The following is a 56,187-nucleotide window of genomic DNA, read 5'->3' as shown; positions in this document are numbered from 1 at the left end:
TCCATGTAGACCATTATGCGCTGGATCTGTGGTAAGATTCAGCATGCTCATTCCACGGCAGGATTGCCGTTACTGAATTAGGTGAAGACCCATTCTACTAGAAAGGTGGGTTCATCCTGGGCAGCTGGTCGGGGAGTCTCGGCATTGCAACTTTGCCGAGCAGCTATTTAGTAAACACTTTTGCTAAGTTTTACAAGTTTGATACCTTGGCTGATGATAACCTCAAGTTGGGTCATTCGGTGCTGCAGAGTCGTACGCACTCTCCCACCCGTTCAAGAGCTTTGGTATAACCCCATGGTTCTTAATGTGACCCCAGCATCCTCTAGGTCGTATGAGAAAATAGGATTTTAATACCTACCGGTAAATCCTTTTCTCTTAGTCCGTAGAGGATGCTGGGCACCCGTCCCAGTCCATACTGTGTCTGCAGTTATTACTTGTGGTTATACACATGTTGTGTTATGGTTCTGGTCAGCTTTTTGCTGCAATTGTTCATGCCGTTGGCTTGTGTTCTGTTGAATGCCACGTTCTGCGGCATGCTTAAGGTGTGAGCTGGTAAGATGCTCACCTTAGTTTAACAATAAATCCTTTCCTCGAAATGTCCGTCTCCCTGGGCACAGTTCCTATAACTGGAGTCTGGAGGAGGGGCATAGAGGGAGGAGCCAGTTCACACCCTTTGAAAGTCTTAAAGTGCCCATGTCTCTTGCGGATCCCGTCTATACCCCATGGTTCTTAATGTGACCCCAGCATCCTCTACGGACTAAGAGAAAAGGATGCCCTTGCGCACTATCCTGACTTCTCCTCCCGTCTGCTTACTTTGTGCCTTCCAACGCACAATGCGAACTACAGGTGGTGCTGCAGGGCCCACACCCTTTTACTTGCCTTACAGAACAGCTCTGGAGCTGTTACAGTGCCCAGCTGCTGCAAGAAATCAGCTTGAATGCTTCAGGGGATGGGGCATGGCCAACATGAGCCCCACACCAAAGGAGGGTGGGGGTGTTTAATGCGAACTAGGGGTCATCCAAGCACCGCAAAAGGCCGCCATGCCCTGCATGCCCCTTTTCTCTTTTCATATGCAGATGAGAGTTCCAGCCAACTTTGGTCCACTGCTAGGATGACATCACCGTATGCAAATCCGTCTTCTGCAGACCTTCCCCCTGGAATGCTTGTACTAGTTGTTGCATATGGTTTGATATTTGATGGTGCTTCAATATTAGGCAGCCTTCCACCCTCCCATGTTCATCTGAACAGATGTGGTCTCCCTGCAGTTGTTGTCCCCAGACGAGAGTTCCCTTGTGCGTCCTCAGTTGAATCTCCTTAACTTGACGGGGGAGGGGCTGCCCGAGCAGCCACCCTCCCCAGCCCTATCCCAACTCATACTTATTTTGCATATGAGATCTCTTGATCATGAAGATTGTTCTCACAGGGTGAGGTTCATCCATTATATTTTAAAATAGGAAGGTACAAATTACATATTTGAATTGCATCTATGTGCTGGATTCAAATGTCCCCCCCCCCTTCCTTTCTCAATTGTGCCCGTCAGCAGCTATTCTAAGGTTGCTGCCAATGGGTGTGACACATTAATTTCTTCTGTGGGGTACACTGGACTCCACAAGGATTCACATTGGGGTGTAGAGTAGGATCTTGATCTGAGGCACCAACCGGCTCAAAGCTTTTGACTGTTCCCAAGATGCTCAGTGCATTCTCCTCTATAACCCCGCTTCCATGAACAGGGAGCTCAGTTTGTAGTTGGTGCCTTCAGTAGCAGGCCTCTTAACAGGGGCCTGCCTCAGGCAGCCTATTCTTAGCTATTAATTTTGACAAGAAAAGAAGAACTTGTTTTATGAGAATCTACAAGGGCTGCAGCAGGCTAGGTCTAATAGACATCTTTACTGCAGCTTCATCACTCCCAGCGGCGCTGTATACTCCCGTGCCCTGGTTGCTGGGTCACTGCAGCGGAGGCTCCAGTTTCTTCCTAAGGTCAGTCACACACACACCGCCCTTCCGGATCACGAGGCCGCTGATGAAGGGGAGCGTGGCCGTAGGGGGTGGACCGTGTGCGCACTGGCGTGGACACTGATTACTGGGCAGCCGCTCCACTAGCCACCAGGTACAGTTAAGGAGCACAGGTCTGGGAGTTTTACTCCTATATTAACCCAATTTTGTACTGCCCGCAGCGCATTGTGATAGGTAATAGGGCCTGATTCAGGTTGGATTGCAATCACAATAAGCGATCCAACTGCAAAAATTGCTAAGAGCATACGCATGTGCCTGCATTTTCTGCGGCACCCCGCAGAGAATGCGATCGCCTCTGCCTGTCAATCGGGGCGGGGGGGGGGGGAGAGGGGGGTCAGCAACACTCCATTTCCAAGTCAGGGATGGAGCGGTGCGGGGGCAAGGCTTCAAAATGGGGTCTGCAACGGAGGAGACACAGGGGGCGTGGTCACAGCGGCTGTATGACATCACATTCAGCCGCTGTGATCACAAAAATGGTGGCGGCTTCCTGCGCGCACATACAGTCTGCACCAGCAGGAGGCTACACCATTTTATATGATCACGCTGAACTGCAGTGCGACTGCAATTACAGCATGGTCAAGAATGGAGGCGTCATGCTCGGTGGCCATGCCCTGTCACTGTGCAGGAGCCAGCACCGCACACACACTAGTCCCCGGGTGCAGCCCCCAACCCCCGGGACACCCGGAGCAACAAAATGTAGATTCAGGCCACCAGGCCACGCCCCTACCTATGAAACCATGCCTCCTTTTTACCATTGCACTGCTTATCTGCGCGCACTGCATTACAATCTCCCTCGCCACCTCTCTGGGTGTCACCAGTGATAGTGACACCTCTGCCATGCTTGTAGCAGCTGGTCCTAAGATCTACGCCTCAAGCCCTGAGTGTTTGCCCTTGTGACTTGTTGATCATCATAGCGAAGCAGATGCTTACAGAAAACTGCAGGGGCTTAGATTGAAAATAAAAAAATTGATGGGTATAAGGTAGAGAGGAGCGGGTTCGGTTCTCCGAGAACCGAATTCCCGACGAACTCCACGTGGTTTACACTGGTCCGAGGCAGGCTCGGTTGTTCCCGCCTGACTCGGAAAACCTGAACAAGGGAAAATGTCATCATCCCGCTGTCGGATTCTCGCGAGATTCGGATTCCATATAAAGAGCTGCGCGTTGCCGCCATTTTTACTCGTGCATTGAAGAGAGAGCGGAGAGGACGTGGCTATGTTCTCTCAGTGGAAATCTCAATATCAGTGCTCAGTATCAGTGGTTACTTATTGCTGCTCTGTAATACTAGTAGTGTGTCTCTCCTGCTCAGTGTCAGTTCTCAGTAGTATCCTCATCAGTGCTCAGTATCACTGCTCATTGTCTTGTGCTGCATTGTGGTGCTCAGCATACTACAGTACATTACTAATAGTCCAGTGCTGCATCTTGCTGCTCAGTGTCAGTTCTAGTATCCTCATCAGTGCTCACTATCACTGCTCATTATATTGTGGTGTTCTGTATACTACAGTAACATAGTAATATAGTAACATATAGTAACATAGTTTTTGAGGTTGAATAGAGGCAAATTGCCCATCGTGTTCAACCTGTTTTAAGTTGTGATGATTCTACATACTTGCTGAATAATGTTTTATGACTAGTTAGCTACTATAACTCATGTTACCCCCGGATTAACCATGTTGATATTTTAAGTATTATAACCTTGGATAGCTTTTTCATTCAGAAATGTATCCATTCCTTTTTTAAATCCAATTACAGAGTCCGCCATTACCACCTTCCCTGGCAGGGAATTCCACATCCTGATTGCCCTAACAGTGAAGATCATAGTTCACCTGGCAGGTAAGTAGGAGTTGGGCTAGAGCTGTGGAGGATTGCTGCTCGGGCACCCCCTGTCAAGTGAAGGAGATCCAACTGAGGCAGCACAAGGGAACTCTCGAAAGAAGAACAAGGCTAGAGGAAGATCTGAGACAAAGAAATCTGACTTTTACCAGAGCTGACCAGAGGAAAGCACAAACACAGTCCCCCACTACCACAAATAATGCAGTCGAGTTTCCCACATTTGGGGAAATCACAGGGGTCAGCATACCCAGAGTGCAATGAATGAACCTCACCCTGGGAGAACAATCTTCATGACCATGGTATCTCCTATGCAAAATAAGTATGATTTGGGATAGGGCTGGGGAGGGCCGCTGCTCAGGCACATCTCTGTCAAGTAAAGGAGATTCAACTGAGGCAACACAAGGGAACTCTCATCTGGGGACAACAACTGCAGGGAGAACACATATTTTCAGATGAACATGGGAGGGCAGAAGGCTGCCTAATACTGAAGCACCCCCAAACAACAAACCAAATGCAACTACTAGTGCAAACATTCCTGGTAGTAGGCCTGCAGCAGATGGATTTGCATATGGTGATGTCATCCAAGCAGTGGGTCAAAGTTTGCTTCAACCCTCGTCTGCATATGAAAATAAAAATGGGGTGTGCAGGGCATGGCTGCCTTTTGCGGCGCTTGGATGACCCCTAGTTCGCATTAAACACCTCCACCTTCCTTCGGTGTGGGGCTCATGTTGGCTATGCCCCAGCCCCTGAAGCATTAAAGCTGATTTCTTGCAGCAGCTGGGCACTGTAACAGCTCCAGAGCTGCTCTGTAAAGCAAGTAAAAGGGTGTGGGCCCTGCAGCACTACCTGTAGTTTGCATTGTGCGTTGGAAGGCACAAAGTAAGCAGACGGGAGAAGTCAGGATAGTGCACAAGGGCATAGAAGGGAGCGGCTCAAGAAAAGAGAAGTGGAAACAGACAGCAAACTAGGCTGGAGAGAGACCTGAGACAAAGAGATCTGAATTATACGAGAGCCGACCAGAGGAAACACAAATTATGTAATCAAGTGTCCCACATTTGGGGAAATCGTAGGAGCAGCACACCCAGAGTGCATTGGGTGAGCCTTGCCCTGGGAGAAGCACCTTCCTGATCATAGTATCTCACCTGGCAGGTAAGTAGGAGTTGGGCTAGAGCTGGGGAGGGTCGCTGTTCGGGCACCCCCCTGTCAAGTGAAGGAGATCCAACTGAGGCAGCACAAGGAAACTCTCGAAAAAAGAACAAGGCTAGAGGAAGATCTGAGACAAAGAAATCTGACTTTTACCAGAGCTGACCAGAGGAAAGCACAAACACAGTCCCCCACTACCACAAATAATGCAGTCGAGTTTCCCACATTTGGGGAAATCACAGGGGTCAGCATACCCAGAATGCAATGAATGAACCTCACCCTGGGAGAACAATCTTCATGACAATGGTATCTCCTATGCAAAATAAGTATGATTTGGGATAGGGCTGGGGAGGGCCGCTGCTCAGGCACATCTCTGTCAAGTAAAGGAGATTCAACTGAGGCAGCACAAGGGAACTCTCATCTGGGGACAACAACTGCAGGGAGAACAGATATTTTCAGATGAACATGGGAGAGCAGAAGGCTGCCTAATACTGAAGCACCCCCAAACAACAAACCAAATGCAACAACTAGTACAAGCATTCCTGGGAAAAGGTCTGCAGAAGACGGATTTGCATACGGTGATGTCATCCAAGCAGTGGGCCAAAGTTGGCTGGAACCCTCATCTGCATATGAAAAGAGAAAAGGGGTATGCAGGGCATGGCGGCCTTTTGCGGCGCTTGGATGACCCTTAGTTCGCATTAAACACCTCCACCCTCCGTCGGTGTGGGGCTCATGTTGGCTATGCCCCAGCCCCTGAAGCATTCAAGCTGATTTCTTGCAGCAGCTGGGCACTGTAACAGCTCCAGAGCTGCTCTGAAAGGCAAGTAAAAGGGTGTGGGCCCTGCAGCACTACCTGTAGTTTGCATTGTGCGTTGGAAGGCACAAAGTAAGCAGACAGGAGAAGTCAGGAGAGTGCACAAGGGCATAGAAGGCAGCGGCTCAAGAAAAGAGAAGTGGAAACAGACAGCAAACTAGGCTGGAGAGAGACCTGAGACAAAGAGATCTGAATTATACGAGAGCCGACCAGGGGAAACACAAATTATGCAGTCAAGTTTCCCACATTTGGGGAAATCGCAGGAGCAGCACACCCAGAGTGCAATGGGTGAGCCTTGCCCTGGGAGAAGCACCTTCATGATCATAGTATCTCACCTGGCAGGTATGTAGGAGTTGGGCTAGAGCTGGGGAGGGTCGCTGCTTGGGTACCCCCCTGTCAAGTGAAGGAGATCAAACTGAGGCAGCACAATGGAACTCTCGAAAGAAGAACAAGGCTAGAGGAAGATCTGAGACAAAGAAATCTGACTTTTACCAGAGCTGACCAGAGGAAAACACAAACACAGTCCCCCACTACCACAAATAATGCAGTTGAGTTTCCCACATTTGGGGAAATCACAGGGGTCAGCATACCCAGAATGCAATGAATGAACCTCACCCTGGGAGAACAATCTTTATGACCATGGTATCTCCTATGCAAAATAAGTATGATTTGGGAATTGGCTGGGGAGGGCCGCTGCTCAGGCACATCTCTGTCAAGTAAAGGAGATTCAACTGAGGCAGCACAAAGGAACTCTCATCTGGGGACAACAACTGCCGGGAGAACACATATTTTCAGATGAACATGGGAGGGCAGAAGGCTGCCTAATACTGAAGCACCCCCAAACAACAAACCAAATGCAACAACTAGTACAAGCATTCCTGGGGGAAGGTCTGCAGAAGACGGATTTGCATACAGTGATGTCATCCAAGCAGTGGGCCAAAGTTGGCTGGAACCCTCATCTGCATATGAAAAGAGAAAAGGGGTATGCAGGGCATGGCGGCCTTTTGCGGCGCTTGGATGACCCTTAGTTCGCATTAAACACCCCCACCCTCCTTCGGTGTGGGGCTCATGTTGGCCATGCCCCAGCCCCTGAAGCATTCAAGCTGATTTCTTTCAGCAGCTTGGCACTGTAACAGCTCCAGAGCTGCTCTGTAAGGCAAGTAAAAGGGTGTGGGCCCTGCAGCACTACCTGTAGTTTGCATTGTGCATTGGAAGGCACAAAGTAAGCAGACAGGAGGAGAAGTCAGGATAGTGCACAAGGGTGTAGAAGGGAGGGGCTCAAGAAAAAAGAAGTGGAAACAGACAGCAAACTAGGCTGGAGAGAAACCTGAGACAAAGAGATCTGAATTATATGAGAGCCGACTAGGGAAAACACAAATTATGCAGTCAAGTTTCCCACATTTGGGGAAATCGCAGGGGCAGCACACCCAGAGTGCAATGGGTGAGCCTTGCCCTGGGAGAAGCAACTTCATGATCATAGTATCTCACCTGGCAGGTAAGTAGGAGTTGGGCTAGAGCTGGGGAGGGTCGCTGCTCGGGCACCCCCCTGTCAAGTGAAGGAGATCCAACTGAGGCAGCACAAGGGAACTCTTGAAAGAAGAACAAGGCTAGAGGAAGATCTGAGACAAAGAAATCTGACTTTTACCAGAGCTGACCAGAGGAAAGCACAAACACAGTCCCCCACTACCACAAATAATGCAGTTGAGTTTCCCACATTTGGGGAAATCACAGAGGTAAGCTACCCAGAATGCAATGAATGAACCTAACCCTGGGAGAACAATCTTCATGACCATGGTATCTCCTATGCAAAATAAGTATGATTTGGGATAGGGCTGGGGAGGGCCGCTGCTCAGGCACATCTCTGTCAAGTAAAGGAGATTCAACTGAGGCAGCACAAGGGAACTCTCATCTGGGGACAACAACTGCAGGGAGAACACATATTTTCAGATGAACATGGGAGGGCAGAAGGCTGCCTAATACTGAAGCACCCCCAAACAACAAACCAAATGCAACAACTAGTGCAAGCATTCCTGGGGGAAGGCCTGCCGCAGATGGATTTGCATATGGTGATGTCATCCAAGCAGTGGGTCAAAGTTGGCTTCAACCCTCGTCTGCATATGAAAAGAGAAAAGGGGCATGCAGGGCATGGCGGCCTTTTGCGGCGCTTGGCTGACCCCTAGTTTGCATTAAACACCTCCACCCTCCGTCGGTGTGGGGCTCTTGTTGGCTATGCCCCAGCACCTGAAGCATTCAAGCTGATTTCTTGCTGCAGCTGGGCACTGTAACAGCTCCAGAGCTGCTCTGTAAGGCAAGTAAAAGGGTGTGGGCCCTGCAGCACTACCTGTAGTTTGCATTGTGCGTTGGACGGCACAAAGTAAGCAGACAGGAGAAGTCAGGAGAGTGCACAAGGGTATAGAAGGCAGCGGCTCAAGAAAAGAGAAGTGGAAACAGACAGCAAACTAGGCTGGAGAGAGACCTGAGACAAAGAGATCTGAATTATACGAGAGCCGACCAGGGGAAACACAAATTATGCAGTCAAGTTTCCCACAGGAGTATATAGGATACGACCCAGTGGTACCTGACGACATAGATACTAACAGCTATTTAATAACATTACGCTAGAAAGTGATTATTAGCAACATATATATCTATATAAACAACCCCGCCAGGGTTGTGCCTTCAAAAATAATCACACACGGACACGCTTTTTAAACCTTTTTTTCACATCTCTTTATTCTTCTTATGCACATGTATGTTAGTTCTGTGATTTTAACCTTTATGTTTCACTGCAGTTTGGGATAATAATATTAATATTTATCCAATTTTAATACATACTTAATAAAGGTTATATTTTATGATTCATTCATTCTGTCCAGTGCGTCAACAGTGCAGATTTCTTCTTGTTTTTTCTCCCAAATTCTATAACAATGACAGTAAATGTTGTTTCTTTTCAAACAGAACTTTCTTGACCATGCTTCTTTTTTGAAAGATCTGGGAGCACATGGAAAACAGTACAAACCATGCAGTATCACAAGAGCCTTTATTTGATCTTTCATGAAGATAGAGCAGAATTGAGGACACGTCAACAATTTCTGCCGAAGGTGGTTCATCTTTCCACATGGTGCCTTGGGCCACTGACACCTTCGTTGAGTCAAAGTCTCTGGCTGTGGTCAGAACTTTGAAAATTTATGTCACCAGAACGGTTCAGATTAGGAAAACAGAGGCTCTGTTTGTCCTGTATGCTCCCAACAGGATTGGGTGTCCTGCGTCCATGTAGACCATTATGCGCTGGATCTGTGGTAAGATTCAGCATGCTCATTCCACGGCAGGATTGCCGTTACTGAATTAGGTGAAGACCCATTCTACTAGAAAGGTGGGTTCATCCTGGGCAGCTGGTCGGGGAGTCTCGGCATTGCAACTTTGCCGAGCAGCTATTTAGTAAACACTTTTGCTAAGTTTTAAAAGTTTTAGAGTAAAGGAGATTCAACTGAGGCAGCACAAGGGAACTCCCATCTGGGGACAACAACTGCAGTGAGAACACATATTTTCAGATGAACATGGGAGGGCAGAAGGCTGCCTAATACTGAAGCACCCCCAAACAACAAACCAAATGCAACAACTAGTACAAGCATTCCTGGGGGAAGGTCTGCAGAAGACGGATTTGCATACAGTGATGTCATCCAAGCAGTGGGCCAAAGTTGGCTGGAACCCTCATCTGCATATGAAAAGAGAAAAGGGGTATGCAGGGCATGGCGGCCTTTTGCGGCGCTTGGATGACCCTTAGTTCGCATTAAACACCCCCACCCTCCTTTGGTGTGGGGCTCATGTTGGCCATGCCCCAGCCCCTGAAGCATTCAAGCTGATTTCTTGCAGCAGCTTGGCACTGTAACAGCTCCAGAGCTGCTCTGTAAGGCAACTAAAAGGGTGTGGGCCCTGCAGCACTACCTGTAGTTTGCATTGTGCATTGGAAGGCACAAAGTAAGCAGACAGGAGGAGAAGTCAGGATAGTCCACAAGGGTATAGAAGGGAGGGGCTCAAGAAAAAAGAAGTGGAAACAGACAGCAAACTAGGCTGGAGAGAGACCTGAGACAAAGAGATCTGAATTATATGAGAGCCGACCAGGGGAAACACAAATTATGCAGTCAAGTTTCCCACATTTGGGGAAATCGCAGGGGCAGCACACCCAGGTGAGATACTATAATCAGGACGGTGCTTCTCCCAGGGCAAGGCTCACCCATTGCACTCTGGGTGTGCTGCTCCTACGATTTCCCCAAATGTGGGACACTTGACTGCATAATTTGTGTTTCCTCTGGTCGGCTCTCGTATAATTCAGATCTCTTTGTCTCAGGTCTCTCTCCAGCCTAGTTTGCTGTCTGTTTCCACTTCTTTTTTTCTTGAGCCCCTCCCTTCTATACCCTTGTGCACTATCCTGACTTCTCCTCCCGTCTGCTTACTTTGTGCCTTCCAATGCACAATGCAAACTACAGGTAGTGCTGCAGGGCCCACACCCTTTTACTTGCCTTACAGAGCAGCTCTGGAGCTGTTACAATGCCCAGCTGCTGCAAGAAATCAGCTTGAATGCTTCATGGGATGGGGCATGGCCAACATGAGCCCCACACCAAAGGAGGGTGGGGGTGTTTAATGCGATCTAGGGGTCATCCAAGCACCGCAAAAGGCTGCCATGCCCTGCACGCCCCTTTTCTCTTTTCATAAGCAGATGAGGGTTGAAGCCAACTTTGACCCACTGCTTGGATAACATCACCATATGCAAATCCATCTGCTGCAGGCCTTCCCCCAGGAATGCTTGCACTAGTTGTTGCATTTGGTTTGTTGTTTGGGGGTGCTTCAGTATTAGGCAGCCTTCTGCCCTCCCATGTTCATCTGAAAATATGTGTTCTCCCTGCAGTTGTTGTCCCCAGATGAGAGTTCCCTTGTGCTGCCTCAGTTGAATCTCCTTTACTTGACAGAGATGTGCCTGAGCAGCGGCCCTCCCCAGCCCTATCCCAAATCATACTTATTTTGCATAGGAGACACCATGGTCATGAAAATTGTTCACCCAGGGTGAGTTTCATTCATTGCATTCTGGGTATGCTGACCCCTGTGATTTCCCCAAATGTGGGAAACTCGCCTGCATTATTTGTGGTAGTGGGGGACTGTGTTTGTGTTTTCCGCTGGTCAGCTCTGGTAAAAGTCAGATTTCTTTGTCTCAGATCTTCCTCTAGCCTTGTTCTTCTTTCGAGAGTTCCATTGTGCTGCCTCAGTTGGATCTCCTTCACTTGACAGGGGGGTGCCCGAGCAGCGACCCTCCCCAGCTCTAGCCCAACTCCTACTTACCTGCCAGGTGAGATACTATGATCTTGAAGGTGCTTCTCCCAGGGCAAGGCTCACCCATTGCACTCTGGGTGTGCTGCCCCTGCGATTTCCCCAAATGTGGGAAACTTGACTGCATAATTTGTGTTTCCCCTGGTCGGCTCTCGTATAATTCAGATCTCTTTGTCTCAGGTCTCTCTCCAGCCTAGTTTGCTGTCTGTTTCCACTTCTCTTTTCTTGAGCCGCTCCCTTCTATGCCCTTGCGCACTATCCTGACTTCTCCCGTCTGCTTACTTTGTGCCTTCCAACGCACAATGCGAACTACAGGTAGTGCTGCAGGGCCCACACCCTTTTATTTGCCTTACAGAGCAGCTCTGGAGCTGTTACAGTGCCCAGCTGCTGCAAGAAATCAGCTTGAATGCTTCAGGGGCTGGGGCATAGCCAACATGAGCCCCACACCGAAGGAGGGTGGAGGTGTTTAATGCGAACTAGGGGTCATCCAAGCGCCGCAAAAGGCCGCCATGCCCTGCATAACCCTTTTCTCTTTTCATATGCAGATGAGGGTACCAGCCAACTTTGGCCCACTGCTTGGATGACATCACCGTATGCAAATTCGTCTCCTGCAGACCTTCCCCCAGGAATGCTTGTACTAGTTATTGCATATGGTTTGATATTTGATGGTGCTTCAGTATTAGGCAGCCTTCCGCCCTCCCATGTTCATCTGAAAAGATGTGGTCTCCCTGCAGTTGTTGTCCCCAGACGAGAGTTCCCTTGTGCTTCCTCAGTTGAATCTCCTTAACTTGACGGGGGAGGGGCTTGCCCGAGCAGCCACCCTCCCCAGCCCTATCCCAACTCATGCTTATTTTGCATATGAGATCTCTATATCATGAAGATTGTTCTCACAGGGTGAGGTTCATCCATTATATTTTAAAATAGGAAGGTTCAAATTACATATTTGAATTGCATCTATGTGCTGGATTCAAATGTTCCTCCCCCTTCCTTTCTCAATTGTGCCCGTCAGCAGCTATTCTAAGGTTGCTGCCAATGGGTGTGACACATTAATTTCTTCTGTGGGGTACACTGGACTCCACAAGGATTCACATTGGGGTGTAGAGTAGGATCTTGATCTGAGGCACCAACCGGCTCAAAGCTTTTGACTGTTCCCAAGATGCTCAGCGCATTCTCCTCTATAACCCCGCTTCCATGAACAGGGAGCTCAGTTTGTAGTTGGTGCCTTCAGTAGCAGGCCACTTAACAGGGGCCTGCCTCAGGCAGCCTATTCTTAGCTATTAATTTTGACAAGAAAATAAGAACTTTTTTTATGAGAATCTACAAGGGCTGCAGCAGGCTAGGTCTAATAGACATCTTTACTGCAGCTTCATCACTCCCAGCGGCGCTGTATACTCCCGTGCCCTGGTTGCTGGGTCACTGCAGCGGAGGCTCCGGTTTCTTCCTAAGGTCAGTCACACACACACCGCCCTTCCGGATCACGAGGCCGCTGATGAAGGGGAGCGTGGCCGTAGGGGGTGGACCGTGTGCGCACTGGCGTGGACACTGATTACTGGGCAGCCGCTCCACAAGCCACCAGGTACAGTTAAGGAGCACAGGTCTGGGGGTTTTTCTCCCATATTAAACCAATTTTGTACTGCCCGCAGCGCATTGCGATAGGTAATAGGGCCTGATTCAGGTTGGATTGCAATCACAATAAGCGATCCAACTGCAAAAATTGCTAAGAGCATACGCAAGTGCCTGCATTTTCTGCGGCACCCCGCAGAGAATGCGATCGCCTCTGCCTGTCAATCGGGGCAGGGGGGGAGAGGGGGGTCAGCAAAACTCCATTTCCAAGTCAGGGATGGAGCGGTGCGGGGGCAAGGCTTCAAAATGGGGTCTGCAACGGAGGAGACACAGGGGGCGTGGTCACAGCGGCTGTATGACATCACATTCAGCCGCTGTGATCACAAAAATGGTGGCGGCTTCCTGCGCGCACATACAGTCTGCACCAGCAGAAGGCTACACCATTTTTTATGATCACGCTGAACTGCAGTGCGACTGCAATTACAGCATGGTCAAGAAGGGAGGCGTCATGCTGGGTGGCCATGTCCTGTCACTGTGCAGGAGCCAGCACCGCTCACACACTAGTCCCCGGGTGCAGCCCCCAACCCCCGGGACACCCGGAGCAACAAAATGTAGATTCAGGCCACCAGGCCACGCCCCTACCTATGAAACCATGCCTCCTTTTTACCATTGCGCTGCTTATCTGCGCGCACTGCATTACAATCTCCTTCGCCACCTCTCTGGGTGTCACCAGTGATAGTGACACCTCTGCCATGCTTGTAGCAGCTGGTCCTAAGATCTACGCCTCAAGCCCTGAGTGTTTGCCCTTGTGACTTGTTGATCATCATAGCGAAGCAGATGCTTACAGAAAACTGCAGGGGCTTAGATTGAAAATAAAAAAAATTATGGGTATAAGGTAGAGAAGAGCGGGTTCGGTTCTCCGAGAACCGAATTCCCCACGAACTCCACGTGGTTTACACTGGTCCGAGGCAGGCTCGGTTGTTCCCGCCTGACTCGGAAAACCTGAACAAGGGAAAATGTCATCATCCCGCTGTCGGATTCTCGCGAGATTCGGATTTCATATAAAGAGCTGCGCGTTGCCGCCATTTTTACTCGTGCATTGAAGAGAGAGCGGAGAGGACGTGGCTATGTTCTCTCAGTGGAAATCTCAATATCAGTGCTCATTATCAGTGGTTACTTATTGCTGCTCAGTAATACTAGTAGTGTGTCTCTCCTGCTCAGTGTCAGTTCTCAGTAGTATCCTCATCAGTGCTCAGTATCACTGCTCATTGTCTTGTGCTGCATTGTGGTGCTCAGCATACTACAGTACATTACTAATAGTCCAGTGCTGCATCTTGCTGCTCAGTGTCAGTTCTAGTATCCTCATCAGTGCTCACTATCACTGCTCATTACATTGTGGTGTTCTGTATACTACAGTAACATAGTAATATAGTAACATATAGTAATATAGTTTTTGAGGTTGAAAAGAGGCAAATTGCCCATCGTGTTCAACCTGTTTTAAGTTGTGATGATTCTACATACTTGCTGAATAATGTTTTATGACTGGGAGTTTTTTTAAGGTCAGTGCGCTTAGTCTCGCGTCCAAATATTCCTTTAAAGAAAAGGGTCGTCAAACAGGTTCTACTGTTTGGATTCAGTCAGTTGTGGATGCTCCGTCAGAAAACACCTCTCCAAACTTCTTTGGTGGCTGCTCAGTTCTTCAGAATATGACTTGGGTATGTTCAGTCATGAAATTCTGTGAAGGCAGGGGAGAAGAACAAGCGCCATATGGTGTAGTATTTTGAATAAATTGGAGTGATAGATAGGTATATACGAAGTAAGTACCGGATAGATTCTTGAGATTAGGCCTGTCTGTCTCACTAAATTCTTTGTGGCTGTTCCCCACCTAGGAGACAAAAGATCATCGCCATATGGTGTAGTAACCTCAGATATATCTTGGGGTACCCTCCCCTCTATTTCATGCGTACCAAAAGGAAAATTCAATATAGCATATAGGATATATTTATATCCAGGTAGATCAAGTCGGTCCAATATGATGTAATGGCTGAATCAGTCGACTGTTGCTGCCTTATATAGTATTATCAATAAAAAATTTTAATCCACAAAATAATAATACAAATTCAGATAAAAAATAAATAAAACAAATCAGAAAATCTTAGCTGATTGGTGTAGGCAGTAGTTAGGTCAGTCTCAACGCGTTTCGCCTCCAGGGCTTCCTCAGGAGAATACATCATATCAAAAGATACACATATTTATAGTGCTTTCAGTTTCGTTTTGGCCAGCACTTCCGGTTCTAACCTAAACCGGAAGTGACGCGGCAGTGGCCGGGACGAGCCGCGTCACTTCCGGTTTCACGGAGCAAACGGACTCTATGTCCGTCTTGCGCTACTTATACAGACTGATCTAAAATTTATATTAACACTGCACCACCAATGCAATCTAATGTTAAATATCAAGCCACATATGCATTTAGTATGTAAGTCGGACCGAGCACTTCCGGTTCCGGAAATGACGCGAACCGGAAGTGCTGGCCAAAATGAAACTGAAAGCACTATAAATATGTGTATCTTTTGATATGATGTATTCTCCTGAGGAAGCCCTGGAGGCGAAACGCGTTGAGACTGACCTAACTACTGCCTACACCAATCAGCTAAGATTTTCTGATTTGTTTTATTTATTTTTTATCTGAATTTGTATTATTATTTTGTGGATTAAAATTTTTTATTGATAATACTATATAAGGCAGCAACAGTCGACTGATTCAGCCATTACATCATATTGGACCGACTTGATCTACCTGGATATAAATATATCCTATATGCTATATTGAATTTTCCTTTTGGTACGCATGAAATAGAGGGGAGGGTACCCCAAGATATATCTGAGGTTACTACACCATATGGCGATGATCTTTTGTCTCCTAGGTGGGGAACAGCCACAAAGAATTTAGTGAGACAGACAGGCCTAATCTCAAGAATCTATCCGGTACTTACTTCGTATATACCTATCTATCACTCCAATTTATTCAAAATACTACACCATATGGCGCTTGTTCTTCTCCCCTGCCTTCACAATGTTTTATGACTAGTTAACTACTACAACTCATGTTCCCCCTGGATTAACCATGTTGATATTTTAAGTATTATAACCTTGGATAGCTTTTTCATTCAGAAATGTATCCATTCCTTTTTTAAATCCAATTACAGAGTCCACCATTACCACCTTCCCTGGCAGGGAATTCCACATCCTGATTGCCCTAACAGTGAAGATCATAGTATCTCACCTGGCAGGTAAGTAGGAGTTGGGCTAGAGCTGTGGAGGATTGCTGCTTGGGCACCCCCTGTCAAGTGAAGGAGATCCAACTGAGGCAGCACAAGGGAACTCTCGAAAGAAGAACAAGGCTAGAGGAAGATCTGAGACAAAGAAATCTGACTTTTACCAGAGCTGACCAGAGGAAAGCACAAACACAGTCCCCCACTACCACAAATAATGCAGTCGAGTTTCCCACATTTGGGGAAATCACAGGGGTCAGCATACCCAGAATGCAATGAATGAACCTCACCCTGGGAGAACAATCTTCATGACCATGGTATCTCCTATGCAAAATAAGTATGATTTGGGATAGGGCTGGGGAGGGCCGCTGCTCAGGCACATCTCTGTCAAGTAAAGGAGATTCAACTGAGGCAGCACAAGGGAACTCTCATCTGGGGACAACAACTGCAGGGAGAACACATATTTTCAGATGAACATGGGAGGGCAGAAGGCTGCCTAATACTGAAGCACCCCCAAACAACAAACCAAATGCAACAACTAGTGCAAGCATTCCTGGGGGAAGGCCTGCAGCAGATGGATTTGAATATGGTGATGTCATCCAAGCAGTGGGTCAAAGTTGGCTTCAACCCTCGTCTGCATATGAAAAGAATAAAGGGGTGTGCAGGGCATGGCGGCCTTTTGCAGCGCTTGGATGACCCCTAGTTCGCATTAAACACCTCCACCCTCCTTCGGTGTGGGGCTCATGTTGGCTATGCCCCAGCCCCTGAAGCATTCAAGCTGATTTCTTGCAGCAGCTGGGCACTGTAACAGCTCCAGAGCTGCTCTGTAAAGCAAGTAAAAGGGTGTGGGCCCTGCAGCACTACCTGTAGTTTGCATTGTGCGTTGGAAGGCACAAAGTAAGCAGACGGGAGAAGTCAGGATAGTGCACTAGGGTATAGAAGGGAGGGGCTCAAGAAAAAAGAAGTGGAAACAGACAGCAAACTAGGCTGGAGAGAGACCTGAGACAAAGAGATCTGAATTATATGAGAGCCGACCAGGGGAAACACAAATTATGCAGTCAAGTTTCCCACATTTGGGGAAATCGCAGGGGCAGCACACCCAGAGTGCAATGGGTGAGCCTTGCCCTGGGAGAAGCATCTTCATGATCATAGTATCTCACCTGGCAGGTAAGTAGGAGTTGGGCTAGAGCTGGGGAGGGTCGCTGCTCGGGCACCCCCCTGTCAAGTGAAGGAGATCCAACTGAGGCAGCACAAGGGAACTCTCGAAAGAAGAACAAGGCTAGAGGAAGATCTGAGACAAAGAAATCTGACTTTTACCAGAGCTGACCAGAGGAAAGCACAAACACAGTCCCCCACTACCACAAATAATGCAGTTGAGTTTCCCACATTTGGGGAAATCACAGGGGTCAGCATACCCAGAATGCAATGAATGAACCTAACCCTGGGAGAACAATCTTCATGACCATGGTATATCCTATGCAAAATAAGTATGATTTGGGATAGGGCTGGGGAGGGCCGCTGCTCAGGCACATCTCTGTCAAGTAAAGGAGATTCAACTGAGGCAGCACAAGGGAACTCTCATCTGGGGACAACAACTGCAGGGAGAACACATATTTTCAGATGAACATGGGAGGGCAGAAGGCTGCCTAAAACTGAAGCACCCCCAAACAACAAACCAAATGCAACTACTAGTGCAAGCATTCCTGGGGGAAGGCCTGCAGCAGATGGATTTGCATATGGTGATGTCATCCAAGCAGTGGGTCAAAGTTGGCTTCAACCCTCGTCTGCATATGAAAAGAAAAAAGGGGTGTGCAGGGCATGGCGCCCTTTTGCGGCGCTTGGATGACCCCTAGTTCGCATTAAACACCTCTACCCTCCTTCGGTGTGGGGCTCATGTTGGCTATGCCCCAGCCCCTGAAGCATTTAAGCTGATTTCTTGCAGCAGCTGGGCACTGTAACAGCTCCAGAGCTGCTCTGTAAAGCAAGTAAAAGGGTGTGGGCCCTGCAGCACTACCTGTAGTTTGCATTGTGCGTTGGAAGGCACAAAGTAAGCAGACGGGAGAAGTCAGGATAGTGCACAAGGGTATAGAAGGGAGGGGCTCAAGAAAAAAGAAGTGGAAACAGACAGCAAACTAGGCTGGAGAGAGACCTGAGACAAAGAGATCTGAATTATATGAGAGCCGACCAGGGGAAACACAAATTATGCAGTCAAGTTTCCCACATTTGGGGAAATCGCAGGGGCAGCACACCCAGAGTGCAATGGGTGAGCCTTGCCCTGGGAGAAGCATCTTCATGATCATAGTATCTCACCTGGCAGGTAAGTAGGAGTTGGGCTAGAGCTGGGGAGGGTCGCTGCTCGGGCACCCCCCTGTCAAGTGAAGGAGATCCAACTGAGGCAGCACAAGGGAACTCTCGAAAGAAGAACAAGGCTAGAGGAAGATCTGAGACAAAGAAATCTGACTTTTACCAGAGCTGACCAGAGGAAAGCACAAACACAGTCCCCCACTACCACAAATAATGCAGTTGAGTTTCCCACATTTGGGGAAATCACAGGGGTCAGCATACCCAGAATGCAATGAATGAACCTAACCCTGGGAGAACAATCTTCATGACCATGGTATCTCCTATGCAAAATAAGTATGATTTGGGATAGGGCTGGGGAGGGCCGCTGCTCAGGCACATCTCTGTCAAGTAAAGGAGATTCAACTGAGGCAGCACAAGGGAACTCTCATCTGGGGACAACAACTGCAGGGAGAACACATATTTTCAGATGAACATGGGAGGGCAGAAGGCTGCCTAATACTGAAGCACCCCCAAATAACAAACCAAATGCAACAACTAGTGCAAGCATTCCTGGGGGAAGGCCTGCAGCAGATGGATTTGAATATGGTGATGTCATCCAAGCAGTGGGTCAAAGTTGGCTTCAACCCTCGTCTGCATATGAAAAGAATAAAGGGGTGTGCAGGGCATGGCGGCCTTTTGCGGCGCTTGGATGACCCCTAGTTCGCATTAAACACCTCCACCCTCCTTCGGTGTGGGGCTCATGTTGGCTATGCCCCAGCCCCTGAAGCATTCAAGCTGATTTCTTGCAGCAGCTGGGCACTGTAACAGCTCCAGAGCTGCTCTGTAAAGCAAGTAAAAGGGTGTGGGCCCTGCAGCACTACCTGTAGTTTGCATTGTGCGTTGGAAGGCACAAAGTAAGGAGACGGGAGAAGTCAGGATAGTGCACAAGGGTATAGAAGGGAGGGGCTCAAGAAAAAAGAAGTGGAAACAGACAGCAAACTAGGCTGGAGAGAGACCTGAGACAAAGAGATCTGAATTATATGAGAGCCGACCAGGGGAAACACAAATTATGCAGTCAAGTTTCCCACATTTGGGGAAATCGCAGGGGCAGCACACCCAGAGTGCAATGGGTGAGCCTTGCCCTGGGAGAAGCATCTTCATGATCATAGTATCTCACCTGGCAGTAAAGTAGGAGTTGGGCTAGAGCTGGGGAGGGTCGCTGCTCGGGCACCCCCCTGTCAAGTGAAGGAGATCCAACTGAGGCAGCACAAGGGAACTCTCGAAAGAAGAACAAGGCTAGAGGAAGATCTGAGACAAAGAAATCTGACTTTTACCAGAGCTGACCAGAGGAAAGCACAAACACAGTCCCCCACTACCACAAATAATGCAGTTGAGTTTCCCACATTTGGGGAAATCACAGGGGTCAGCATACCCAGAATGCAATGAATGAACCTAACCCTGGGAGAACAATCTTCATGACCATGGTATCTCCTATGCAAAATAAGTATGATTTGGGATAGGGCTGGGGAGGGCCGCTGCTCAGGCACATCTCTGTCAAGTAAAGGAGATTCAACTGAGGCAGCACAAGGGAACTCTCATCTGGGGACAACAACTGCAGGGAGAACACATATTTTCAGATGAACATGGGAGGGCAGAAGGCTGCCTAATACTGAAGCACCCCCAAACAACAAACCAAATGCAACAACTAGTTCAAGCATTCCTGGGGGAAGGCCTGCCGCAGATGGATTTGCATATGGTGATGTCATCCATGCAGTGGGTCAAAGTTGGTTCAAACACCTTTGCAAAGTTCTATAAGTTTGATACCCTGGCTGAGGAGGACCTCCTGTTTGCTCAATCAGTGCTGCAGAGTCATCCGCACTCTCCTGCCCGTTTGGGAGCTTTGGTATAATCCCCATGGTCCTTACGGAGTCCCCAGCATCCTCTAGGACGTAAGAGAAAATAAGATTTTAAACCTACCGGTAAATCTTTTTCTCGTAGTCCGTAGAGGATGCTGGGTGCCCGTCCCAAGTGCGGTCTACTTCTGCAAGACTTGTATATAGTTATTGCTTACATAAGGGTTATATGTTAGTTTTCATCGGTCTTGGACTGATGCTATGTTGTTTTCATACTGTTAACTGGGTAGTATATCACAAGTTATACGGTGTGATTGGTGTGGCTGGTATGAATCTTGACCTTGGATTAACAAAAATCCTTTCCTCGTACTGTCCGTCTCCTCTGGGCACAGTTTCTCTAACTGAGGTATGGAGGAGGGGCATAGAGGGAGGAGCCAGTGCACACCCAGATCAAAAGTCTTTCTTAAAGTGCCCATGTCTGCTGCGGAGCCCGTCTATCCCCCATGGTCCTTACGGAGTCCCCATCATCCTCTACGGACTACGAGAAAAAAAAATTACCGGTAGGTTTAAAATGTTATTTTTTTCTCTGCAACCCACTGCTAAATTGTGCTTCCTAGCTGTTTTTTATAAAATCACTTAATTAAATCTAACTCTGATTACGTCAGAGAAGGCCAGGTACCCTACACCATAAGAGGGGGTATGAAATTTTGACTTGTCTTCTTAAAGATCACCAAAATCTGTTGACAAGGTCAATTACATCCCTGGGTGGGATTGAACCACCAACCTTTTGGTTAATAGCCCATGTAAGTGCAAGAAATCCTGAAGCACTCACTCATCATGGGAAAGTACCAATGTGTTTCTTACAAAAATTCTCCAGATTATTGACTTTTTAAAGTTTTTCTAGGAAACGTTCTAGATGAATGCTTATTAGCCTTTGTCAGTATTGACTTTTGCAAGGTGTCTCTGTGGCGCAATCGGTTAGCATGTTTGGCTATTAACCAAAAGGTTGGTGGTTCAATCCCACCCAGGGATGTAATTGACCTTGTAATCAGATTTTGGTGATCTTTAAGTAGACAAGTCAAAATTTCAAAAACCCCCCTTATGGTGTAGGGTACCTGGCCTTCTCTGATGTAATCAGAGTTAGATTTGATTAAGTGATTTTATAAAAAAACAGCTAGGAAGCACAATTTAGCAGTGGGTTGCAGAGAAAAAAAATTATGCTGGCAGAAAAGTACAATTGAGTGATTAAACAGCTCTTCATTTTCTGATTTTATGTTTATGCTAACAAATTTGCTCTCTGAAAAGTGTCCACAAAGCCAAGTCTCTGATTAACACCTTTGTAGGAATGGTTTTTCACCTATTACTGAATTAAACTTGCTTCATTGGAAAGGCATCAAAGATGCATCCTCATTTCAATGTCTACTGAAATAATACAGGTTGACACCAGGAAACGTCACTGCATCATTGCTGCTTCCTCATGGGGAAGTCTGTTTAATGTGAAAACAAGGTGATATCTAATCAGCACACAGGTAAGGAATTAAGAAAATCTTTCTTTATGGGTGAAGATGTTTCTCACAAATTGTTGTCCCAATGCATCATTGAAATTCAAGATGGAAGATGATTTTCATATATCACTTGTACATTTTGCATTGCTCTTCTGGTGACAATGTAGTTTGTTTTTGTCAATTACCATTTCAGTAATAGGGTAAAGAAAATTAAGTGGATTTTTTAAAGAAAACAATGCTGTCAATATACTATTAAAACAAATTAAAATGATAAAAGTTATTGTACTTTAAGTAAAAATAAAAGAGCCAAAATATCAATCCCAGTTTTTGATTACTTTAATTATAAAAAAAAAAATGCACATAGCAGAGGATAGTTTCGATCAATCGACCTCTGGGGTATGGGCCCAGCATGCTTCCATTGCACTACTCTGCTGCTCATGGAAGTGTAAGAGATCCTGAAGACTAAATTGATTAAAGGCCTAAAAGTACTTGACTATAAGGAAAGACTTACTAGGCTGAATATTTATACACTAGAAAAGAGGTGCCTAAGAGGAGATATTATTAATATCTTCAAATATGTAAAGATACATAACAAAGAGTTATCAGAGGAATTATTTATTAAAAGAACACGTGGTCACTCGCTGCGACTGGAGGAAAGTTCAGAACGCAATGGAGGAAAGGATTCTTCACTGTTAGGGCAATCAGGATGTGGAATTCCCTGCCAGGGAAGGTGGTAATGGCGGACTCTGTAATTGGATTTAAAAAAGGAATGGATACATTTCTGAATGAAAAAGCTATCCAAGGTTATAATACTTAAAATATCAACATGGTTAATCCGGGGGTAACATGAGTTATAGTAGCTAACTAGTCATAAAACATTATTCAGCAAGTATGTAGAATCATCACAACTTAAAACAGGTTGAACACGATGGGCAATTTGCCTCTATTCAACCTCAAAAACTATGTTACTATATTACTATGTTATTGTAGTATACAGAACACCACAATGCAATGAGCAGTGATAGTGAGCACTGATGAGGATACTAGAACTGACACTGAGCAGCAAGATGCAGCACTGGACTATTAGTAATGTACTGTAGTATGCTGAGCACCACAATGCAGCACAAGACAATGAGCAGTGATACTGAGCACTGATGAGGATACTACTGAGAACTGACACTGAGCAGGAGAGACACACTACTAGTATTACTGAGCAGCAATAAGTAACCACTGATACTGAGCACTGATATTGAGATTTCCACTGAGAGAACATAGCCACGTCCTCTCCGCTCTCTCTTCAATGCACGAGTAAAAATGGCAGCAACGCGCAGCTCTTTATATGGAATCCGAATCTCGCGAGAATCCGACAGCGGGATGATGACATTTTCCCTTGTTCAGGTTTTCCGAGTCAGGCGGGAACAACCGAGCCTGCCTTGGACCAGTGTAAACCACGTGGAGTTTGTGGGGAATTCGGTTCTCGGAGAACCGAACCTGCTCCTCTCTACCTTATACCCATCAATTTTTTTATTTTCAATCTAAGCCCCTGCAGTTTTCTGTAAGCATCTGCTTCGCTATGATGATCAACAAGTCACAAGGGCAAACACTCAGGGTTTGAGGCGTAGATCTTAGGACCAGCTGCTACAAGCATGGCAGAGGTGTCACTATCACTGGTGACACCCAGAGAGGTGGCGAGGGAGATTGTAATGCAGTGCGCGCAGATAAGCAGCGCAATGGTAAAAAGGAGGCATGGTTTCATAGGTAGGGGCGTGGCCTGGTGGCCTGAATCTACATTTTGTTGCTCCGGGTGTCCCGGGGGTTGGGGGCTGCACCCGGGGACTAGTGTGTGAGCGGTGCTGGCTCCTGCACAGTGACAGGGCATGGCCACCCAGCATGACGCCTCCCTTCTTGACCATGCTGTAATTGCAGTCGCACTGCAGTTCAGCGTGATCATAAAAAATGGTGTAGGCTCCTGCTGGGGCAGACTGTATGTGCGCGCAGGAAGCCGCCACCATTTTTGTGATCACAGCGGCTGAATGTGATGTCATACAGCCGCTGTGACCATGCCTCCTGTGTCTCCTCTGTTGCAGACCCCATTTTGAAGCCTTGCCCCCGCACCGCTCCATCTCTGACTTGGAAATGGAGTGTTGCTGACCCACCTCTCCCCCCCTTCCCCGCCCCGATTGACAGGCAGAGGCGATCACATTCTCTGCGGGGTGCCGCAGAAAATGCAGGCACATGCGTATGCTCTTAGCAATTTTTGCAGTTGGATCGCTTATTGTGATTGCAATCCAACCTGAATCAGGCCCTATTACCTATCACAATGCGCTGCGGGCAGTACAAAATTGGGTTAATATAGGAGAAAAACCCCCAGACCTGTGCTCCTTAACTGTACCTGGTGGCTAGTGGAGCGGCTGCCCAGTAATCAGTATCCACCGCAGTGCGCACACGGCCCACCCCCTACGGCCTCGCTCCCCTTCATCAGCGGCCTCGTGATCCGGAAGGGTGGTGTGTGTGTGACTGACCTTAGGATGAAACCGGAGCCTCCGCTGCAGTGACCCAGCAACCAGGGCACGGGAGTATACAGCGCCGCTGGGAGTGATGAAGCTGCAGTAAAGATGTCTATTAGACCTAGCCTGCTGCAGCCCTTGTAGATTCTCATAAAACAAGTTCTTCTTTTCTTGTCAAAATTAATAGCTAAGAATAGGCTGCCTGAGGCAGGCCCCTGTTAAGCGGCCTGCTACTGAAGGCACCAACTACAAACTGAGCTCCCTGTTCATGGAAGCGGGGTTATAGAGGAGAATGCACTGAGCTTCTTGGGAACAGTCAAAAGCTTTGAGCCGGTTGGTGCCTCAGATCAAGATCCTACTCTACACCCCAATGTGAATCCTTGTGGAGTCCAGTGTACCCCACAGAAGAAATTAATATGTCACACCCATTGGCAGCAACCTTAGAATAGCTGCTGACGGGCACAATTGAGAAAGGAAGGGGGGGGGGGACATTTGAATCCAGCACATAGATGCAATTCAAATATGTAATTTGTACCTTCCTATTTTAAAATATAATGGATGAACCTCACCCTGTGAGAACAATCTTCATGATCAAGAGATCTCATATGCAAAATAAGGATGAGTTGGGATAGGGCTGGGGAGGGTGGCTGCTCGGGCAGCCCCTCCCCCGTCAAGTTAAGGAGATTCAACTGAGGAAGCACAAGGGAACTCTCGTCTGGGGACAACAACTGCAGGGAGACCACATCTTTTCAGATGAACATGGGAGGGCGGAAGGCTGCCTAATACTGAAGCACCATATGCAACAACTAGTACAAGCATTCCTGGGGGAAGGTCTGCAGCAGACGGATTTGCATACGGTGATGTTATCCAAGCAGTGGGCCAAAGTTGACTGGAACCCTCATCTGCATATGAAAAGAGAAAAAGGGCATGCAGGGCATGGCGGCCTTTTGCAGTGCTTGGATGACCCCTAGTTCACATTAAACACCCCCACCCTCCTTTGGTGTGGGGCTCATGTTGGCCATGCCCCATCCCCTGAAGCATTCAAGCTGATTTCTTGCAGCAGCTGGGCACTGTAACAGCTCCAGAGCTGTTCTGTAAGGCAAGTAAAAGGGTGTGGGCCCTGCAGCACCACCTGTAGTTCGCATTGTGCGTTGGAAGGCACAAAGTAAGCAGACGGGAGGAGAAGTCAGGATAGTGCGCAAGGGCATTCTTTTCTCTTAGTCCGTAGAGGATGCTGGGGTCACATTAAGAACCATGGGGTATAGACGGGATCCGCAAGAGACATGGGCACTTTAAGACTTTCAAAGGGTGTGAACTGGCTCCTCCCTCTATGCCCCTCCTCCAGACTCCAGTTATAGGAACTGTGCCCAGGGAGACGGACATTTCGAGGAAAGGATTTATTGTTAAACTAAGGTGAGCATCTTACCAGCTCACACCTTAAGCATGCCGCAGAAAGTGGCATTCAACAGAACACAAGCCAACGGCATGAACAATTGCAGCAAAAAGCTGACCAGAACCATAACACAACATGTGTATAACCACAAGTAATAACTGCAGACACAGTATGGACTGGGACGGGTGCCCAGCATCCTCTACAGACTAAGAGAAAAGGATTTACCGGTAGGTATTAAAATCCTATTTTCTCATACGACCTAGAGGATGCTGGGGTCACATTAAGAACCATGGGGTTATACCAAAGCTCTTGAACGGGTGGGAGAGTGCGTACGACTCTGCAGCACCGAATGACCCAACTTAAGGTTATCATCAGCCAAGGTATCAAACTTGTAAAACTTAGCAAAAGTGTTTACTAAATAGCTGCTCGGCAAAGTTGCAATGCCGAGACTCCCCGACCAGCTGCCAAGGATGAACCCACCTTTCTAGTAGAATGGGTCTTCACCTACTTCAGTAACGGCAATCCTGCCGTGGAACGAGCATGCTGAATCTTACCACAGATCCAGCGCATAATGGTCTACATGGAAGCAGGACACCCAATCCTGATGGGAGCATACAGGACAAACAGAGCCTCTGTTTTCCTAATCTGAACCGTTCTGGTGACATAAATTTTCAAAGTTCTGACCACAGCCAGAGACTTTGACTCAACGAAGGTGTCAGTGGCCAAAGGCACCATGTGGAAAGATGAACCACCTTCGGCAGAAATTGTTGACGTGTCCTCAATTCTGCTCTATCTTCATGAAAGATCAAATAAAGGCTCTTGTGATACTGCATGGTTTGTACTGTTTTCCATGTGCTCCCAGATCTTTCAAGCAAGTAGCATGGTCAAGAAAGTTCTGTTTGAAAAGAAACAAACATTTACTGTCATTGTTATGCAAATAAACTTACATTAAAGCTAACAAGAAAGCACACTCGTTCTGTCTTTAAACTGATAAAAGAAACCCCAATAATATGGGGCATGCAAAAATTGAGATAAAACTCAGTTTTGCTCCTCTCCACGGAAATCTTTAATAAAAGGCGAAATATTTGTTAGTTCTGAAGAGAAACCAGAGCATGACCAAGATTCCACCTGTCGCCTGAGTGCCATGCCAGCAGTTCTCATTCAGATCAAAGTGAGCACCCAATTTGAATGACAGAAAGCAGATTTCTCACCAGGCTTCCCCTTGCTATAAACATGGTTTGTACTCTTTTCCATGTGCTCCCAGATCTTTCAAGCAATTAGTATGGTCAAGAAAGTTCTGCTTGAAAAGAAACAGACATTTATAGTCATTGTTATGCAAATAAACTTACATTAAAGCTAACAAGAAAGCACACTCGTTCTGTCTTTAAACTGATAAAAGAAACCCCAATAATATGGGGCATGCAAAAATTGAGATAAAACTCAGTTTTGCTCCTCTCCACAGAAATCTTTAATAAAAGGCGAAAGATTTGTTCGTTCTGAAGAGAAACCAGAGTATGACCAAGATTCCACCTGTCGCCTAAATGCTGTGCCAGCAGTCCTCATTCAGATCAAAGTGAGCGCCCAACTTGAAAGAAAGCAGATTTCTCACCTGGCTTCTCCTTGCTATAAGCATGGTTTGTACTGTATTCCATGTGCTCCCAGATCTTTCAAGCAAGTAGCATGGTCAAGAAAGTTCTGTTTGAAAAGAAACAAACATTTACTGTCATTTCTATGCAAATGAGCTTACATTAAAGCTAACAAGAAAGCACACTCGTTCTGTCTTTAAACTGATAAAAGAAACCCCAATAATATGGGGCATGCAAAGATTGAGATAAAACTCGGTTTTGCTCCTCTCCACAGAAATCTTTAGTAAAAGGCGAAAGATTTGTTCGTTCTGAAGAGAAACCAGAGCATGACCAAGATTTTCATCTGAAAATAAGTGTTCTCCCTGCAGTTGTTGTCCCCAGATGAGAGTTCCCTTGTGCTGCCTCAGTTGAATCTCCTTTACTTGACAGAGATGTGCCTGAGCAGCGGCCCTCCCCAGCCCTATCCCAAATCATACTTATTTTGCATAGGAGATACCATGGTCATGAAGATTGTTCTCCCAGGGTGAGGTTCATTCATTGCATTCTGGGTATGCTGACCCCTGTGATTTTCCCAAATGTGGGAAACTCGCTTTTATACCCTTGTGCACTATCCTGACTTCTCCTCCTGTCTGCTTACTTTGTGCCTTCCAATGCACAATGCAAACTACAGGTAGTGCTGCAGGGCCCACACCCTTTTACTTGCCTTACAGAGCAGCTCTGGAGCTGTTACAGTGCCAAGCTGCTGCAAGAAATCAGCTTGAATGCTTCAGGGGATGGGGCATGGCCAACATGAGCCCCACACCGAAGGAGGGTGGGGGTGTTTAATGCGAACTAAGGGTCATCCAAGCGCCGCAAAAGGCCGCCATGCCCTGCACACCCCTTTTCTCTTTTCATATGCAGATGAGGGTTCCAGCCAACTTTGGCCCACTGCTTGGATGACATCACCGTATGCAAATCCGTCTTCTGCAGAACTTCCCCCAGGAATGCTTGTACTAGTTGTTGCATTTGGTTTGTTGTTTGGGGGTGCTTCAGTATTAGGCAGCCTTCTGCCCTCCCATGTTCATCTGAAAAAATGTGTTCTCCCTGCAGTTGTTGTCCCCAGATGAGAGTTCCCTTGTGCTGCCTCAGTTGAATCTCCTTTACTTGACAGAGATGTGCATGAGCAGCGGCCCTCCCCAGCCCTATCCCAAATCATACTTATTTTGCATAGGAGATACCATGGTCATGAAGATTGTTCTCCCAGGGTGAGGTTCATTCATTGCATTTTGGGTATGCTGACCCCTGTGATTTACCCAAATGTGGGAAACTCAACTGCATTATTTGTGGTAGTGGGGGACTGTGTTTGTGCTTTCCTCTGGTCAGCTCTGGTAAAACTCAGATTTCTTTGTCTCAGATTTTCCTCTAGCCTTGTTCTTCTTTCGAGAGTTCCCTTGTGCTGCCTCAGTTGGATCTCCTTCACTTTACAGGGAAGTACCCGAGCAGCGACCCTCCCCAGCTCTCGCCCAACTCCTACTTACCTGCCAGGTGAGATACTATGATCATGAAGGTGCTTCTCCCAGGGCAAGGCTCACCCATTGCACTCTGGGTGTGCTGCTCCTGCGATTTCCCCAAATGTGGGAAACTTGACTGCATAATTTGTGTTTCCCCTGGTCGGCTCTCGTATAATTCAGATCTCTTTGTCTCAGGTCTCTCTCCAGCCTAGTTTGCTGTCTGTTTCCACTTCTCTTTTCTTGAGCCGCTCCCTTCTATGCCCTTGCGCACTATCCTGACTTCTCCTCCTTTCTGCTTACTTTGTGCCTTCCAACGCACAATGCGAACTATAGGTAGTGCTGCAGGGCCCACACCCTTTTACTTGCCTTACAGAGCAGCTCTGGAGCTGTTACAGTGCCCAGCTGCTGCAAGAAATCAGCTTGAATGCTTCAGGGGCTGGGGCATAGCCAACATGAGCCCCACACCGAAGGAGGGTGGAGGTGTTTAATGCAAACTAGGGGTCATCCAAGTGCCGCAAAAGGCCGCCATGCCCTGCATAACCCTTTTCTCTTTTTATATGCAGATGAGGGTTCCAGCCAACTTTGGCCCACTGCTTGGATGACATCACCGTATGCAAATCCGTCTTCTGCAGACCTTCACCCTGGAATGCTTTTACTAGTTGTTGCATTTGGTTTGTTGTTTGGGGATGCTTCAGTATTAGGCAGCCTTCTGCCCTCCCATGTTCATCTGAAAATATGTGTTCTCCCTGCAGTTGTTGTACCCAGATGAGAGTTCCCTTGTGCTGCCTCAGTTGAATCTCCTTTACTTGACAGAGATGTGCCTGAGCAGCGGCCCTCCCCAGCCCTATCCCAAATCATACTTATTTTGCATAGGAGTTACCATGGTCATGAAGATTGTTCTCCCAGGGTGAGGTTCATTCATTGCATTCTGGGTATGCTGACCCCTGTGATTTCCCCAAATGTGGGAAACTCGACTGCATTATTTGTGGTAGTGGGGGACTGTGTTTGTGCTTTCCTCTGGTCAGCTCTGGTAAAAGTCAGATTTCTTTGTCTCAGATCTTCCTCTAGCCTTGTTCTTCTTTCGAGAGTTTCTTTGTGCTGCCTCAGTTGGATCTCCTTCACTTGACAGGGGGGTGCCCGAGCAGCGACCCTCCCCAGCTCTAGCCCAACTCCTACTTACCTGCCAGGTGAGATACTATGATCAGGAAGTTGCTTCTCCCAGGGCAAGGCTCACCCATTGCACTCTGGGTGTGCTGCTCCTACGATTTCCCCAAATGTGGGACACTTGACTGCATAATTTGTGTTTCCTCTGGTCGGCTCTCGTATAATTCAGATCTCTTTGTCTCAGGTCTTTCTCCAGCCTAGTTTGCTGTCTGTTTCCACTTCTTTTATCTTGAGCCCCTCCCTTCTATACCCTTGTGCACTATCCTGACTTCTCCTCCCGTCTGCTTACTTTGTGCCTTCCAATGCACAATGCAAACTACAGGTAGTGCTGCAGGGCCCACACAATCTTTTACTTGCCTTACAGAGCAGCTCTGGAGCTGTTACAGTGCCCAGCTGCTGCAAGAAATCAGCTTGAATGCTTCAGGGGATGGGGCATGGCCAACATCAGCCCCACACCAAAGGTGGGTGGGGGTGTTTAATGCGAACTAGGGGTCATCCAAGCACCGCAAAAGGCCGCCATGCCCTGCACGCCCCTTTTCTCTTTTCATATGCAGATGAGGGTTGTAGCCAACTATGACCCACTGCTTGGATGACATCACCATATGCAAATCCATCTGCGGCAGGCCTTCCCCCAGGAATGCTTGCACTAGTTGTTGCATTTGGTTTGTTGTTTGGGGGTGCTTCAGTTTTAGGCAGCCTTCTGCCCTCCCATGTTCATCTGAAAATATGTGTTCTCCCTGCAGTTGTTGTCCCCAGATGAGAGTTCCCTTGTGCTGCCTCAGTTGAATCTCCTTTACTTGACAGAGATGTGCCTGAGCAGCGGCCCTCCCAGCCCTATCCCAAATCATACTTATTTTGCATAGGAGACACCATGGTCATGAAGATTGTTCACCCAGGGTGAGGTTCATTCATTGCATTCTGGGTATGCTGACCCCTGTGATTTCCCCAAATGTGGGAAACTCGCCTGCATTTTTTGTGGTAGTGGGGGACTGTGTTTGTGTTTTCCTCTGGTCAGCTCTGGTAAAAGTCAGATTTCTTTGTCTCATATATTCCTCTAGCCTTGTTCTTCTTTCGAGAGTTCCCTTGTGCTGCCTCAGTTGGATCTCCTTCACTTGACAGGGGGGTGCCCGAGCAGTGACCCTCCCCAGCTCTAGCCCAACTCCTACTTACCTGCCAGGTGAGATACTATGATCATGAAGGTGCTTCTCCCAGGGCTAGGCTCACCCATTGCACACTGGGTGTGCTGCTCCTGCGATTTCCCCAAATGTGGGAAACTTGATTGCATAATTTGTGTTTCCCCTGGTCGGCTCTCGTATAATTCAGATCTCTTTGTCTCAGGTCTCTCTCCAGCCTAGTTTGCTGTCTGTTTCCACTTCTCTTTTCTGGAGCCACTGCCTTCTATGCCCTTGCGCACTATCCTGACTTCTCCCGTCTGCTTACTTTGTGCCTTCCAACACACAATGCGAACTACAGGTAGTGCTGCAGGGCCCACACCCTTTTAGTTGCCTTACAGAGCAGCTCTGGAGCTGTTACAGTGCCCAGCTGCTGCAAGAAATCAGCTTGAATGCTTCAGGGGCTGGGGCATAGCCAACATGAGCCCCACACCAAAGGAGGGTGGGGGTGTTTAATGCGAACTAGGGGTCATCCAAGCACCGCAAAAGGCCGCCATGCCCTGCATGCCCCTTTTCTCTTTTCATATGCAAATGAGGGTTCCAGCCAACTTTGGCCCACTGCTTTGATGACATCACCGTATGCAAATCCGTCTGCTGCAGACCTTCCCCCAGGAATGCTTGTACTAGTTGTTGCATATGGTTTGATATTTGATGGTGCTTCAGTATTAGGCAGCCTTCTGCCCTCCCATGTTCATCTGAAAAGATGTGGTCTCCCTGCAGTTGTTGTCCCCAGACGAGAGTTCCCTTGTGCTTCCTCAGTTGAATCTCCTTAACTTGACGGGGGAGGGGCCGAGCAGCCACCCTCCCCAGCCCTATCCCAACTCATACTTATTTTGCATATGAGATCTCTTGATCATGAAGATTGTTCTCACAGGGTGAAGTTCATCCATTATATTTTAAAATAGGAAGGTACAAATTACATATTTGAATTGCATCTATGTGCTGGATTCAAATGTCCCCCCCCCCCTTCCTTTCTCAATTGTGCCCGTCAGCAGCTATTCTAAGGTTGCTGCCAATGGGTGTGACACATTAATTTCTTCTGTGGGGTACACAGGACTCCACAAGGATTCACATTGGGGTGTAGAGTAGGATCTTGATCTGAGGCACCAACCGGCTCAAAGCTTTTGACTGTTCCCAAGATGCTCAGTGCATCCTCCTCTATAACTCCGCTTCCATGAACAGGGAGCTCAGTTTGTAGTTGGTGCCTTCAGTAGCAGGCCACTTAACAGGGGCCTGCCTCAGGCAGCCTATTCTTAGCTATTCATTTTGACAAGAAAAGAAGAACTTGTTTTATGAGAATCTACAAGGGCTGCAGCAGGCTAGGTCTAATAGACATCTTTACTGCAGCTTCATCACTCCCAGCGGCGCTGTATACTCCCGTGCCCTGGTTGCTGGGTCACTGCAGCGGAGGCTCCGGTTTCTTCCTAAGGTCAGTCACACACACACCGCCCTTCCGGATCACGAGGCCGCTGATGAAGGGGAGCGTGGCCGTAGGGGGTGGACCGTGTGCGCACTGGCGTGGACACTGATTACTGGGCAGCCGCTCCACTAGCCACCAGGTACAGTTAAGGAGCACAGGTCTGGGGGTTTTTCTCCTATATTAAACCAATTTTGTACTGCCCGCAGCGCATTGTGATAGGTAATAGGGCCTGATTCAGGTTGGATTGCAATCACAATAAGTGATCCAACTGCAAAAATTGCTAAGAGCATACGCATGTGCCTGCATTTTCTGCGGCACCCCGCAGAGAATGCGATCGCCTCTGCCTGTCAATCGGGGCAGGGGGGGAGAGGGGGGTCAGCAACACTCCATTTCCAAGTCAGGGATGGAGCGGTGCGGGGGCAAGGCTTCAAAATGGGGTCTGCAATGGAGGAGACACAGGGGGCGTGGTCACAGCGGCTGTATGACATCACATTCAGCCGCTGTGATCACAAAAATGGTGGCGGCTTCCTGCGCGCACATACAGTCTGCACCAGCAGGAGGCTACACCATTTTTTATGATCACGCTGAACTGCAGTGCGACTGCAATTACAGCATGGTCAAGAAGGGAGGCGTCATGCTGGGTGGCCATAAGAGATGAGCGGGTTCGGTTCCTCGGAATCCGAACCCGCCCGAACTTCACCCTTTTTTGCACGGGTCCGAGCAGACTCGGATCCTCCCGCCTTGCTCGGTTAACCCGAGCGCGCCCGAACGTCATCATCCCGCTGTCGGATTCTCACGAGACTTGGATTCTATATAAGGAGCCGCGCGTCGCCGCCATTTTCACACGTGCATTGAGATTGATAGGGAGAGGACGTGGCTGGCGTCCTCTCCGTTTAGATTAGAAGATAGAGACGAGTGACATTTGATTTACTACTAATTTGGGGAGCAGTTGAACTTGTCAGGAGTACTCAGTAGTGCAGAGTTTTGCTGATAGTGACCACCAGTTTTATTATTTATAATCCGTTCTCTGCCTGAAAAAAAACGATACACATACCATATCTGTGCTCAGCCTCAGTGTGCTGCATGATATATCATCTATGTATATCTGACTGTGCTGAGTGCTCACTGCTCACACAGCTTAATTGTGGGGGAGACTGGGGAGCAGTTATAGCAGGAGTACAGTGCACACTTTTGCTGCCAGTGTGACCACCAGTATATTGTCTGCCTGAAAAAGTTAAACACTCCTGTGGTGTTTTTTTTTTATTCTATAAACGCATTCTGCTGACAGTGTCCAGCAGGTCCGTCATACATATATTATATAAATATTTATCTGCAGTAGTGTTATATTTTTTTTTTCATCTTTATCATCTCTATATTAGCAGACGCAGTACGGTAGTCCACGGCTGTGGCTATCTCTGTGTCGTCAGTGCTCGTCCATAATTGTATACCTACCTACCTGTGGTGGTTTTTATTTTTTCTATCTTCTTCATACTAGTAGTTTAGGAGTCTACTGACAGTGTCCACCAGGTCCATCATTATATTATATACCTACAGTAGTAATATATTTATTATATTATCTATACTAGCAGACGCAGTACGGTAGTCCACGGCTGTGGCTATCTCTGTGTCGTCAGTGCTCGTCCATAATTGTATACCTACCTACCTGTGGTGGGGTTTTTTTTTTATCTTCTTCATACTAGTAGTTTAGCAGTCTGCTGACAGTGTCCACCAGGTCCGTCATTATATTATATACCTACAGTAGTAATATATTTATTATATTATCTATACTAGCAGACGCAGTACGGTAGTCCACGGCTGTACCTACCTCTGTGTCGTCAGTGCTCGTCCATAATTGTATACCTACCTGTGGTGGGGTTTTTTTTTCTATCTTCTTCATACTAGTAGTTTAGGAGTCTGCTGACAGTGTCCACCAGGTCCGTCATTATATTATATACCTACAGTAGTAATATATTTAGTATATTATCTATACTAGCAGACGCAGTACGGTAGTGCACGGCTGTACCTACCTCTGTGTCGTCACTCGTCCATAATTGTATACCTAACTGTGGTGGGTTTTTTTTTCTATCTTCTTCATACTAGTAGTTTAGCAGTCTGCTGACAGTGTCCACCAGGTCCATCATTATATTATATATACCTACAGTAGTTATATATATTTTTTTTATATCATTAATTATCATCTCTATACTAGCAGACGCAGTACGGTAGGCCACGGCTGTGGCTATCTCTGTGTCGTCAGTGCTCGTCCATAATTGTATACCTACCTACCTGTGGTGCAAGTTTTTTTCTATCTTCTTCATACTAGTAGTTTAGCAGTCTGCTGACAGTGTCCACCAGGTCCGTCATTATATTATATATACCTACAGTAGTTATATATATATTTTTTTATATCATTAATTATCATCTCTATACTAGCAGACGCAGTACGGTAGTCCACGGCTGTAGCTACCTCTGTGTCGTCAGTCACTCGTCATCCATAAGTATACTAGTATCCATCCATCTCCATTGTTTACCTGAGGTGCCTTTTAGTTGTGCCTATTAAAATATGGAGAACAAAAATGTTGAGGTTCCAAAAATAGGGAAAGATCAAGATCCACTTCCACCTCGTGCTGAAGCTGCTGCCACTAGTCATGGCCGAGACGATGAAATTCCATCAACGTCGTCTGCCAAGGCCGATGCCCAATGTCATAGTACAGAGCATGTAAAATCCAAAACACAAAAGATCAGTAAAAAAAGGACTCAAAAATCTAAATAAAAATCGTCGGAGGAGAAGCGTAAACTTGCCAATATGCCATTTACCACACGGAGTGGCAAGGAACGGCTGAGGCCCTGGCCTATGTTCATGGCTAGTGGTTCAGCTTCACATGAGGATGGAAGCACTCAGCCTCTCGCTAGAAAAATGAAAAGACTTAAGCTGGCAAAAGCACAGCAAAGAACTGTGCGTTCTTCAAAATCACAAATCCACAAGGAGAGTCCAATTGTGTCGGTTGCGATGCCTGACCTTCCCAACACTGGACGTGAAGAGCATGCACCTTCCACCATTTGCACGCCCCCTGCAAGTGCTGGAAGGAGCACCCGCAGTCCAGTTCCTGATAGTCAGATTGAAGATGTCAGTGTTGAAGTACACCAGGATGAGGAGGATATGGGTGTTGCTGGCGCTGGGGAGGAAATTGACAAGGAGGATTCTGATGGTGAGGTGGTTTGTTTAAGTCAGGCACCCGGCGAGACACCTGTTGTCCGTGGGAGGAATATGGCCATTGACATGCCTGGTGAAAATACCAAAAAAATCAGCTCTTCGGTGTGGAAGTATTTCAACAGAAATGCGGACAACAGGTGTCAAGCCGTGTGTTGCCTTTGTCAAGCTGTAATAAGTAGGGGTAAGGACGTTAACCACCTCGGAACATCCTCCCTTATACGTCACCTGCAGCGCATTCATCATAAGTCAGTGACAAGTTCAAAAACTTTGGGCGACAGCGGAAGCAGTCCACTGACCAGTAAATCCCTTCCTCTTGTAACCAAGCTCACGCAAACCACCCCACCAACTCCCTCAGTGTCAATTTCCTCCTTCCCCAGGAATGCCAATAGTCCTGCAGGCCATGTCACTGGCAATTCTGACGAGTTCTCTCCTGCCTGGGATTCCTCCGATGCATCCTTGAGTGTAACGCCTACTGCTGCTGGCGCTGCTGTTGTTGCTGCTGGGAGTCGATGGTCATCCCAGAGGGGAAGTCGTAAGACCACTTTTACTACTTCCACCAAGCAATTGACTGTCCAACAGTCCTTTGCAAGGAAGATGAAATATCACAGCAGTCATCCTGCTGCAAAGCGGATAACTGAGGCCTTGGCATCCTGGGCAGTGAGAAACGTGGTTCCGGTATCCATCATTACTTCAGAGCCAACTATAGACTTGATTGAGGTACTGTGTCCCCGGTACCAAATACCATCTAGGTTCCATTTCTCTAGGCAGGCGATACCGAAAATGTACACAGACCTCAGAAAAAGACTCACCAGTGTCCTAAAAAATGCAGTTGTACCCAATGTCCACTTAACCACGGACATGTGGACAAGTGGAGCAGGGCAGACTCAGGACTATATGACTGTGACAGCCCACTGGGTAGATGTATTGACTCCCGCCGCAAGAACAGCAGCGGCGGCACCAGTAGCAGCATCTCGCAAACGCCAACTCTTTCCTAGGCAGGCTACGCTTTGTATCACCGCTTTCCAGAATACGCACACAGCTGAAAACCTCTTACGGCAACTAAGGAAGATCATCACAGAATGGCTTACCCCAATTGGACTCTCCTGTGGATTTGTGGCATCGGACAACGCCAGCAATATTGTGCGTGCATTATATCTGGGCAAATTCCAGCACGTCCCATGTTTTGCACATACCTTGAATTTGGTGGTGCAGAATTATTTAAAAAACGACAGGGGCGTGCAAGAGATGCTGTCGGTGGCCACAAGAATTGCGGGACACTTTCGGCGTACAGGCACCACGTACAGAAGACTGGAGCAACACCAAAAACGCCTGAACCTGCCCTGCCATCATCTGAAGCAAGAAGTGGTAACGAGGTGGAATTCAACCCTCTATATGCTTCAGAGGATGGAGGAGCAGCAAAAGGCCATTCAAGCCTATACATCTGACCACGATATAGGAGGTGGAATGCACCTGTCTCAAGCGCAGTGGAGAATGATTTCAACGTTGTGCAAGGTTCTGCAACCTTTTGAACTTGCCACACGTGAAGTCAGTTCAGACACTGCCAGCCTGAGTCAGGTCATTCCCGTCATCAGGCTTTTGCAGAAGAAGCTGGAGACATTGAAGGAGGAGCTAAGACAGAGCGATTCCGCTAGGCATGTGGGACTTGTGGATGGAGCCCTTCATTCGCTTAACCAGGATTCACGGGTGGTCAATCTGTTGAAATCAGAGCACTACATTTTGGCCACCGTGCTCGATCCTAGATTTAAAACCTACGTTGTATCTCTCTTTCCGGCAGACACAAGTCTGCAGGGGTTCAAAGACCTGCTGGTGAGAAAATTATCAAGTCAAGCGGAACTTGATCGGTCAACAGCTCCTCCTTCACATTCTCCCGCAATTGGGGGTGCGAGGAAAAGGCTCAGAATTCCGAGCCCACCCGCTGGCGGTGATGCAGGGCAGTCTGGAGCGACTGCTGATGCTGACATCTGGTCCGGACTGAAGGACCTGCCAACGATTACGGACATGTCGTCTACTGTCACTGCATATGATTCTCTCACCATTGAAAGAATGGTGGAGGATTATATGAGTGACCGCATCCAAGTAGGCATGTCAGACAGTCCGTACGTATACTGGCAGGAAAAAGAGGCAATTTGGAGGCCCTTGCACAAACTGGCTTTATTCTACCTAAGTTGCCCTCCCACAAGTGTGTACTCCGAAAGAGTGTTTAGTGCCGCCGCTCACCTTGTCAGCAATCGGCGTACGAGGTTACTTCCAGAAAATGTGGAGAAGATGATGTTCATTAAAATGAATTATAATCAATTTCTCCGTGGAGACATTGACCAGCAGCAATTGCCTCCACAAAGTACACAGGAAGCTGAGATGGTGGATTCCAGTGGGGACGAATTGATAATCTGTGAGGAGGGGGATGTACACGGTGATGAATCGGAGGATGATGATGAGGTGGACATCTTGCCTCTATAGAGCCAGTTTGTGCAAGGAGAGATTAATTGCTTCTTTTTTGGTGGGGGTCCAAACCAACCCGTCATTTCAGTCACAGTCGTGTGGCAGACCCTGTCACTGAAATGATGGGTTGGTTAAAGTGTGCATGTCCTGTTTATACAACATAAGGGTGGGTGGGAGGGCCCAAGGCAATTCCACCTTGCACCTCTTTTTTCTTTTATTTTTCTTTGCGTCATGTGCTGTTTGGGGAGTGTTTTTTGGAAGGGCCATCCTGCGTGACACTGCAGTGCCACTCCTAGATGGGCCAGGTGTTTGTGTCGGCCACTTGGGTCGCAGAGCTTAGTCACACAGCTACCTCATTGCGCCTCTTTTTTTCTTTGCGTCATGTGCTGTTTGGGGAGTGTTTTTTGGAAGGGCCATCCTGCGTGACACTGCAGTGACACTCCTAGATGGGCCAGGTGTTTGTGTCGTCCACTTGGGTCGCTGAGCTTAGTCACACAGCTACCTCATTGCGCCTCTTTTTTTCTTTGCGTCATGTGCTGTTTGGGGAGTGTTTTTTGGAAGGGCCATCCTGCGTGACACTGCAGTGCCACTCCTAGATGGGCCAGGTGTTTGTGTCGGCCACTTGGGTCGCTGAGCTTAGTCACACAGCTACCTCATTGCGCCTCTTTTTTTCTTTGCGTCATGTGCTGTTTGGGGAGTGTTTTTGGAAGGGCCATCCTGCGTGACACTGCAGTGCCACTCCTAGATGGGCCAGGTGTTTGTGTCGGCCACTTGGGTCGCTGAGCTTAGTCACACAGCTACCTCATTGCACCTCTTTTTTTCTTTGCGTCATGTGCTGTTTGGGGAGTGTTTTTTGGAAGGGCCATCCTGCGTGACACTGCAGTGCCACTCCTAGATGGGCCAGGTGTTTGTGTCGGCCACTTGGGTCGCTGAGCTTAGTCACACAGCTACCTCATTGCGCCTCTTTTTTTCTTTGCGTCATGTGCTGTTTGGGGAGTGTTTTTTGGAAGGGCCATCATGCGTGACACTGCAGTGCCACTCCTAGATGGGCCAGGTGTTTGTGTCGGCCACTTGGGTCACTGAGCTTAGTCATCCAGCGACCTCGGTGCAAATTTTAGGACTAAAAATAATATTGTGAGGTGTGAGGTGTTAAGAATAGACTGAAAATGAGTGGAAATTATGGTTATTGAGGTTAATAATACTTTGGGATCAAAATGACTCCCAAATTCTATGATTTAAGCTGTTTTTTAGGGTTTTTTGAAAAAAACACCCGAATCCAAAACACACCCGAATCCGACAAAAAAAATTCGGTGAGGTTTAGCCAAAACGCGTTCGAACCCAAAACACGGCCGCGGAACCGAACCCAAAACCAAAACACAAAACCCGAAAAATTTCCGGTGCACATCTCTAGTGGCCATGCCATGTCACTGTGCAGGAGCCAGCACCGCTCACACACTAGTCTCCGGTGCAGCCCCCAACCCCCGGGACACCCGGAGCAACAAAATGTAGATTCAGGCCACCAGGCCACGCCCCTACCTATGAAACCATGCCTCCTTTTTACCATTGCGCTGCTTATCTGCGCGCACTGCATTACAATCTCCCTCGCCACCTCTCTGGGTGTCACCAGTGATAGTGACACCTCTGCCATGCTTGTAGCAGCTGGTCCTAAGATCTACGCCTCAAGCCCTGAGTGTTTGCCCTTGTGACTTGTTGATCATCATAGCAAAGCAGATGCTTACAGAAAACTGCAGGGGCTTAGATTGAAAATAAAAAAAATTGATGGGTATAAGGTAGAGAGGAGCGGGTTCGGTTCTCCGAGAACCGAATTCCCCACGAACTCCACGTGGTTTACACTGGTACGAGGTAGGCTCGGTTGTTCCCGCCTGACTCGGAAAACCTGAACAAGGGAAAATGTCATCATCCCGCTGTCGGATTCTCGCGAGATTCGGATTCCATATAAAGAGCTGCGCGTTGCCGCCATTTTTACTCGTGCATTGAAGAGAGAGCGGAGAGGACGTGGCTATGTTCTCTCAGTGGAAATCTCAATATCAGTGCTCAGTATCAGTGGATACTTATTGCTGCTCAGTAATACTAGTAGTGTGTCTCTCCTGCTCAGTGTCAGTTCTCAGTAGTATCCTCATCAGTGCTCAGTATCACTGCTCATTGTCTTGTGCTGCATTGTTGTGCTCAGCATACTACAGTACATTACTAATAGTCCAGTGCTGCATCTTGCTGCTCAGTGTCAGTTCTAGTATCCTCATCAGTGCTCACTATCACTGCTCATTGCATTGTGGTGTTCTGTATACTACAGTAACATAGTAATATAGTAACATATAGTAACATAGTTTTTGAGGTTGAATAGAGGCAAATTGCCCATCGTGTTCAACCTGTTTTAAGTTGTGATGATTCTACATACTTGCTGAATAATGTTTTATGACTAGTTAGCTACTACAACTCATGTTACCCCCGGATTAACCATGTTGATATTTTAAGTATTATAACCTTGGATAGCTTTTTCATTCAGAAATGTATCCATTCCTTTTTTAAATCCAATTACAGAGTCCGCCATTACCACCTTCCCTGGCAGGGAATTCCACATCCTGATTGCCCTAACAGTGAAGATCATAGTATCTCACCTGGCAGGTAAGTAGGAGTTGGGCCAGAGCTGTGGAGGATTGCTGCTCGGGCACCCCCTGTCAAGTGAAGGAGATCCAACTGAGGCAGCACAAGGGAACTCTCGAAAGAAGAACAAGGCTAGAGGAAGATCTGAGACAAAGAAATCTGACTTTTACCAGAGCTGACCAGAGGAAAGCACAAACACAGTCCCCCACTACCACAAATAATGCAGTCGAGTTTCCCACATTTGGGGAAATCACAGGGGTCAGCATACCCAGAATGCAATGAATGAACCTCACCCTGGGAGAACAATCTTCATGACCATGGTATCGCCTATGCAAAATAAGTATGATTTGGGATAGGGCTGGGGAGGGCCGCTGCTCAGGCACATCTCTGTCAAGTAAAGGAGATTCAACTGAGGCAGCACAAGGGAACTCTCATCTGGGGACAACAACTGCAGGGAGAACACATATTTTCAGATGAACATGGGAGGGCAGAAGGCTGCCTAATACTGAAGCACCCCCAAACAACAAACCAAATGCAACAACTAGTACAAGCATTCCTGGGGGAAGTTCTGCAGAAGACGGATTTGCATACGGTGATGTCATCCAAGCAGTGGGCCAAAGTTGTCTGGAACCCTCATCTGCATATGAAAAGAGAAAAGGGGTATGCAGGGCATGGCGGCCTTTTGCGGCGCTTGGATGACCCTTAGTTCGCATTAAACACCCCCACCCTCCTTCGGTGTGGGGCTCATGTTGACAATGCCCCAGCCCCTGAAGCATTCAAGCTGATTTCTTACAGCAGCTTGGCACTGTAACAGCTCCAGAGCTGCTCTGTAAGGCAAGTAAAAGGGTGTGTAGTTTGCATTGTGCATTGGAAGGCACAAAGTAAGCAGACAGGAGGAGAAGTCAGGATAGTGCACAAGGGTATAAAAGGGAGGGGCTCAAGAAAAAAGAAGTGGAAACAGACAGCAAACTAGGCTGGAGAGAGACCTGAGACAAAGAGATCTGAATTATACGAGAGCCGACCAGGGGAAACACAAATTATGCAGTCAAGTTTCCCACATTTGGGGAAATCGCAGGGGCAGCACACCCAGAGTGCAATGGGTGAGCCTTGCCCTGAGAGAAGCACCTTCATGATCATAGTATCTCACCTGGCAGGTAAGTAGGAGTTGGGCTTGAGCTGGGGAGGGTCGCTGCTCGGGCACCCCCCTGTCAAGTGAAGGAGATCCAACTGAGGCAGCACAAGGGAACTCTCGAAAGAAGAACAAGGCTAGAGGAAGATCTGAAACAAAGAAATCTGACTTTTACCAGAGCTGACCAGAGGAAAACACAAACACAGTCCCCCACTACCACAAATAATGCAGTCGAGTTACCCACATTTGGGGAAATCACAGGGGTCAGCATACCCAGAATGCAATGAATGAACCTCACCCTGGGAGAATAATCTTCATGACCATGGTATCTCCTATGCAAAATAAGTATGATTTGGGATAGGGCTGGGGAGGGCCGCTGCTCAGGCACATCTCTGTCAAGTAAAGGAGATTCAACTGAGGCAGCACAAGGGAACTCTCATCTGGGGACAACAACTGCAGGGAGAACACATATTTTCAGATGAACATGGGAGGGCAGAAGGCTGCCTAATACTGAAGCACCCCCAAACAACAAACCAAATGCAACAACTAGTGCAAGCATTCCTGGGGGAAGGCCTGCCGCAGATGGATTTGCATATGGTGATGTCATCCAAGCAGTGGGTCAAAGTTGGCTACAACCTTCGTCTGCATATGAAAAGAGAAAAGGGGCGTGCAGGGCATGGCGGCCTTTTGCGGTGCTTGGATGACCCTTAGTTTGCATTAAACACCCCCACCCTCCTTCGGTGTGGGTCTCATGTTGGCCATGCCCCAGCCCCTGAAGCATTCAAGCTGATTTCTTGCAGCAGCATGGCACTGTAACAGCTCCAGAGCTGCTCTGTAAGGCAAGTAAAAGGGTGTGGGCCCTGCAGCACTACCTGTAGTTTGCATTGTGCATTGGAAGGCACAAAGTAAGCAGACAGGAGGAGAAGTCAGGATAGTGCACAAGGGTATAAAAGGGAGGGGCTCAAGAAAAAAGAAGTGGAAACAGACAGCAAACTAGGCTGTAGAGAGACCTGAGACAAAGAGATCTGAATTATACGAGAGCCGACCAGGGGAAACACAAATTCTGCAGTCAAGTTTCCCACATTTGGGGAAATCGCAGGGGCAGCACACCCAGAGTGCAATGGGTGAGCCTTGCCCTGGGAGAAGCACCTTCATGATCATAGTATCTCACCTGGCAGGTAAGTAGGAGTTGGGCTAGAGCTGTGGAGGGTCGCTGCTCGGGCACCCCCCTGTCAAGTGAAGGAGATCCAACTGAGGCAGCACAAGGGAACTCTCGAAAGAAGAACAAGGCTAGAGGAAGATCTGAGACAAAGAAATCTGACTTTTACCAGAGCTGACCAGAGGAAAACACAAACACAGTCCCCCACTACAACAAATAATGCAGTCGAGTTACCCACATTTGGGGAAATCACAGGGGTCAGCATACCCAGAATGCAATGAATGAACCTCACCCTGGGAGAACAATCTTCATGACCATGGTATCTCCTATGCAAAATAAGTATGATTTGGGATAGGGCTGGGGAGGGCCGCTGCTCAGGCACATCTCTGTCAAGTAAAGGAGATTCAACTGAGGCAGCACAAGGGAACTCTCATCTGGGGACAACAACTGCAGGGAGAACACATATTTTCAGATGAACATGGGAGGGAAGAAGGCTGCCTAATACTGAAGCACCCCCAAACAACAAACCAAATGCAACAACTAGTGCAAGCATTCCTGGGGGAAGGCCTGCAGCAGATGGATTTGCATATGGTGATGTCATCCAAGCAGTGGGTCAAAGTTGGCTTCAACCCTCGTCTGCATATGAAAAGAGAAAAGGAGCGTGCAGGGCATGGCGGCCTTTTGCGGCGCTTGGATGACCCCTAGTTCGCATTAAACACCTCCACCCTCCTTCGGTGTGGGGCTCATGTTGGCTATGCCCCAGCCCCTGAAGCATACAAGCTGATTTCTTGCAGCAGCTGGGCACTGTAACAGCTCTAGAGCTGCTCTGTACGGCAAGTAAAAGGGTGTGGGCCCTGCAGCACTACCTGTAGTTTGCATTGTGCATTGGAAGGCACAAAGTAAGCAGACGGGAGAAGTCAGGATAGTGCGAAAGGGCATAGAAGGGAGCAGCTCAAGAAAAGAGAAGTGGAAACAGACAGCAAACTAGGCTGGAGAGAGACCTGAGACAAAGAGATCTGAATTATACGAGAGCCGACCAGGGGAAACACAAATTATGCAGTCAAGTTTCCCACATTTGGGGAAATCTGTCACCAGAAGAGCAATGCAAAATGTACAAGTGATATATTAAAATCATCTTCCATCTTGAATTTCAATGATGCATTGGGACAACAATTTTGTGAGAAACATCTTCACCCATAAAGAAAGATTTTCTTAATTCCTTATCTGTGTGCTGATTAGATATTACCTTGTTTTCACATTAAACAGACTTCCACATGAGAAAGCAGCAAGGATGCAGTAACGTTTATGTTTCCTGGTGTCAACCTGTATTATTTCAGTAGACATTGAAATGAGGATGCATCTTGCTGCCTTTCCAATGTAGCAAGTTTAATTCAGTAATAGGTGAAAAAACATTCCTACAAAGGTGTTAATCAGAGACTTGGCTTTGTGGACACTTTTCAGAGAGCAAATTTGTTAGCATAAAAATAAAGTCAGAAAATGAAGAGCTGTTTAATCACTCAATTGGACTTTTCTGCCAGCATAATTTTTTTTTCTCTGCAACCCACTGCTAAATTGTGCTTCCTAGCTGTTTTTTATAAAATCACTTAATCAAATCTAACTCTGATTACATCAGAGAAGGCCAGGTACCCTACACCATAAGAGGGGGTTTGAAATTTTGACTTGTCTACTTAAAGATCACCAAAATCTGATCACAAGGTCAATTACATCCCTGGGTGGGATTGAACCACCAACCTTTTGGTTAATAGCCAAACATGCTAACCGATTGCACCACAGAGACACCTCGTAAAAGTCTATTCTGACAAAGGCTAATAAGCATTCATCTAGAACGTTTCCTAGAAAAACTTTAAAAAGTCAATAATCTGGAGAGTTTTTGTAAGAAACACATTGCTACTTTCCCATGATGAGTGAGTGCTTCAGGATCTCTTGCACTTACATGAGCAGCAGAGTACTGCAACGGAAGCATGCTGGGCCCATAACCCAGAGGTAGGCAGATTGAAACTATCTTCTGCTATATGCATTGTTTTTTGTTAATTAAAGTAATCCAAAACTGGGATTGATATTTTGGCTCTTTTATTTTTACTTAAAGTACAATAACTTTTACCATTTTAATTTGTTTTAATAGTATATTGACAGTATTGTTTTCTTTCAAAAATCCACTTAATTTTCTTTACCCTATTATTAAAATGGTAATTGACAAAAACAAACTACATTGTCACCAGAAGAGCAGTACAAAATGTACAAGTGATATATTAAAATCATCATTCCAGCTTGAATTTCAATGATGCTTTGGTGCAACAATTTTGTGAGAAACATCTTCACCCATAAAGAAAGATTTTCTTAATTCCTTACCTGTGTGCTGATTAGATATCACCTTGTTTTCACATTAAACAGACTTCCCCATGAGGAAGCAGCAAGGATGCAGTGACGTTTATGTTTCCTGGTGTCAACCTGTATTATTTCAGTAGACATTGAAATGAGGATGCATCTTGCTGCCTTTCCAATGAAGCAAGTTTAATTCAGTAATAGGTGAAAAACCATTCCTACAAAGGTGTTAATCAGAGACTTTACTTTGTGGACACTTTTCAGAGAGCAAATTTGTTAGCATAAACATAAAATCAGAAAATGAAGAGCTGTTTAATCACTCAATTGGACTTTTCTGCCAGCATAGTTTTTTTTCTCTGCAACCCACTGCTAAATTGTGCTTCCTAGCTGTTTTTTATAAAATCACTTAATCAAATTTAACTCTGATTACATCAGAGAAGGCCAGGTACCCTACACCATAAAAGGGAGTTTGACATTTTGACTTGTCTACTTAAAGATTACCAAAATCTAATCACAAGGTCAATTACATCCATGGGTGGGATTGAACCACCAACCTTTTGGTTAATAGCCAAACATGCTAACCGATTGCACCACAGAGACACCTCGTAAAAGTATATACTGACAAAGGCTAATAAGCATTCATCTAGAACGTTTCCTAGAAAAACTTTAAAAAGTCAATAATCTGGAGAGTTTTTGTAAGAAACACATTGGTACTTTCCCATGATGAGTGAGTGCTTCAGGATCTCTTGCACTTACATGAGCAGCAGAGTACTGCAACGGAAGCATGCTGGGCCCATAACCCAGAGGTAGGCAGATTGAAACTATCCTCTGCTATATGCATTGTTTTTTGTTAATTAAAGTAATCCAAAACTGGGATTGATATTTTGGCTCTTTTATTTTTACTTAAAGTACAATAACTTTTACCATTTTAATTTGTTTTAATAGTATATTGACAGTATTGTTTTCTTTCAAAAATCCACTTAATTTTCTTTACCCTATTATTAAAATGGTAATTGACAAAAACAAACTACATTGTCACCAGAAGAGCAGTACAAAATGTACAAGTGATATATTAAAATCATCTTTCCAGCTTGAATTTCAATGATGCTTTGGTGCAACAATTTTGTGAGAAACATCTTCACCCATACCCAAGACTTACTAGGCTGAATATGTATACACTAGAAAAGAGGTGCCTAAGAGGAGATATTATTAATATCTTCAAATATGTAAAGATACATAACAAAGAGTTATCAGAGGAATTATTTAATAAAAGAACACGTGGTCACTCGCTGCGACTGGAGGAAATTCAGAATGCAATGGAGGAAAGGGTTCTTCACTGTTAGGGCAATCAGGATGTGGAATTCCCTGCCAGGGAAGGTGGTAATGGCGGACTCTGTAATTGGATTTAAAAAAGGAATGGATACATTTCTGAATGAAAAAGCTATCCAAGGTTATAATACTTAAAATATCAACATGGTTAATCCGGGGGTAACATGAGTTATAGTAGTTAACTAGTCATAAAACATTATTCAGCAAGTATGTAGAATCATCACAACTTAAAACAGGTTGAACACGATGGGCAATTTGCCTCTATTCAACCTCAAAAACTATGTTACTATATGTTACTATATTACTGTAGTATACAGAACACCACAATGCAATGAGCAGTGATAGTGAGCACTGATGAGGATACTAGAACTGACACTGAGCAGCAAGATGCAGCACTGGACTATTAGTAATGTACTGTAGTATGCTGAGCACCACAATGCAGCACAAGACAATGAGCAGTGATACTGAGCACTGATGAGGATACTACTGAGAACTGACACTGAGCAGGAGAGACACACTACTAGTATTACTGAGCAGCAATAAGTAACCACTGATACTGAGCACTGATATTGAGATTTCCACTGAGAGAACATAGCCACGTCCTCTCCGCTCTCTCTTCAATGCACGAGTAAAAATGGCGGCAACGCGCAGCTCTATATATAATATCCGAATCTCGCGAGAATCCGACAGCGGGATGATGACATTTTCCCTTGTTCAGGTTTTCCGAGTCAGGCGGGAACAACCGAGCCTGCCTCAGACCAGTGTAAACCACGTGGAGTTCGTGGGGAATTCGGTTCTCGGAGAACCGAACCCGCTCCTCTCTACCTTATACCCATCAATTTTTTTTATTTTCAATCTAAGCCCCTGCAGTTTTCTGTAAGCATCTGCTTCGCTATGATGATCAACAAGTCACAAGGGCAAACACTCAGGGCTTGAGGCATAGATCTTTGGACCAGCTGCTACAAGCATGGCAGAGGTGTCACTATCACTGGTGACACCCAGAGAGGTAACGAGGGAGATTGTAATGCAGTGCGTGCAAATAAGCAGCGCAATGGTAAAAAGGAGGCATGATTTCATAGGTAGGGGCGTGGCCTGGTGGCCTGAATCTACATTTTGTTGCTCCGGGTGTCCCGGGGGTTGGGGGCTGCACCCGGGGACTAGTGTGTAAGCGGTGCTGGCTCCTGCACAGTGACAGGGCATGGCCACCCAGTATGACACCTCCCTTCTTGACCATGCTGTAATTGCAGTCGCACTGCAGTTCAGCGTGATCATAAACAATGGTGTAGCCTCCTGCTGGTGCAGACTGTATGTGCGCGCAGGAAGCCGCCACCATTTTTGTGATCACAGCGGCTGAATGTGATGTCATACAGCCGCTGTGACCACGCCCCCTGTGTCTCCTCCATTGCAGACCCCATTTTGAAGCCTTGCCCCCGCACTGCTCCATCCCTGACTTGGAAATGGAGTGTTGCTGACCCCACTCTCCCCCCCTGCCCCGATTGACAGGCAGAGGCGATCGCATGCAGGCACATGCGTATGCTCTTAGCAATTTTTGCAGTTGGATTGCTTATTGTGATTGCAATCCAACCTGAATCAGGCCCTATTACCTATCACATAGCGCTGCGGGCAGTACAAAATTGGGTTAATATAGGAGAAAAACCCCCAGACCTGTGCTCCTTAACTGTACCTGGTGGCTAGTGGAGCGGCTGCCCAGTAATCAGTGTCCACCCCAGTGCGCACACGGCCCACCCCCTACGGCCACGCTCCCCTTAATCAGCGGCCTCGTGATCCGGAAGGGCGGTGTGTGTGTGACTGACCTTAGGAAGAAACCGGAGCCTCCGCTGCAGTGACCCAGCAACCAGGGCACGGGAGTATACAGCGCCGCTGGGAGTGATGAAGCTGCAGTAAAGATGTCTATTAGACCTAGCCTGCTGCAGCCCTTGTAGATTCTCATAAAACAAGTTCTTCTTTTCTTGTCAAAATTAATAGCTAAGAATAGGCTGCCTGAGGCAGGCCCCTGTTAAGTGGCCTGCTACTGAAGGCACCAACTACAAACTGAGCTCCCTGTTCATGGAAGCGGGGTTATAGAGGAGGATGCGCTGAGCATCTTGGGAACAGTCAAAAGCTTTGAGCCGGTTGGTGCCTCAGATCAAGATCCTACTCTACACCCCAATGTGAATCCTTGTGGAGTCCAGTGTACCCCACAGAAGAAATTAATGTGTCACACCCATTGGCAGCAACCTTAGAATAGCTGCTGACGGGCACAATTGAGAAAGGAAGGGGGGGGGGCATTTGAATCCAGCACATAGATGCAATTCAAATATGTAATTTGTACCTTCCTATTTTAAAATATAATGGATGAACCTCACCCTGTGAGAACAATCTTCATGATCAAGAGATCTAATATGTAAAATAAGTATGAGTTGGGATAGGGCTGGGGAGGGTGGCAGCTCGGGCAGCCCCTCCCCCGTCAAGTTAAGGAGATTCAACTGAGGAAGCACAAGGGAACTCTCGTTTGGGGACAACAACTGCAGGGAGACCACATCTTTTCAGATGAACATGGGAGGGCGGAAGGCTGCCTAATACTGAAGCACCATCAAATATCAAACCATATCCAACAACTAGTACAAGCATTCCTGGGGGAAGGTCTGCAGCAGACGGATTTGCATACGGTGATGTCATCCAAGCAGTGGGCCAAAGTTGGCTGGAACCCTCATCTGCATATAAAAAGAGAAAAGGGGCATGCAGGGCATGGCGGCCTTTTGCAGTGCTTGGATGACCCCTAGTTCGCATTAAACACCCCCACCCTCCTTTGGTGTGGGGCTCATGTTGGCCATGCCCCATCCCCTGAAGCATTCATGCTGATTTCTTGCAGCAGCTGGGCACTGTAACAGCTCCAGAGCTGCTCTGTAAGGCAAGTAAAAGGGTGTGGGCCCTGCAGCACCACCTGTAGTTCGCATTGTGCGTTGGAAGGCACAAAGTAGGCAGACGGGAGGAGAAGTCAGGATAGTACACAAGGGCATCCTTTTCTCTTAGTCCGTAAAGGATGCTGGGGTCACATTAAGAACCATGGGGTATAGACGGGATCCGCAAGAGACATGGGCACTTTAAGACTTTCAAAGGGTGTGAACTGGCTCCTCCCTCTATGCCCCTCCTCCAGACTCCAGTTATAGGAACTGTGCCCAGGGAGACGGACATTTCGAGGAAAGGATTTATTGTTAAACTAAGGTGAGCATCTTACCAGCTCACACCTTAAGCATGCCGCAGAACGTGGCAGAACGTGGCATTCAACAGAACACAAGCCAACGGCATGAACAATTGCAGCAAGAAGGCCAGGTACCCTACACCATAACAGGGGTTTTCGAAATTTTGACTTGTCTACTTAAAGATCACCAAAATCTGATAACAAGGTCAATTACATCCCTGGGTGGGATTGAACCACAAACCTTTTGGTTAATAGCCGTACACACTAACTGATTGCGCCACAGCGACACTTTGCAAAAGTACTTACTGACAAAGGCTAATAAGCATTCTCATGCTGCTTTCTCATGTGGAAGTCTGTTTAATGTGAAAACAAGGTGATATCTAATTAGCACACAGGTAAGGAATTAAGAAAATCTTTATTTAAGGGTGAAGATGTTTCTCACAAAATTGTTGCCCCAATGCATCATTGAAATTCAAGCTGGAAAGATGATTTTAATATATCACTTGTACATTTTGTATTGCTCTTCTGGTGACAATGTAGTTTGTTTTTGTCAATTACCATTTTAATAATAGGGTAAAGAAAATTAAGTGGATTTTTGAAAGAAAACAATACTGTCAATATACTATTAAAACAAATTAAAATGGTAAAAGTTATTGTACTTTAAGTAAAAATAAAAGCTAAAATATCAATCCCAGTTTTGGATTACTTTAAATGGACTGCAGATCTCTCTTGGCCTGGACCTATGGGGGTCAAATGCAGGACATTGCATGTCAGCCATGTTGTCACATCTCGGCTGAAAGAATACAAAATTATATATATACAGTCACTTGAAAACATTATTGGTGATTATTCCTGCAGGTAATCACCACACCTTAGATCACATATAATTTGTGATCCTCCTTTCTCTATTCAAACGTGACAGCAAGGCTCACCCATTGCACTCTGGGTGTGCTGCTCCTGCGATTTCCCCAAATGTGGGAAACTTGACTGCATAATTTGTGTTTCCCCTGGTCGGCTCTCGTATAATTCAGATCTCTTTGTCTCAGGTCTCTCTCCAGCCTAGTTTGCTGTCTGTTTCCACTTCTCTTTTCTTGAGCTGCTCCCTTCTATGCCCTTGCGCACTATCCTGACTTCTCCCGTCTGCTTACTTTGTGCCTTCCAATGCACAATGCAAACTACAGGTAGTGCTGCAGGGCCCACACCCTTTTACTTGCCGTACAGAGCAGCTCTGGAGCTGTTACAGAGCCCAGCTACTGCAAGAAATCAGCTTGAATGCTTCAGGGGCTGAGGCATAGCCAACATGAGCCCCACACCGAAGGAGGGTGGAGGTGTTTAATGCGGACTAGGGGTCATCCAAGCGCCGCAAAAGGCCGCCATGCCCTGCACGCCCCTTTTCTCTTTTCACATGCAGACGAGGGTTGAAGCCAACTTTGACCCACTGCTTGGATGACATCACCATATGCAAATCCATCTGCTGCAGGCCTTCCCCCAGGAATGCTTGCACTAGTTGTTGCATTTGGTTTGTTGTTTGGGGGTGCTTCAGTATTAGGCAGCCTTCTTCCCTCCCATGTTCATCTGAAAATATGTGTTCTCCCTGCAGTTGTTGTCCCCAGATGAGAGTTCCCTTGTGCTGCCTCAGTTGAATCTCCTTTACTTGACAGAGATGTGCCTGAGCAGCGGCCCTCCCCAGCCCTATCCCAAATCATACTTATTTTGCATAGGAGATACCATGGTCATGAAGATTGTTCTCCCAGGGTGAGGTTCATTCATTGCATTCTGGGTATGCTGACCCCTGTGATTTCCCCAAATGTGGGTAACTCGACTGCATTATTTGTTGTAGTGGGGGACTGTGTTTGTGTTTTCCTCTGGTCAGCTCTGGTAAAAGTCAGATTTCTTTGTCTCAGATCTTCCTCTAGCCTTGTTCTTCTTTCGAGAGTTCCCTTGTGCTGCCTCAGTTGGATCTCCTTCACTTGACAGGGGGGTGCCCGAGCAGCGACCCTCCCCAGCTCTAGCCCAACTCCTACTTACCTGCCAGGTGAGATACTATGATCATGAAGGTGCTTCTCCCAGGGCAAGGCTCACCCATTGCACTCTGGGTGTGCTGCCCCTGCGATTTCCCCAAATGTGGGAAACTTGACTGCAGAATTTGTGTTTCCCCTGGTCGGCTCTCGTATAATTCAGATCTCTTTGTCTCAGGTCTCTCTACAGCCTAGTTTGCTGTCTGTTTCCACTTCTTTTTTCTTGAGCCCCTCCCTTTTATACCCTTGTGCACTATCCTGACTTCTCCTCCTGTCTGCTTACTTTGTGCCTTCCAATGCACAATGCAAACTACAGGTAGTGCTGCAGGGCCCACACCCTTTTACTTGCATTACAGAGCAGCTCTGGAGCTGTTACAGTGCCAAGCTGCTGCAAGAAATCAGCTTGAATGCTTCAGGGGCTGGGGCATGGCCAACATGAGACCCACACCGAAGGAGGGTGGGGGTGTTTAATGCAAACTAAGGGTCATCCAAGCACCGCAAAAGGCCGCCATGCCCTGCACGCCCCTTTTCTCTTTTCATATGCAGACGAAGGTTGAAGCCAACTTTGACCCACTGCTTGGATGACATCACCATATGCAAATCAATCTGCGGCAGGCCTTCCCCCAGGAATGCTTGCACTAGTTGTTGCATTTGGTTTGTTGTTTGGGGGTGCTTCAGTATTAGGCAGCCTTCTGCCCTCCCATGTTCATCTGAAAATATGTGTTCTCCCTGCAGTTGTTGTCCCAGATGAGAGTTCCCTTGTGCTGCCTCAGTTGAATCTCCTTTACTTGACAGAGATGTGCCTGAGCAGCGGCCCTCCCCAGCCCTATCCCAAATCATACTTATTTTGCATAGGAGATACCATGGTCATGAAGATTATTCTCCCAGGGTGAGGTTCATTCATTGCATTCTGGGTATGCTGACCCCTGTGATTTCCCCAAATGTGGGTAACTCGACTGCATTATTTGTGGTAGTGGGGGACTGTGTTTGTGTTTTCCTCTGGTCAGCTCTGGTAAAAGTCAGATTTCTTTGTTTCAGATCTTCCTCTAGCCTTGTTCTTCTTTCGAGAGTTCCCTTGTGCTGCCTCAGTTGGATCTCCTTCACTTGACAGGGGGGTGCCCGAGCAGCGACCCTCCCCAGCTCAAGCCCAACTCCTACTTACCTGCCAGGTGAGATACTATGATCATGAAGGTGCTTCTCCCAGGGCAAGGCTCACCCATTGCACTCTGGGTGTGCTGCCCCTGCGATTTCCCCAAATGTGGGAAACTTGACTGCATAATTTGTGTTTCCCCTGGTCGGCTCTCGTATAATTCAGATCTCTTTGTCTCAGGTCTCTCTCCAGCCTAGTTTGCTGTCTGTTTCCACTTCTTTTTTCTTGAGCCCCTCCCTTTTATACCCTTGTGCACTATCCTGACTTCTCCTCCTGTCTGCTTACTTTGTGCCTTCCAATGCACAATGCAAACTACACACCCTTTTACTTGCCTTACAGAGCAGCTCTGGAGCTGTTACAGTGCCAAGCTGCTGTAAGAAATCAGCTTGAATGCTTCAGGGGCTGGGGCATTGGCAACATGAGCCCCACACCGAAGGAGGGTGGGGGTGTTTAATGCGAACTAAGGGTCATCCAAGCGCCGCAAAAGGCCGCCATGCCCTGCATACCCCTTTTCTCTTTTCATATGCAGATGAGGGTTCCAGCCAACTTTGGCCCACTGCTTGGATGACATCACCGTATGCAAATCCGTCTTCTGCAGAACTTCCCCCAGGAATGCTTGTACTAGTTGTTGCATTTGGTTTGTTGTTTGGGGGTGCTTCAGTATTAGGCAGCCTTCTGCCCTCCCATGTTCATCTGAAAATATGTGTTCTCCCTGCAGTTGTTGTCCCCAGATGAGATTTCCCTTGTGCTGCCTCAGTTGAATCTCCTTTACTTGACAGAGATGTGCCTGAGCAGCGGCCCTCCCCAGCCCTATCCCAAATCATACTTATTTTGCATAGGCGATACCATGGTCATGAAGATTGTTCTCCCAGGGTGAGGTTCATTCATTGCATTCTGGGTATGCTGACCCCTGTGATTTCCCCAAATGTGGGAAACTCGACTGCATTATTTGTGGTAGTGGGGGACTGTGTTTGTGCTTTCCTCTGGTCAGCTCTGGTAAAAGTCAGATTTCTTTGTCTCAGATCTTCCTCTAGCCTTGTTCTTCTTTCGAGAGTTCCCTTGTGCTGCCTCAGTTGGATCTCCTTCACTTGACAGGGGGTGCCCGAGCAGCAATCCTCCACAGCTCTGGCCCAACTCCTACTTACCTGCCAGGTGAGATACTATGATCTTCACTGTTAGGGCAATCAGGATGTGGAATTCCCTGCCAGGGAAGGTGGTAATGGCGGACTCTGTAATTGGATTTAAAAAAGGAATGGATACATTTCTGAATGAAAAAGCTATCCAAGGTTATAATACTTAAAATATCAACATGGTTAATCCGGGGGTAACATGAGTTGTAGTAGCTAACTAGTCATAAAACATTATTCAGCAAGTATGTAGAATCATCACAACTTAAAACAGGTTGAACACGATGGGCAATTTGCCTCTATTCAACCTCAAAAACTTTGTTACTATATGTTACTATATTACTATGTTACTGTAGTATACAGAACACCACAATGCAATGAGCAGGGATAGTGAGCACTGATGAGGATACTAGAACTGACACTGAGCAGCAAGATGCAGCACTGGACTATTAGTAATGTACTGTAGTATGCTGAGCACAACAATGCAGCACAAGACAATGAGCAGTGATACTGAGCACTGATGAGGATACTACTGAGAACTGACACTGAGCAGGAGAGACACACTACTAGTATTACTGAGCAGCAATAAGTATCCACTGATACTGAGCACTGATATTGAGATTTCCACTGAGAGAACATAGCCACGTCCTCTCCGCTCTCTCTTCAATGCACGAGTAAAAATGGCGGCAACGCGCAGCTCTTTATATGGAATCCGAATCTCGCGAGAATCCGACAGCGGGATGATGACATTTTCCCTTGTTCAGGTTTTCCGAGTCAGGCGGGAACAACCGAGCCTGCCTCGGACCAGTGTAAACCACGTGGAGTTCGTGGGGAATTCGGTTCTCGGAGAACCGAACCCGCTCCTCTCTACCTTATACCCATCAAATTTTTTTATTTTCAATCTAAGCCCCTGCAGTTTTCTGTAAGCATCTGCTTTGCTATGATGATCAACAAGTCACAAGGGCAAACACTCAGGGCTTGAGGCGTAGATCTTAGGACCAGCTGCTACAAGCATGGCAGAGGTGTCACTATCACTGGTGACACCCAGAGAGGTGGCGAGGGAGATTGTAATGCAGTGCGCGCAGATAAGCAGCGCAATGGTAAAAAGGAGGCATGGTTTCATAGGTAGGGGCGTTGCCTGGTGGCCTGAATCTACATTTTGTTGCTCCGGGTGTCCCGGGGGTTGGGGGCTGCACCGGGGACTAGTGTGTGAGCGGTGCTGGCTCCTGCACAGTGACATGGCATGGCCACTAGAGATGTGCACCGGAAATTTTTCGGGTTTTGTGTTTTGGTTTTGGGTTCGGTTCCGCGGCCGTGTTTTGGGTTCGAACGCGTTTTGGCTAAACCTCACCGAATTTTTTTTGTCGGATTCGGGTGTGTTTTGGATTCGGGTGTTTTTTTCAAAAAACCCTAAAAAACAGCTTAAATCATAGAATTTGGGAGTCATTTTGATCCCAAAGTATTATTAACCTCAATAACCATAATTTCAACTCATTTTCAGTCTATTCTTAACACCTCACACCTCACAATATTATTTTTAGTCCTAAAATTTGCACCGAGGTCGCTGGATGACTAAGCTCAGTGACCCAAGTGGCCGACACAAACACCTGGCCCATCTAGGAGTGGCACTGCAGTGTCACGCATGATGGCCCTTCCAAAAAACACTCCCCAAACAGCACATGACGCAAAGAAAAAAAGAGGCGCAATGAGGTAGCTGTGTGACTAAGCTCAGCGACCCAAGTGGCCGACACAAACACCTGGCTCCATCCCTGACTTGGAAATGGAGTGTTGCTGACCCCCCTCTCCCCCCCTGCCCCGATTGACAGGCAGAGGCGATCGCATTCTCTGCGGGGTGCCGCAGAAAATGCAGGCACATGCGTATGCTCTTAGCAATTTTTGCAGTTGGATCGCTTACTGTGATTGCAATCCAACCTGAATCAGGCCCTATTACCTATCACAATGCGCTGCGGGCAGTACAAAATTGGTTTAATATGGGAGAAAAAACCCCAGACCTGTGCTCCTTAACTGTACCTGGTGGCTCGTGGAGCGGCTGCCCAGTAATCAGTGTCCACGCCAGTGCGCACACGGTCCACCCCCTACGGCC

The 56,187-nt window shown here is 47.2% G+C and overlaps 34 non-coding genes and 5 pseudogenes across 34 annotated transcripts; 16 read left to right on the top strand and 23 right to left on the bottom strand.

The window, feature by feature from the left end:
* Nucleotides 1-4,002: 4,002 nt before the first annotated feature.
* Nucleotides 4,003-4,166, bottom strand: LOC135011226 (U1 spliceosomal RNA). The gene has a single exon (XR_010210344.1). It is a non-coding gene; the product is annotated as a U1 spliceosomal RNA (small nuclear RNA).
* Nucleotides 4,167-4,837: 671 nt separating this feature from the next.
* LOC135011256 (U1 spliceosomal RNA) lies at nucleotides 4,838-5,000 on the bottom strand. Its single transcript, XR_010210369.1, has one exon. It is a non-coding gene; the product is annotated as a U1 spliceosomal RNA (small nuclear RNA).
* A 152-nt stretch (nucleotides 5,001-5,152) lies between these two features.
* On the bottom strand, nucleotides 5,153-5,316 carry LOC135011229 (U1 spliceosomal RNA). Its single transcript, XR_010210347.1, has one exon. It is a non-coding gene; the product is annotated as a U1 spliceosomal RNA (small nuclear RNA).
* Nucleotides 5,317-5,987: 671 nt separating this feature from the next.
* LOC135011251 (U1 spliceosomal RNA) lies at nucleotides 5,988-6,150 on the bottom strand. The gene has a single exon (XR_010210366.1). It is a non-coding gene; the product is annotated as a U1 spliceosomal RNA (small nuclear RNA).
* A 152-nt stretch (nucleotides 6,151-6,302) lies between these two features.
* On the bottom strand, nucleotides 6,303-6,466 carry LOC135011228 (U1 spliceosomal RNA). Its single transcript, XR_010210346.1, has one exon. It is a non-coding gene; the product is annotated as a U1 spliceosomal RNA (small nuclear RNA).
* Nucleotides 6,467-7,157: 691 nt separating this feature from the next.
* Nucleotides 7,158-7,303, bottom strand: LOC135011252 (U1 spliceosomal RNA; annotated as a pseudogene).
* A 152-nt stretch (nucleotides 7,304-7,455) lies between these two features.
* Nucleotides 7,456-7,618, bottom strand: LOC135011233 (U1 spliceosomal RNA). The gene has a single exon (XR_010210351.1). It is a non-coding gene; the product is annotated as a U1 spliceosomal RNA (small nuclear RNA).
* A 2,361-nt stretch (nucleotides 7,619-9,979) lies between these two features.
* On the top strand, nucleotides 9,980-10,135 carry LOC135011258 (U1 spliceosomal RNA). Its single transcript, XR_010210370.1, has one exon. It is a non-coding gene; the product is annotated as a U1 spliceosomal RNA (small nuclear RNA).
* A 675-nt stretch (nucleotides 10,136-10,810) lies between these two features.
* On the top strand, nucleotides 10,811-10,974 carry LOC135011240 (U1 spliceosomal RNA). The gene has a single exon (XR_010210358.1). It is a non-coding gene; the product is annotated as a U1 spliceosomal RNA (small nuclear RNA).
* A 152-nt stretch (nucleotides 10,975-11,126) lies between these two features.
* On the top strand, nucleotides 11,127-11,289 carry LOC135011247 (U1 spliceosomal RNA). Its single transcript, XR_010210362.1, has one exon. It is a non-coding gene; the product is annotated as a U1 spliceosomal RNA (small nuclear RNA).
* Nucleotides 11,290-16,134: 4,845 nt separating this feature from the next.
* Nucleotides 16,135-16,298, bottom strand: LOC135011249 (U1 spliceosomal RNA). Its single transcript, XR_010210364.1, has one exon. It is a non-coding gene; the product is annotated as a U1 spliceosomal RNA (small nuclear RNA).
* A 692-nt stretch (nucleotides 16,299-16,990) lies between these two features.
* On the bottom strand, nucleotides 16,991-17,132 carry LOC135011246 (U1 spliceosomal RNA; annotated as a pseudogene).
* A 152-nt stretch (nucleotides 17,133-17,284) lies between these two features.
* On the bottom strand, nucleotides 17,285-17,448 carry LOC135011232 (U1 spliceosomal RNA). Its single transcript, XR_010210350.1, has one exon. It is a non-coding gene; the product is annotated as a U1 spliceosomal RNA (small nuclear RNA).
* A 692-nt stretch (nucleotides 17,449-18,140) lies between these two features.
* Nucleotides 18,141-18,282, bottom strand: LOC135011245 (U1 spliceosomal RNA; annotated as a pseudogene).
* A 152-nt stretch (nucleotides 18,283-18,434) lies between these two features.
* LOC135011264 (U1 spliceosomal RNA) lies at nucleotides 18,435-18,598 on the bottom strand. Its single transcript, XR_010210375.1, has one exon. It is a non-coding gene; the product is annotated as a U1 spliceosomal RNA (small nuclear RNA).
* A 692-nt stretch (nucleotides 18,599-19,290) lies between these two features.
* LOC135011255 (U1 spliceosomal RNA) lies at nucleotides 19,291-19,432 on the bottom strand (annotated as a pseudogene).
* Nucleotides 19,433-19,584: 152 nt separating this feature from the next.
* Nucleotides 19,585-19,748, bottom strand: LOC135011261 (U1 spliceosomal RNA). The gene has a single exon (XR_010210372.1). It is a non-coding gene; the product is annotated as a U1 spliceosomal RNA (small nuclear RNA).
* Nucleotides 19,749-21,052: 1,304 nt separating this feature from the next.
* TRNAN-AUU (transfer RNA asparagine (anticodon AUU)) lies at nucleotides 21,053-21,126 on the top strand. The gene has a single exon. It is a non-coding gene; the product is annotated as a tRNA-Asn (tRNA).
* Nucleotides 21,127-26,496: 5,370 nt separating this feature from the next.
* LOC135011263 (U5 spliceosomal RNA) lies at nucleotides 26,497-26,612 on the bottom strand. The gene has a single exon (XR_010210374.1). It is a non-coding gene; the product is annotated as a U5 spliceosomal RNA (small nuclear RNA).
* A 286-nt stretch (nucleotides 26,613-26,898) lies between these two features.
* LOC135011262 (U5 spliceosomal RNA) lies at nucleotides 26,899-27,014 on the bottom strand. Its single transcript, XR_010210373.1, has one exon. It is a non-coding gene; the product is annotated as a U5 spliceosomal RNA (small nuclear RNA).
* Nucleotides 27,015-27,296: 282 nt separating this feature from the next.
* On the bottom strand, nucleotides 27,297-27,412 carry LOC135011259 (U5 spliceosomal RNA). The gene has a single exon (XR_010210371.1). It is a non-coding gene; the product is annotated as a U5 spliceosomal RNA (small nuclear RNA).
* Nucleotides 27,413-27,556: 144 nt separating this feature from the next.
* Nucleotides 27,557-27,684, top strand: LOC135011257 (U1 spliceosomal RNA; annotated as a pseudogene).
* A 593-nt stretch (nucleotides 27,685-28,277) lies between these two features.
* On the top strand, nucleotides 28,278-28,441 carry LOC135011237 (U1 spliceosomal RNA). Its single transcript, XR_010210355.1, has one exon. It is a non-coding gene; the product is annotated as a U1 spliceosomal RNA (small nuclear RNA).
* A 152-nt stretch (nucleotides 28,442-28,593) lies between these two features.
* Nucleotides 28,594-28,756, top strand: LOC135011243 (U1 spliceosomal RNA). The gene has a single exon (XR_010210361.1). It is a non-coding gene; the product is annotated as a U1 spliceosomal RNA (small nuclear RNA).
* A 674-nt stretch (nucleotides 28,757-29,430) lies between these two features.
* LOC135011227 (U1 spliceosomal RNA) lies at nucleotides 29,431-29,594 on the top strand. Its single transcript, XR_010210345.1, has one exon. It is a non-coding gene; the product is annotated as a U1 spliceosomal RNA (small nuclear RNA).
* A 152-nt stretch (nucleotides 29,595-29,746) lies between these two features.
* On the top strand, nucleotides 29,747-29,909 carry LOC135011253 (U1 spliceosomal RNA). Its single transcript, XR_010210367.1, has one exon. It is a non-coding gene; the product is annotated as a U1 spliceosomal RNA (small nuclear RNA).
* A 675-nt stretch (nucleotides 29,910-30,584) lies between these two features.
* LOC135011239 (U1 spliceosomal RNA) lies at nucleotides 30,585-30,748 on the top strand. The gene has a single exon (XR_010210357.1). It is a non-coding gene; the product is annotated as a U1 spliceosomal RNA (small nuclear RNA).
* A 152-nt stretch (nucleotides 30,749-30,900) lies between these two features.
* LOC135011254 (U1 spliceosomal RNA) lies at nucleotides 30,901-31,063 on the top strand. Its single transcript, XR_010210368.1, has one exon. It is a non-coding gene; the product is annotated as a U1 spliceosomal RNA (small nuclear RNA).
* A 9,743-nt stretch (nucleotides 31,064-40,806) lies between these two features.
* On the bottom strand, nucleotides 40,807-40,970 carry LOC135011231 (U1 spliceosomal RNA). Its single transcript, XR_010210349.1, has one exon. It is a non-coding gene; the product is annotated as a U1 spliceosomal RNA (small nuclear RNA).
* A 655-nt stretch (nucleotides 40,971-41,625) lies between these two features.
* On the bottom strand, nucleotides 41,626-41,788 carry LOC135011241 (U1 spliceosomal RNA). The gene has a single exon (XR_010210359.1). It is a non-coding gene; the product is annotated as a U1 spliceosomal RNA (small nuclear RNA).
* A 152-nt stretch (nucleotides 41,789-41,940) lies between these two features.
* Nucleotides 41,941-42,104, bottom strand: LOC135011238 (U1 spliceosomal RNA). Its single transcript, XR_010210356.1, has one exon. It is a non-coding gene; the product is annotated as a U1 spliceosomal RNA (small nuclear RNA).
* Nucleotides 42,105-42,778: 674 nt separating this feature from the next.
* On the bottom strand, nucleotides 42,779-42,941 carry LOC135011250 (U1 spliceosomal RNA). Its single transcript, XR_010210365.1, has one exon. It is a non-coding gene; the product is annotated as a U1 spliceosomal RNA (small nuclear RNA).
* A 152-nt stretch (nucleotides 42,942-43,093) lies between these two features.
* On the bottom strand, nucleotides 43,094-43,257 carry LOC135011235 (U1 spliceosomal RNA). The gene has a single exon (XR_010210353.1). It is a non-coding gene; the product is annotated as a U1 spliceosomal RNA (small nuclear RNA).
* Nucleotides 43,258-44,638: 1,381 nt separating this feature from the next.
* TRNAN-AUU (transfer RNA asparagine (anticodon AUU)) lies at nucleotides 44,639-44,712 on the bottom strand. Its single transcript has one exon. It is a non-coding gene; the product is annotated as a tRNA-Asn (tRNA).
* Nucleotides 44,713-51,492: 6,780 nt separating this feature from the next.
* On the top strand, nucleotides 51,493-51,656 carry LOC135011234 (U1 spliceosomal RNA). Its single transcript, XR_010210352.1, has one exon. It is a non-coding gene; the product is annotated as a U1 spliceosomal RNA (small nuclear RNA).
* Nucleotides 51,657-51,808: 152 nt separating this feature from the next.
* LOC135011248 (U1 spliceosomal RNA) lies at nucleotides 51,809-51,971 on the top strand. The gene has a single exon (XR_010210363.1). It is a non-coding gene; the product is annotated as a U1 spliceosomal RNA (small nuclear RNA).
* Nucleotides 51,972-52,644: 673 nt separating this feature from the next.
* Nucleotides 52,645-52,808, top strand: LOC135011236 (U1 spliceosomal RNA). Its single transcript, XR_010210354.1, has one exon. It is a non-coding gene; the product is annotated as a U1 spliceosomal RNA (small nuclear RNA).
* Nucleotides 52,809-52,960: 152 nt separating this feature from the next.
* Nucleotides 52,961-53,123, top strand: LOC135011242 (U1 spliceosomal RNA). Its single transcript, XR_010210360.1, has one exon. It is a non-coding gene; the product is annotated as a U1 spliceosomal RNA (small nuclear RNA).
* Nucleotides 53,124-53,778: 655 nt separating this feature from the next.
* LOC135011230 (U1 spliceosomal RNA) lies at nucleotides 53,779-53,942 on the top strand. The gene has a single exon (XR_010210348.1). It is a non-coding gene; the product is annotated as a U1 spliceosomal RNA (small nuclear RNA).
* The last annotated feature ends 2,245 nt before the right edge of the window (nucleotides 53,943-56,187 follow it).

This window comes from Pseudophryne corroboree, unplaced genomic scaffold (assembly GCF_028390025.1).
Source record: "Pseudophryne corroboree isolate aPseCor3 unplaced genomic scaffold, aPseCor3.hap2 scaffold_2403, whole genome shotgun sequence".
NCBI lineage: Eukaryota > Metazoa > Chordata > Amphibia > Anura > Myobatrachidae > Pseudophryne > Pseudophryne corroboree.
The sequence above is the reverse complement of the archived record's forward strand: the minus strand, read 5'-3'. Positions and strand labels throughout refer to the sequence as shown.